Source organism: Acomys russatus, chromosome 26 (assembly GCF_903995435.1).
Source record: "Acomys russatus chromosome 26, mAcoRus1.1, whole genome shotgun sequence".
NCBI classification, from domain to species: Eukaryota; Metazoa; Chordata; class Mammalia; order Rodentia; family Muridae; genus Acomys; species Acomys russatus.
Genome location: NC_067162.1, coordinates 14,884,945 through 14,957,033, shown reverse-complemented (window position 1 = coordinate 14,957,033; position 72,089 = coordinate 14,884,945). Strand labels below are relative to the sequence as shown.

Below are 72,089 nucleotides of genomic sequence, written 5' to 3'. Positions count from 1 at the left end.
ACATGCTCCTGAAAGACTCATACCAAGGGTTGCCAGGAAGGGATAGAATATTCTTAATAAACAGAATATCGGGAGACTTCAGGAAAGAAATTTTGCATCAGATTGGCAGAGCATTCAGTGAGCCGAAAACTTGGTGGGAAACCAAAGCCTATAGGGGAACTCCCAGACTCCAAGCAAGACACATATTGGGCCTTTCAACACCCGGCCATGGAGGGGAGGGGTCAGGGCATTCCACCCTACCTGAGGGTTTCTATGTAGGCGATGATGGTGAAGGTGGGAGAGACATTTTCTTCAGGGGATAGCCACTTGTAGGTACAGTGCAGACACTCTGTAAATATTTCTCATTTCACTGAGCAGGGCACTAACTGTCCTCACCAGTGCTAGGGGGTCAGCAAAAGAGAAAAAAAGTGCATATGTTGAAAAAGAAGCAAGTGCATTACTTTTTCTTTCTTTCTTTCTTTCTTTCTTTCTTTCTTTTTCTTTTTTTTTACAACTCTAATAATTCACTAGAAAGCTACTAGATTAACTTGCTACTTTAACATTAAATAGGGCTCAAGAATAGCATACAACAGCCATAAACGAAAAACCAAAAACCCAAATTTTACCTGGGGGTGGTGGCCCAGGCCTATAACCCCAGCACTGAGGAAGTAATGGCAGAGGATCAGAGTTCAAGGTCATCCTCAGTGACAGAGTGAAGTCAAGTCCAGCCTAGACTGCTGGAGACCCTGTGTCAAATACTGCCACCCCACCAAAAATAAATAAATAAATAATTTTACAAAGAACATTTATAATCGCTTTTTAAAAAACAGGTGTGAATAGATTTAATATCTTTTATGAAGAATTTGTGATCTGAAAGCTATAAAACATTGTTGAAAGAAGAAAAATCAAACTCAGATGAATGCAGAGACACCACGCTCCTCCATTAGGCAACTCAATGGGCTTTGGGTAAGCACACATCCCTCCTTGTGTTGCGTTGCCGGGTCTTGTCCTATCCCCAGAGGCCCTAAGAGAACAACAAACCAACCTCCCCTGGGACAAGGCAGCTCTCTGGAGCACTGGTCTTATCCTAACCAACAATGGCTCTCCTGGGCCCTGAGCCTACCAGATAGGTCACACTACAGGAGGGAACTCTCTAGGCTCTGTGATTGCACGAGCACACAGGCACTGTTTCTGCTTTTTCCTGTTCTTACACTGAAATCTACAGTCTATTTCAACTTGCTTGTGTGAGGTGCAAAATAAGGGTGCCTTTTCTCCTGAACTCAAATCCCAGTTTTCTATTGTTGGAAATAGTGTCACCTCCCCCCTTTCTCCTACAGTGGCACTTGTCAAAAATCTATTGATTATGTAGATGTGGGTCTATTTTTAGACCTTTGGTTTTGTCCCATTGATCTATAAGACCATCATTAGGTAAATACCACAACATCTCGGTTATAGTATATATTTTATGAGTCTAAAATTAATATTAGCCCTCCAGCTTTCTGTTTTGTTTCTTCTAGATCCTCCATTTTCCATTCAAATTTAGGAACAATTGGACATTTTCCACATAACTTTGGATGGAATTTTGACTGGTATTACACTGAATCTTACAGGCATGGCTGGGAAGTGAATTAGTCAGGCCTCTCCCGAGAAAGTGTGTGTGTGTGTGTGTGTGAGAGAGAGAGAGAGAGAAAGAGAGAGAGAGAGAGAAAGAGAGAGAGAAAGAGAGAGAGAGAGAGAGAGATAGCATGAGGTGAGGAGTCATTAGGAAAAAGTATCTAAGGCTCTTGGTGAAGCAATAATAAAAACTATATTGAGGGCCAGCAAGATAGCTCATGGGGTGAAGACACTTGCCACCAAGCCTGATGACCTGAGTTCAATTCCAAAAACCCACTTGGAGAAAAGAGAGTTCCACAAGCTGTTCTCCTACCTCCACATAAGAACCATGGCATGCCCCTCCCCCAAAATGAGTAAATAAGTAAATGCAACTAAAATATATATATATATTAGAATAGTTGGGGGTGTATTAAATGGCTGAGTGCTTGCCTAATAAGAGTGGAGCCCTGGGTTTACTTTCCAGTGCCTGAAAAGCAATATATTGAGACATGGTAAATCAAGATGTGAGCTTGCTTACAATACAGTGAGACCAAGAATCTAACTTAAAGATTGTAGCAAAAGGGGCTGGGAAGATGGCTCAGTATGTTAACCACCCTAGCACCCAGATAAATGCTGGATGGGCATGGCACACCCCCTGACAACCCATAGTCCCCAGAGCAAGTTGGCTAGCTCTCTAGTTAGATCAGTCAACACCAGGTCCAACTGAGAGGCCTGCATCACTGTAGTCAGATCAGTAAACTCTGGGTCCAACTGAGAGGCCTGCATCACTACATAATGTGGAGAAACTGAGAAAGATTCGTGACATCAGCCCTAGGCCTTCACACACACACACACACACACACACACACACACACACACACACACACACACACACACACGCAGGCACATACACAGACACAGGGCAAAAAAAAACAAAAAATCTTAACAGCTTTTATACCAAGAATGAACAGCAAGAGAATATATAAAGTGGTATTTGAAATAATTAGTTATCCAAATGTGCTAATCAAAGCCACCATATACTAATATACATGCTAGAAAGAGGAATGTTTAAGTGACTGGTGATCCAAGGGGCACACTGGAGCCCTCTTGGAAAACTCCAGGCTGATCTTCAGCAAAACTATAATTAAGTTATATTACGACCAGCGGTTCCATGGGTAGTGAAAACAGGTGTCCACACAAAGCCCTCCACCCAAAGACTGTGGCTGTATTATTCACATTAAGCCACACTGGTGACAATTACTAGTCTATTAACTTCTGCGTGGGAATCCTAGACTACTTCCTGGCAATAAGAAAGAACAAGCTGGCGGTCAACAGAAAATAACTCAGAAGCATCGCGGGCAGCAGAAGGCAGGCTCGTTTTTGACACTGATTCAAGGAATTTGACGCTAGCTCAAGGAAATACCAAGCTTCATAATAAGAACAGAAATCAGATCAGTGCCTTTCAGTGACACGTGGCGCAGAGAGGACATTGACAGAAAAGACACGGACAGAAATTGTGACTGCAGGAAATACTCCATCTCTCAGCTTCTGGCTATTATGTGACAGTATCATCAAAACTTGGTGGCAAAGAGCTTTTCCAGCCTGTGAGAGGCTGAGTTCTATCCCCACCCAAAAATCGGACAGTTTAATGGCCAACCAGGCTTTGACATGAGAGAGGCGAGCCCGTTGCCCCGAGCTGTAGTCCCTCACCAAAATGTGTACTGTTGCAAGTGATGTTTACTTTGTATGACTTTTGCCTCCATAAACACAGCGAACATGTGACGTTTGAGAAGCTTTGCCTGCACTCTGAGCCGACCTGTTTTCATGAAGTTCCCAACAATCGCGTGATTTGTTCCATGTGGTGCTGAGACTAGACCGGAAATCAATGAGTGCCAATGGGTAGCAATGCGGAAGTCAAGTCTGGGTATGTGTCGTCTGCTTTAGCCCTTTTCTGTGGCTGTAGGAAAAGACATTCGTTGGGACTCAAGTTCCGGAGGCTGGCAAGTAAGTCCGAGAGCATCGAGGCAGCATCTGGTGAGGTACTGAAACATGCAGGAGGGTGAAAACCCACGCATGCGCATGGCAAAAGGAAGGCGCCACTACAGAGCTCGCCTCATGACACAGCTCCTGCGCAACTAGCCTACGCAGGGGAGGACACTAACCACTCTTAATGATTTCAGCACCCACCCCCAGCCTCACCATGGTGCCAGTTGCTGTGCCTGTTAACGTTAAACAAGTCCTCCCTCCCCACAGTTGATGGCATCCGCTGGCTGCATGGTGGACTTGGTTCTGATTCCTCAGAGAGCCTCACACACTCCTTGAAGCCACCTAGGCAGAGTCTGCCTTCTAACCAGACCTCACGCAAGCCTAGGATATATTCCTCGGATGTATTCCTATTTCCCACACTCATTTCTATGACTCTGTTGATTGACAAGCTCTGGTGCTGCACTAGCTCACTTCTACCCCAGCCCCACTTGAGTCTGGCTTGTTCTACTTAACAGAATGATCTCTGCTTGCACCCATTTTCCTGCAAGTGACATTCCGTTCTTCTTTACAGATGAATAAAATCCAGGCATACCTAACCTACATTTTCTTAACCGCTTACCTGCTGGCAGACATTTCGCCTACTCCACATCTTGGCTGTTGTGAATATACATATATTACGCTTGAACTCGTAAACTGTAACTTACACAGTGTGAAACTAATGATAATTACAAATAGAATAATTGTGACAAGATGCTTATAATGCAAGTAATTTATACCTTATGAATTGCTCACTTCTGGAACTTTCGGACCACAGCTGACCATGGATAACCGAAAGCACGGTAAATAAAACCAAAGTTCCGCATAGGAGAAGGTGGTTATGATTTGATTAAAATTTTGTCGGCGAGATAGGTAAAGGCAAGGCAAGTTTGAAAACTAGAAAAGGCTGTCGGAGACCTCAGCCTGAGCGCTCAGATCGTTTCAGGGGCATCTTTACCACTCAGCCTTTAAAAAGGTGAACTCAGAGGCGTGGCTGTAGCTCAGTGGTACTGAGCTCAGCCTGCTGGTATGAGGCCCTGGACCAAGCCCCTGCACCATGGTAAGGGGAGATGGCTTTCAGGGTAGCCAACCCATATCATGGCTGTAATCCCCGAGAAGCCAGAACACTGATTTGTGTCCCAGCTCTCCCAGGGGGATTTAAGAGCAGCATTTCCAGTCTGTGTCTGAGACAGTACTTACTTGTAAACAGGCACTGAGGGTTTAGAGCACTCAGCGCCAAGGAACTCTCCAGAAGCCACGCCCCCCCTCCCGCCCTTCGTCCAGCCTCTCACTCAGCTTGCCTTCTGGGCTCCAGCCGCCTTCCTGTCTTCCTCCCATCCTCCCATTCTGCTCATCCCTGGTCCAGCTCTCCACACTGCTCCACACGCCTCCAAACCTCCCACCAAAGCTGTCTTCCCATCTGTTCTCTCGTGAGGGCTCTTGGTCCTCAGTCACTGTAGGGGCTGAAAATGACAGGCAGTAAGTCCAGAGAAGGCGCAGCAGAAGAGGGGTTCAGGCCATGGGAGGGAGGGTGCAAGGGGAACAGATGGCAGCTTTTGTGAAGCTACGCTGTGGTTCTTGAGTCCACCTCGCTCCAGCCTCTCCCTGTCTGTGTCATAATCTTTTATTCTCTAGTTTCTTTATCTTTGGCAGCAACAGCTGGAGGTGGAGGGATGGGTTGGGAGTGGGGAGCAGTTTCACAGGATCCAACTAGGTGGCCCAGGTTGACCTCAAAAGCAGTTCCCCCGTGTCAGCCTCTCATGTGCCACAGTGGTAATCTCTCAAGTCAATGGACACTGTGGCTTGGGAGTTCATGTCCTTGTCCACTGTGTCTCCTGCAAGGCCGGCAGCTTACCTCGGCATGGTATAGAATGTGTCATCTCACAGTTTGGAGGTGGACAGTCTCAAGTGGAGGCGTGGCAGGGCCACAACTCTCCTAAGGAGCTGAGGGAACTCTGCTCTGGCCCTTCCTGCTTCCGAAGCTGCTGAGAACGTTGGTGTTCCCGCGTTCCTTAGCTAAAGTCGCTCCTGCCTTTGTCCCCATGTCCACACCTCCGGCTCTCCCGTGTATCTCTGCACACCTCTTCCTTTTGTCCCTTCTAGAAACACTTTGTCCTTAAATTTATGGCCTATCCTGACCATCTTGGGATCCTGATGTTTACATCTGCAAAGATCCTACAATGACCCTATATGGTCAGTTTTGAGGGTTAGCTGAATAGTTTGGGGGAGGGGTATTTGGCTACTCAGTCTCGCTTTGAGTGAACAGGAAGGATTAGATTCTCCCTTCCTCCCACCCCACTCATCAGCTGATTAATCTCTATTTGACTCCCAAATCCAGAGCAAACCATGACTGAGCCCCGCCTCTAGCTCTGTCTCTGTCTCTGTGTCTCTGTGTCTCTATGTCTCTGTCTCTATGTCTCTGTCTCTGTCTGTCTCTGTCTCTGTCTCTCTCTCCCTGTCTCTCTCTCTCTCTCTCTCTCTCTCTCTCTCTCTCTCTCTCTCTCTCTGTGTGTGTGTGTGTGTGTGTGTGTGTGTGTGTGTGTGTGTGTGCTTGCTTGAGTGTGATGCATTTGTGCATTTGGACTTCTTAACTGCATGCAGACACAAGAAGAGCGTGCCTGGCCCCCTCTGCCAGTTTCTACTGTATTCCTTTGAGGCGGGGGTCTCTCACTGAACCCATCTGCATTTTCAGCTTGGCCATCAGCCAGCTAACCCTAGCAATTCCCTCTGTCCCCACCCTGTTCCTCACTGGGATTACGGCTTGTGTGGGTGCTGGAATCCAAAAGCTGCCCACCTCCCACCCCGAAGGCTCATTAACTGCACAGTGGGCACTCAGACTCTGAGTCATCGTTCCAGCTCTGAAGACCTGACTTCTAAGACACAACTTTTAGATCTCCACTCTGAAAGAAAGACATGTTTTTATCACTCGGGGAACATCTCTCTTCCCCTCAAACAACCCTGTGCACAGGCCTGGGGCCTCCTCAACTTGTCACTGGCTGACATAGTTTATCATCATCTACATGGGCTTCTGTGGATGAGATAAATGAGGAAATGTAAAAGATCAGCCATTTGGGATGTTTGAGAGCAAGGAGGGACATCCTGCCTCCTCCCTGCCAGCCCATCCCCCTCTCTTCCATGACACCCATGGAGCCTTTCTGACTCATGAGGTCCAGAGCTATAGACCATTGCTTGGTCCTGAAGCTCCAACCTTTAGGACAGACCCAGGAGCTTTTGCCACCCAAGCATAGAATAGCCTTTTGTTACTGAGGGAGATGGCAGAGCACACAGCCTGTTGGGATCCTTTGCTGCCCAATTGTTCTTCCAGAAAGCGAGCTCCAACCTGCCAACTCTCCTAGTTTCCTGAGAAAAGATGGAAGTGCCAATTTGATATAAAAGTTTTTTTTTTTTTTAAATTTAAAAAACACTGGTGTGTTGGTCTAGGATCTTCAGAGAGAAATAGAACCAATGAAATAGGTATATGATAGATATATAGGCAGATAGATAGATAGACAGACAGACAGGCAGGCAGGCAGGTAGGCAGGCAGACAGACAGACAGATAGACAGATGAGATGATAGGAAGGATAGGTAGACAGACAGGCATATAAGTAAGGGGATGAAAAGGAAGACTGATCATAAGGCTTTGGCACAATTACTGTCTGCAACTCAGAGACCCAGAAGATCCAGTGATGAAGTCCAGCCTGGACTCAAGGCCTAAGGACCAGGAGGAACTGTGATATAAAAGTCAGCTTGAGGCAGGAGAAGATGAAATGAGATGTCCCATCTAGTACTGGCTTACTTTTATTCTCACCTTGAATGGATTTGAGAAATAGCTAGGAAATTAGTGAAACACACTTCTAGGGGTGTCTGGGAGGGCATCTCTACAGACGATTAGACCACAAGGCCTCTGATCTAGTAACGAATGCATTCATCCTTTATATAGCAGCCTCTCCAGAGCTGTGCCCCACCCCGACCCCTTCCTGTATGCCCTTCGCTCTGCTTTATACCCACATGGCTGGCGCGAACTGCTGCGATCTTCATGCGCTCTCCTCCCCTTCTCTGACATGGACTGACACCGTGAGAGCATGAGACTGAAGTAAGCAATTCCTCCCGCTTCCATCTTTGATTCTCCTTAGCCCTCTGGAGGATTGAGTGGTGCAGGCCAATGCTGGAGGCTGAGGGTGCGGGTAGGGCTGGGGGAGGGGTCTCTACCCTGACGAATCCATGGTTCAGATGTGCTCCTATCAAACGTCAGCCGTAGATAGTCCCCACAACCAGTGCTGAGTCTGGACACTGTTGACATACTAAAGTCGACATATGAAGTTATCTGTTACCATGATAACTTTTCCCACTGGGTTGCAAACACAGAGGATGCTTGGAGCATGCTGATCACTTGCCATCTTTCTGGACAAAGAAGCCAGAGGGAAAAACAGAATTCTGGATGGAGCCATCGCTTCCTTCTTCTCCACATCTGCTCTCCCACCCAGGTCTTGTTCTCAGGGGAGGAGGCTCAGAGCAGCCACCAAAGCCTCTGTGGGAATCCAGGTATTTCTTAGAGACCCCTACACTGACTCCTGCCGGAAACCCTGCTGACCAGACAAAAGCCATAGAAAGGGCTGTGGATTCTCTTAGACCAGAGTTCGGTTCCTGGCTCCACCACAGCTCAGCCAAGACATCCTGGGTGAACCACTGCCCTTCAAAGATGGCAACACTAAGGTCCACCTCTTGGGAAAATTGCAGAAGGTTGCCTGAGTGCATGCAATATACTTGGCCTTTGGTAAGTGAGCAGAGGATCGGAGCCAAGGTCTTGGAGAATTACCACATTGTTAATCCACAGCCGTTCACTCTTTCGTTCTTCTGAGTCTCCTTTCTCAGGGCAGGCTCTGAGACTCATCGCCAAGTGAAATCAGTAGGCGTGCTGAAACAGGAACCGCAACCAGGTGTGGGATCAGGGGGCCATTAAATTGTCTCAGAGCTGTGAGGCTGAGAGGCCTTTCTTGGAGACCACTGTGGTGTGAGGTTGGGAAGGCTCCCCTGGTGTCCGCGTGGCACAAGTGCCAACCGAGGCTCAAGAAGATAAACGGGAAATGTGCAGTGGCTGGCATCCTGACCCTGAGGAAGAACAGGTGCCAAATCTAGCCAGGGTGTGGGAAGCACTGGGCAGAGAGGCAGGGGGAAGGAGTCGCCAGTGGTCCAGGGGAGCAGTGGGGAATGGGCAAATGGAGGAACCGGAAGTTGCTGTGCTGAGGTTGAAGGAAGAGGGAAGTCACACCCCAGTCACTTGCCACTGTCCGGGACATGCAGTCCCATCCAGCCCAGCTGCGAGAGGGTGTCCTCCCATGCTCCCTATTCATTACCTGACATACCTAATTGCCTGGTGACATTTCCCATATTATAGACAAATGTGAGTTATGGGCCCAGCTGCTCCTTCTCTCGTCACTAGGAATCGGTTGATAAATATGTTTATTCGAGGTCAGCCTGGCCTCATCCATTAGAAATATTGTTTTTCTAAACATTACATTGATTTAATTTAACTCTAATCAATTTAAAATGGTTCTGACAATTAACAAAAGCTTCAAATATGACCTTAAAGTAATAGGATTCATTAGCTATGTTTAGGATTAAACTTACCCTAATAGGGCGATTTTTCTTCCAAGGGTATTTGGTAAGCGACTAGTGGTCAGTCAAAACGGAATCAATTATTATAAATTATACAGTTAAAGTTGATTATGTATCCCGTGCTAATTTGTATAAATAAGGGTCTCTGACAATGGGAGTAATTTATTAATAACTATCTCTCCTCAGCCCGGATCACACTTCATGTTCCAGCTGCCGGGGCATCTGTAACCCATGAAGTATTATTTTCAGGGCTGCTCTCGATGTATGCTAATTAAACCATAATTAATTGGAGCAGTTATAGTTAAAGACAATGCTGGTGCCCTTTGCTCTGTTATTCATGACAGTTAACTCATTCAAAAGGCAACCTGATCAAAAATGCATACGCTATGCCGGCCCCAGTCAGCCCACAGAGTGCCGGTGACACGACAGCTGGCGAGCCGGGAGGGTGACACACAGAAGATCTCTAACCTGCTGCCACCAGTCTGGGCCCGGAGAGAAGACGTGCTCTCTCAGAGTGGCAGAGAGGGCATAGAGATCACAAATCGCAGGCCCGTCAGCTTAAGAGAAAATGGTTGTCAGAACTTTACAAATGTGGAATTCTCACGCCCTCTGGAAAACTGTATTTGGAAAAGCAGAGCTGCAGCAGCAGCCTGACCCTTGTGGGCACTCAAAGCCTAAGAGCCACGGCCTGGGATGTCTCATTTTGTTTGTTTTGTTGTTGTTTGGGTTTTCCAGACAGGGTTTCTCTGTGTTGCCTTGGCTGTCCTCTCTGTAGACCAGGCTGGCTTTGAACTCAGCGATCCACCTGCCTCTGCCTCCTGCGTACTGGGATTAAAGAAGTGTGCCCACTGGCCAGCTTAGGAGGCCCTATTTTACAAACCCAATGGCACATGGCCAGCCTATCTCTGTCACTCAGACAACACTCAGCATGAATCCTAGGAAGAAGTCTACCACCACTGAGGAACCTCAGAGCCTGACCCTCAGATCAGTGCCCAGGCTCCTCTGCAAACGGTGTCCCAGGGCAGGAAGGGCTCACCTAATTTATCCAGATCCAGCCCTGCCTCAAACTCACCTGAGGTCCTGGGTGTGCTTATTTCCAGGTGAGGGTGTACCTATTTAATAGAGCCCCACCGGCAAGGGAGAAGAGAGTATGGTAGAATGTGACCAGCCCAGTGACCACCACAGACTCCACCTCAGTGTGCAAGGCCACGAACTTCTATACAATGTCATAAAGTTGGTGGGGACGGGTGCCAGAATAATAGTTGTGGTGTGCAGGGGTTGTCACTCACCTGCAGGAGCATAGGGAGCCTGTGCTCAAGCTGGAAGATGTCCCAGTGTGCCACATGACTGGCCGCAGGACAGGGCTAAGCAGAAGCCCCAAGTGGAAGACCTGCTCTGGTCAATGGCGTGACAATCACAGCATGTCCCTGTGGTCTCAGAGCCAGACAGCCACACCAAGGGCCCTTCCCACAGGATTTCTACAGGTCCAAGGACTTATCTCCTATTTTAGGGTCAAGGCCAAGCCTCTAGAGCTAGGGGCCCTCACCCCCAAGTTTAAGTCTTCATGTTGAAGTTACTGCTTCTGTCTCCCCCACCCGGCAGATGAGGATGAAGTTTCGGCCAGGGACTGATGTTCTCTCTCTAGGGAAACGGGGGCCTAGACCAAACACACCCCCTTTCACATTTGCCAGCATCTGCCCTAGCTCCTCCACCCTTAGCAACCTTAAAGCATGTCGCCTTGAATCCTGAGTATGTCCACCCAGTTGGTCCTTGCCAGTCCCCTTACCCCAGGTGTCCATATATGCTTCTACCCACAGGTATCCTCTGTCATCCCAAGCTGCCCGTGTCCAGCACCTCTGCTATCCACACAGTGTGGCCAGCCTTGCGCTGCTCCCCCGGGGTACTCTTTGTCTGTGTCATCCCTCTCTCCAGAACGTCCAACACAAGAAACCAGCATAGGAAAGGACACTTAGCTGGGGTGGAGAGCCCAGATTCCTTCCTCTACAGTCTCCCAAATAATGCAGCTACATAATGATCCTCTCGGTCCGTGTGAGGTTTTAGTCATAGTGGCAGCACCCCCAGAGTCCTGGCACCACACATGAGGTAAACGGCTCTTCCCCTTTCCATGAGGCCATATGACCCACCTCCATCCTGCTGTTGCTCCCCACAGACATGGGCCTCTTCCTCCCAAAAAGGCCAAGAGAAGGACTCATTGCAAACCTGAGGGAAATGGACCCAGGTCTTTGCCACCCCAGGATTCCCGCTACCTCCTTCTGAGAGCCCGGCCACACTCCCTCAAGTCCTGCTGCTCAGCCAGTTGTTAGTTCCCGTTCAGATGAGACCGGTGAGAGAAGAGAAAACTCATAAACATCATCTGCAGCCAATAAGAGCTCTGAGTCAGTGCAGTGCCTGCTAGCAGCCTTTTCAACACACACACACACGTACACACAGTCTTCTTATAATCAAATTGAGGTTCATTGTGATATGTGAGCTTTTATAACCCACTTCTTTTACCTAGTATATTATGAACCTTGGTTTGTGCCCTTCAAAATAATGGTCTATAGGCCAGGAAGATGGCTCAGACTGTAAAGTGTATGCCATGCAGGAAGCTGGCTCAGTCAATAAAGTGTACGCATTCACCTGTGCATAAAAAAAAAAAAAAAAAAAGCTGGGTGTGGAGGTGCACCCATGTAAACCCAGCAGTGGGGAGGCTAAGACAGGAGGATCTTTGTGGCTTGCTGATCAACCTACTATTCAGTGAGAGACACTGACTCAAAAATAGAGAGCAACTGAGAAAGACCACTCGGAGTCAACCTCTGAGCTCTATACACACACACACACACACACACACACACACACACATGATCCAGGGGACTCATGAGAGACTGACATACTGCAGAGTCTATCATACGTCTGCCGTATGAAGATTCTGCATACTCGAGCGTCTCAAGTTGGCCCCATTATACACTAAGTGGCTAAGGCCTTCCAGCCTATCCTGGGGCAGGTACGCAAGCCCCAATTCCCTCAAAGGGGCTCCTCGTGAATGGTACATGTGCCGACTACAGTGTGTGCAGAACATGGAGGCTTCTGAGCTGCAACTCACAGTTTGTGGGCAACTATCCAGGAGGCAGAAGAAAAACCAAAACAAGAAAAGTTGACATCCCAAGCAGAACCAGAACCCCACCCATGCCACCAGAGTGGCACACCTGGAGTTCCCTGACGGAGACCTCAAATGCCAGAACTGGACAGGACAGTGCAGAATGTGGCCCAGTTCTGCTGTGTGGGGTGTGTACCAATGCTCCGGGAAGAGGCCTGGAGGAAGGTGGTGAGATCAGTTAGAGGATCTTTCCAGGAAAAGCCTGTGATTTGTCTATGGTGAACCCTGCTCAGGGCCCGGAAATGGAGCTTTCACCCACCCTGAAGCTGAGCAGGAGTGAGAGAAAGCTAGTGGAAGCCGGGCAGCCCGTGGTGCCACCACACAGGGACAGCAGCAGTAGTAGCCTAAGGGAAAAATGCCTACGGAATGCCAGGCCCAACCCAAGGGTCACATCACCTGATGCGTGTCACAAAATGAGCAAGGGACGGCCCTGTGTCTCTGCAAGGGGCGGCCCTGTGTCTCCACAAGGGCTGCCTGCTCCCACATGCACAAAAAAAAAAACAAAAACAAAACAAAACAAAAAACCCGCAGCATATTAGCATCTTTTCGAGATGTAAGCTCCAGGTCTCCTGAGAGATAAAAAGCGTTCTCCGCCATGGCAGGAATTGGCAACCAGCACACCTGGTCAGGAGAAGAAGATAGAGTAAAACGGGAAGCATTTCAGGGCCCTGCTCTGCAAAGTTGGGTCTGTCAAGTTTGCTTGGGACCCCTACTCCTGCCTTTCCTCATCACTCAGAAGCAGATGGTCCACAGATCACTACAGACTCCGATGAAGGAAACAGTGGGGTCATTGGCGCATCTGATGGCTTTAGGCTTACACTGAGACATGCATATCAGTGAAGGTGATGCAATATCAGGACCTGTTCTTTTCCATCTTTTTTTTTTTTTTTTTTTTTTTTTCACATAAAACAAGATTCAGTCTATGGGTCTGGGCTAGGGCTCCACAACCAATCTTACTGTGTTCTCCCCAGTAGATGGCACTAACTCGTTTTAAATGTGGCTTTAGAGGCGCAGGGAAATTCAAGCTGGAGTCAGAACTAGGGCAGAGCCAATCATGAAAGAGGAACAGCAGACATGGCTATCACCGACCATCTGTCTTTAAGTAACGCAGGGGAATCTTAAGCCCTCTTGCATGTCTTTTGTAATTTGCCACGCAGCCCTGAAGACCAGGTTTGTTTTCAACATCACCTGCTGCCCGCCACACACATAGTCAGCTTGGGGCTGGCTACTTGGGAGCTATCAGGTACTGTGTAGTGTCCTAAAGTAGCCACGAGATGGCGCTGCTGCACTCAGAAGGAGCAGCCGCTTAGGAAACAGGGGAGTGTTACAAAGCAGTGTGAAGGGCCTCAGGCAATGAAGGCAGACGGGGTGTGTTAATTAGTCCTGCAGGCCTATCATCTCTCAATTTCATGATTACATTTCTGTTATGCTGCTTCTGCTGCTCCTGGTGGCTACCACTTAGTAAGGGATTTCTGAGCACCAGGCAGTGTGGTAAGCACTTTAGAAGTATGGCTTCATTCAAAGTTTATTTCTGGAGAAGCTCTGAGATGTCTCCAATATCGTGTGTCACGGGGCAACTAGAGACTGGGGCCTCTTGTACTTTCTCAAAGGGACTAACAGTGAACCTGTTCTGTCTGTATCCACAATAGTGAATAGGACAGCTTATCTGCCTAAGAGGCTAAAGGGTCCTTTCCCCATTCAGCAAATGTCTGAGAACCTACTTTGTGTCAGGCACTGGTCAAAAATGCTGTCAAAAGAGGAGCAAAGAGTCAGAAAAGGCCCTGCCGCTAGTCCTGACACCACACCAGATCAGAGTACAAGGAGTAGGGGATGGAGAGTGCAGGAGAGAAAGGGGGTGCCTGCGGGGGGCGCTTGAGGAGTCCGTGGTAAGCAAGAATGGCCCAGGGGCATCCTGAGAAGCAACGGTTAAATCTTGAGCGATGGACTGCAGTGAATTAGGTCTTAAATGCCTCTGTTATGAAAGTGAAACTGAGGCAGGAGAGGTGACTGACACCTGTAATCCTAGCTCTCAGAACACCCGAGGCAGGAGGATTATAGCAAGTTCAAGGTTACCCTGGCCTGTAGAATGAGACTCTGCCTTTAAAACAAACAACTCAGAGGGGGAAGGGAAACGGAGCAGAGACTAATTCTACAATTAATTAAATTTAGAACAAAAATAGCCCCTAGAAACTTGACCCTTTCTAATTATGTATCTATTTTACGGCATCTTTAACCGCAGTGGGCAGACTTTTCCTTTAAGCAGCCGGAGAGTAAATATTCTAGGCTGTGCAAGGCCTTAGGTTTTCTGTCACAGCTGTATAATTCTGCTGTTCCAGGACAAGTGGATGTGACTGTGTTCTGCTAAAATGTCACTGGGGAAAACAGTATTGGGCTAGGCTTGGTTCCCAAGCAGTGTGCAGAGGCCAGGTATGGACTGGAGCATTCAGAGTGGGCATGCTCCGCACTTTTGTGAAGAATCTTTCTGTGCCTCTTTCCAATTCCATCGCTGAGCTGGTATAGCTTGCCATAGCCACAGTATGGATGTTTATGCCACAAAACAAGCAAAGGGAACCATCAGGGTTGCTCTCCATGTCCCGCATGCTCTACCCTTACCTTTCCCATCCTCCCACGCCCAAGCCGTTGCCTTTAAGACTTCTAATGATTCTCTGAGAAGACTCCTAAGATTTGCCAGGTCTGCCTGTTCTGTCTATAATAATCTCACCTGCATGACACTCCCCTAAGCAGGCTTGCCCTTCGGGGACCAGCAGAACACAGAGATGAGAGGCAAGCTGTGGGTGCAGGGTCCAGGCCTGACTGTATGACTCCACATGCTGGTAAAACCAAACCAGCCGCTGAGAAGAACACACCAGGATGCCAGAAAGTCCTGAAAAGTGGGACTGTCGACATTAGATCCTTGCAGATTTGGGGCGTGCTTTGTGAGGAGGATCCCTTGCTAAGAGAAACTACCCAGTTTCTATAATATCCAGGCCAGTCTTTGCTTGCCTCCTTGCTGTAATCAGATCCCAGAAACAACCCCTCCCATCAACCCTGAGCATTGTAAGGTCATCTCCCACCATCACCACCACTGAGCACCCACCTAGACCTGCTATTCACCAACAGATGAAGACAGGCAGAGAATTCCCCCAAACTGTATTTCCCAGGGACACCTTCTCTAGTCAATCTGGTGGGCTACTCTTTTGAATGACATCTGAAACAACATCTGGAGTTTACACACACACTTTGGAATATTTCCTAAACAAAATGCATAGTATCTTCATGGTGCCCATACCAGTATTCTTAATTTAAAAAAATTTTTTATGTGTATGGGTGTTTTGCCTGCATGTATGGCTATATCCAGTGCCTCTGGAGGCCAGAAGAGGGTGTTAGGCCTCCCCCCTCCCGCGGGACAGGAGCTGCAGGTGACTATGAGCCATCAAGTGGGTGCTGGGGATAGTTCAGTGGGAAATCAACCAGCTCTCTGAACCACTGAGCCATCCCTCCAGGCCCATATCTGTATTCTTTATTCAAGCCTTCTTCTTGCATGCTTCTGAACAGTCCCTCCTACATCCAACACATCTCCACTGTATGTTCAGGGCTCTTTTTTGAAAGCTTGGGCCAGTAGATTTTTCCAAGGATTTTTCTACTTCATCTTTGGAGCCTGCATCCACAATCCTAACTTCACTGGAGCAGAAGGCTCCCATTAGGGATGATGTGTGGATTGCTTACCTCGGAAAACTCTATCCATTAGTGCTTCCTACTTGGCTGCACACTGGACTGGTGGAAAGAGCCCTGATGGATACCCACCTCTGGGCCATCTTCAGATAATCCTGTGGGCCTATGTACAACATGAGTACCATGAAAAAAAAAATCCCCCTGTAGCCTGAGCTACTGACTCCGGCAAGTGCCTCCCATCCTTTAGATTGAGTCATGGAGCCCAGCCAGAAGTCACAGTTGGAACCAGAGTTCCTCTGGCTAGGTCAGCTCTCTTCAGCAAACACTGGTTTTCACTTGACTGTCCAGATCCACAGATGGGTAATGCATATACTAGCCCTGTCACACTAATATGCCCAAACACAAGAATGGGATCCGTTGGACCTTTGAGTCCTTTAAGAAAAAGCAGAGCTACAGAACAGCTCATGTCATCATCAGCATGTTCCTTCAGCTGTGGGTTTTCTAAACAGAAACCTTGACGTACTACAATAGCAGCATAACTCAGATCATTCTGGCTTCTCTTTCTGTATGCAGGAAGTGGTTTGGCCTCCAAGGAGGGAGGACTTGTCATGTGTTTTGTTACCTAAGAGAAGCCAGGAGTAACATTTCAGTCCCTAAAATGGCATGCAATCATTCCCTGGGTATTCAGGTAAGCAGTGACATCCTTGGCAGCTTTTAGGCCGTGCACAGGCCTGGGCCACACCTGCAGGTGGAGTGGCAGCTCAGGAAAAGTGACCTGCGGCTGCAGGCCTGGAGACTGGTGGCAGTGAGCCACATGCAGCACCGGAGTGCTACGGCCCAGAGCCTAAGGAATGCAGCCTGCAACGCTCCCTAGGTGCAGCTTGATGAGGGCAACCATGGGAGAGCATTTCCCAGGGGATTCATGACTTAAGCACTTGAGAAGCTGTAAAGAACCAATTCCTATGTTCCCCTGACCAGAAGACCCTTCCCCCTCAAGAAATCAAGGAAAGAAGAACCATAAAATTGCATTTTAATGATACAGAAATAGTATATGGTACATTTCTTTCCACAGCAGCACTCCGTTCTGTTAACAAAATTAAGGCTAAATTGGAGCATTCTGATAGAAACGGGTTGTTTTATGTGATGTTATTCATGTTTTCATAGACGAAAGGATGTTCTCTGGGGGGAAAAAATGTTGAACAAGATACCAGAAAAGGAAATAGGATACAAAGTGTGCTCCTTTGGCGCAGCCTAACAATAACCACCCCTCTAGGGAGTTCCAGTAACTGGATTTTTTTTTAAGTGAATGTTTCCAATATGAGAGCAACTCTCCAGAGTTAGCATTCCACAGTACAAGGCTACGTCATAATGTGAAACCAAAGACAGTCATGTCTCCAGTATAATCCCCTTAGGATAAATAACTAACGAAAGTCAACAATATTTAAAAGCACAAGAGAACTGTGCTAAGGCCCGTGGTGCCTGGAAGGACAACCCCTCCATCAACAGCCCCCTTCCCTCAAATCTGTTAGGAAGACAATGAGAACCAAAAATATGATGAAACAAAACCGTCAGCACTGCCAGGACGGAGGCCAGGACCCTGTGGTGCTTTTGAGTACAAACACTGTTATGTAAGGCCACCAGGAAGGGTTCCCCCCACTTTCCCACTGTTCACTACTCCTGGCCAGCTCTGCTGCTCACCTTCTGTCACCCCTTTGGACTCAGGAGAAATCCTTTAGCAACTCTACAGTTCATAACAAGACAAAGTATATCTCCACCCAGTCCCCCTCCCAATAAGACAACTGACAGAAGCTCACAGGAGCAAAACTAATTCCCTGATAGGAAGCCATGACCTCTTATTAAAGAGGTCATGCCCAGAGTCACAGAAGCTTGCCTTCATGAGCCAGCTTCTGCTCACTAGCTCCACAGTAACATCCTCTTCTCCACCCACCCTCGGTGCATTATGGGACTAAGGAATTAATTCACTAATGGAGAAGTGGAGATGGTGTTGGAATCACCAAGCCCAAGGAAAGCAGCCCTGGTTTGTTTGTTTGTTTGTTTGTTTGTTTGTTTTTATCACTGGCCCCATGATCTACCTACTCTAAGAAAGATAACCTATTTATGACACAGTGACCTGTTGGGGGTGGGGAGGCAAACCTTCCCCCTGAGTTTAAATGTTCTCATTAAAAGTAGTAAAGAGAAATAAATTCAGTGCTTTTTTTTTCTCTTCAACATGAGAATTTTATCTACGTCTTTGCCTCCTGGAGCCTCTATTTCTATAGTAACAGGGTAAAAGGGAATGTCCAAGTAAGTGCCATCACATACCCTCTAAGACTTAGGTGTATTCCAAAGACTGCTGATCCCTCTAGGGATAGAGGGTGTAAACGTACCAAATGCACTTCTTATACAAGTTCACATGTAAACACAGGTAATAAGCCCATAGTCAACGCCCACTTCTTCACACTTACATAGAATAACTGCTACAGATGCTAGCACTCTTTGATCTCACAGTAACAGGAAGAGAAGGGGCCTCTGAGCCTTGATTCCATACCCACTGCTCACTGGCTTCTGCTGATGCGCTTGAGTTGGAAATCTCCTACCTCCAACAGGAAATCGGGTCCATCAGGCCTGGCCTGACACCTTGACAATTTGTGCCACTTCTCCCTATCCAACTGCACGGTCCAACCCCTTCATCACGCAGAGCAAGACACTAAAGCCCAGGAAGTCACGGTGACCTTAGGCCTTTACTTCTCCCTGTTAAAACTACGTTGTAACCCAAAGTGGTCCCCAGGCAGGCCTGCCACCACACCCAGACTAAGAAGCCATCAACAGGCACTGTGGTGTTGAAGTTGGGCTGCATGCTGTATGAGAGCAGGCACCGGGTCTCATGGGTCCCGTGCCTTATGCTAGCCACCTAATAAATGTCCAGTAAAACCTTGCTGGCAGTTACTCGCCATGGCCCCAGCTCAGTGTAGGACACTGCAAACAGATTCAAGATTATCTAGCTGCTTACTAATACCCTGTCAGGAGGGCGGCTACTCCTAGATTTATGAACATGGCACATTCAGACGACTGGAGAACTGGCAAGCTACGGGAAGAGCAACCCTTTGTCCTCCTTTGGGCTCAGGAGGGTAGGTAGAAAGAAAGAAATGAGTCAGAGGTAAGATGAACCTGGCTGCTTAAATAAAAACTCTAAGCTGCTCTGAGGATAAAATGCACAGCAACTACCAACAGCTGCACTATACAAAGAGCCATTTCTATTTTTCAACGCATTTCCCCATGTCTTAAAAAACACTATTTTGTGAATTGGGCTGGACTCTCTATGAAGCTGGCAGTGAGGGGCTGGACATCTATTTTATGTATTAAAAGTATGCCTGGCCCCCTCCCCGCTCCCTCGCTCTGCCCCCCTGGCTCTCCAGACATATATACAGATTTGCTTCAATGTAGGGAAATACATGTTTTTTTATTTTTCTATTTGTAGCCATGGATTATAAACCATGTTGTAAGTAATATGATCCTACTATACTGCTATCCTGAAGAGGAAAAAGGATAATCAAAGCATCTTAAAAGGCTAATGGGAAAATATTACAGAAAACCTAAGACTAAAAAACAAATGAATCCACAGGCACACAGGCTATCTGTACCACATCCCAGCCCTATCTATCTGTCGCCCCAGCGGCAAACCAGGCTCTGCAGGGACAAGGAAGGAGGACGGGGTACCCAGAGGGACAAGAAGGCCTGGGGGAAAGCACCTGCTGGCCTGTGGTCCTCAAGTTTCCCTAGACACTGAAAGTGGGCCCTTCGCCTGTGCCTCACCCACCCATTACTGCTAGAGAACACAGAGTGCTACTTTGAGGAAATCTTGCTAGGCTTGCTTGTGGACACGGCCCTGCTCACTCACCAAGTGCCACCCCAGCTTGGGAACCACTGCCAAACAAGCGCTGAGTCCTCTGCTCTGAAAGCCAAGTAGCTTGTCTCTTTCCACATGGATTTTGCTTCCATTTCTACAATTAGCTTTCCCTCACCCCTTTCACTGTTAAACCAGTCTTGCCTATATACAGAGCTCCTGATCACCCCTCAGTTAAACCTTTCAAGGTCACACTAACAGGCTCATTCAATACATGCTTATTACAGGGTGACTGGACTCTGGGTGGTCAGAGCCCACAAGCGCAGACCCCCGTGCTCACCATTCTCATCTGTCCCTACGTGATGGGAGACAAGGCTAGACCATGGCTTCGCTCCCATCTAGTCATGGCACTCAGTCTAGGCACTCAGTCTGTGCAGAATATATGTACCTTTCCATTGTAAAAGTACAGAGATGACAAGATGGAAGAGCTTTTGCGCCTTGTGATTTATAAAGCTAATACATGCTAGCAAAATGGAAACATAAAACCAAGGAGTAAAGTGCCTTTAAAAATAACAGCAAGATTTATAAAGACTCTCTTTTGACATTAAATATTTTATAAAGTCAAATGCTAAACATACAACACCTTCTCCGTCTTTTTGTAAGGTTGACATTATGTCAGAGAGACAGTCGTACCACAAAACAGCACTCAGACAACACTCCAGGGTGTCCACCGTGGCCTATGCACACACTACAAGCGGTCCTAAAAGGACGTCCATTTTCTCCTTCTTCAGTCAGGAGGATGAAGCTGTCGCTAACATTCCAGTAACACACCGGTGTGGTTGTCATTGTTTCAAGTCAAACACAACTGGGGTCAGTGAGTATAAGACTCTCTGGTCAAACAAAACTACAGTCTTATTTAAATTAAGAGAAGTTCACTTAAACTAAAGATAAAAATAAAATAATTTATTTGAAATGAGAGTTTTAAATATCTAATACATTTTTGGGGGAAATATTAGTAATGTCTCTAAGCCCACCTTATTTTCTCCAGACCGTGTGTCTGTATAAGAATACACTATTTACTTATCACTCTAGTCATTTCATAAATCACCGAACCTCATTCCACACTTATGAGCCCCTGCAGAACACCTGTTTATGACTGAGATGCTTCGACTGCTTTGTACCCTAATCCTCCAAGAAGACATCAAAAATGGACATTTTATGACAGTCACTCATTTATCTCAAAACCAGAAAATAGAAAATAACACCACAAAAGGAATTTCAGCATGTTCTGACCACTGCTGCAGGAACACAGAAACTTGGCAAAGTACACACATGCAGGAGATCAGCATTATACAGGAAAAATTAACAATTAAACTCAGCACACCTTCAACAATTGGATAAAGGTAGACTCTTAATAAAACTGTATTATTTCTTCTTCAAGGCAATTATTAGCTACAAAAGAAAGATGATTTCATATCCTTGGTCCATAAGAAGAAATATTTATTTACATCCTCATTGGACTAAAAGAGGTTTTAAACATCACAATTAAAATTTTATGCTTCCAAAAATATCATATCATCAATGCAGTTAACTTAAAGTTTCAGGTATTAATAACTTCATTTAGATTTCTTAAAAAACCAACACAAACATACTTCCTAGAGTGCAAAATGCTTCTTATTAAATACTTCAGGAACACAAAAGCAATTTGTTTGGAAACACAGGAATCCTTTGCTGAAGGGCCATCATCACAAATGACACCCATTGCCGGCAATGGGCGCCTGCAGAATGCCAGCTGGAGGAAAGCAGCGCTAAGCTGCGTGCTCATCTCTGCCCATTTCAGACGGCCGGGTTATTTGTACAAGCTCATGGTTGGACTCTGGTACATGCACATGTATGCATCACAAAGAAGTCTGCGCGCACAGCCTTGAATTCTTCTGGAGTCCAAAGAGTGTAGGTCCTCCAGAGACATCTTCAAGTATTCCCCCACTTCCGGGCAGGGCGTCACCTGTGGAATGTTGAAGCCATTCTGGCCACCTAGAGGGACAGAAGAGCTCTCGTAAGGGAGTGAAGGGAGGGAAGTCCTCCTGGCACCCCGTCCTACAACAATGTTACTCTTCTAAATTTAATGAAGACTGACTCTCAGAATCAGAAAACAAACAACCAAAACCTTTATTTGACTTTCTAGAATTACATTGTCTTTGGTTTCTGAGAGGGTTCTGAAGGCAAAAGTGAATAAAATTGGTAAAAGGACATATATTTAGGAAAGACCTGATTTGCAGGCTGTTACTCATGTGTGCATATACAGCCTTGACTCCTCACACTTGCAAGTCCCTCCTAGACAGGAGCAATCTAACACTCTTTTCCATAAAAATGCCCAATTTTTAGCAAATCTAGAAATTGCGCACTTCTATGTTTCCCATGTTTAAAGAACATACTTTGCACACCTGCAGCATGGTTTGTTTATATACTGATCATCACACTGTGCATGTACTCTGATGATCAAATTATAGAAAGCCTGTTTGGTTTTACTTTCCCAAGTGCCATGCTGCTAATGCTAACTGGGTGGAGCTCATACTCAGGAGAGGTGGCTGGACCCTCAGGCACCTGAGAGCTGAGGAGAGATGGAAAACTGCTGGTCTACAGCTTGTGCCTCTGGTCAAGAAACTGCCACTAGGTGCCTCTGGTTATCAGAGCACCACACCAGAAAACCTTAGGGACTAGGGCTTGGAAGAATAGCTGTAGAGAAAATGGAGTGCGTGCATGCGTGCGTACATACGTGCGTGCGTGTTGTGACAAGTTTCTTACTACCAAAACCTCTTGACATGCTGGCACTCAAGTGTGTGCTAAGTAATGACTAAGCTTCCTAAGTCAGCTCACTGGGTAAAGGTTTCTTCCTGAAACAGAATGCATGAGATTAGGAAGACTTATCTAAACACAACATGCACCACTTTAAATTTTAGCTTAGACAACAGAGAAACAGGCACAGTTTCCACAACCAAAGTATTCCCACAGAGCTTGTTATATAGGTGCTCAATAAATGGCTATTCCAGGGAATACAAAAATAAAAGAACAGATGGTAAAGACAGCTCTAGAAGAAGAATTTTAGGATTCTTTTTTCCTTTTGAGGTGGGACAAACTGAAACAGGTCCTCACTATGTAGCACACACTGGCTTCTAATGCACAATCCCCCACCTCCCAAGTGCTGAGATCATGGACAGCAGTCTTTAACAAATCCGTGTAAGTGCCAAGATGTCACATTATTGTTCCTTAGTTCGGGTAGCAGAATTACTAATACACTTTGAAGAGTAAAGTCTGTATCACCATGATATTCCTCAAAGGATTTTCTCACAAAATATTATTCTAAACAAGCACTCTCACTAGGAAGCATTGTACCCCAAATTAAAGGACACTGAGCAAAAAAAAGAAAAATGTAAATACCATCTCGATCGGCCATGCTGTCAAAGAAGAGCCAGGCAGAGTCGTCCCTCCCATACTTCACAAAAGCGACATAGTGGCTCGTCTCTATACAGAGGACAGCAAACAGCTCCATCTTCTGGCAGGGGATGCAACCATGCCTCCAGTCCCAGTCCGGCAAGTCTTTGGGAAGTGAGACTGGGTGATAAGTATGATTCAGCCTCCTGGGATGCAGGTGAACCTAAAATGAACCGTGAAGAAAACGCCACAAAAGAGCTAATGTTTCAATGGAGCAGACTTTAACCATTTTCAATGACCACATCCCTCCCTCCCCCTCCCCTTCTCTCTCTGGTTTTTCTAGACAGGGTTTCTCTGTGTAGCCTTGGCTGTCCTAGACTGACCACATCTCTTATAAACACAGCCAAGTACTTCACCACACACACACACACACACACATAGCAGAAGAAACATGAGCAATAACATTTATTGTGAATGTTTGTTTGTTTGTTTATTTATGTAGACAGGATTCTACCTGCGTGCCAGAAGAGAACACCAGTTCTCATTACAGATGGTTGTGAGCCACCACGTGGTTGCTGGGAATTGAACTCAGAACATTTTGAAGAACAATCAGTGCTCTTAACCTCTGAGTCATCTCTCCAGCCCCCTTACTGTGAATGTTTAAAGTAAGCTTTGATTCTGAAAGGCTTTCAAGCCCTGAAATGCTCTGGGCCATCTGTAGCTGACTGCTACAGGGCGCATCCACCAGACGAGTACATTACCTGAGTGCTGCAGGTCTTACAGAACTGCTTGATCTTCCCTGCTGAGATGTCAGGGTCGTCATAGCACTCCCTACACTCATACATCGCAAGTCCTCCACAGATGCGGCACTGCCTAGGAGCTACCAGAGGCAGAAAGGGAAGGGAGAAGCCTTTTTAAAAGGTATTCTGTCACTAAAAATAAAAGTTACACTTTCAAAAGAAAAATGCTCAGGAAAAAAAAGAAAAGGCCTAGCCCTCTCTGATCCTCTTAAAATCTTAATTGATTTTTCTTGTAATATTTTTAAGGACTTTTTTTTCAATAACCATTTTTGATAACCTGTTCTAGTATTGTTCCTCTGGTCATAAAATGTCCAAAGATATAAAGGAAACTAATAGCATATATGATCTTAGTAAACAAGAGAAAAATATTGCCAACATTATAAACTTTCTCTAATATTGTTATATCTGAATATTTACCTAACTGAGTGCACCCAGGTGCATGCGTGTGTCAAGCATCTCTTGTGCAGCCTCTCAATGCTCTCCCTTCCACTCACTACTGTTTTCATGTGTGTTGTCCTAAATCCGGTAGTAGTTCTACTGTTATGGATATATAATCAATCAACCTCTTCCCTCTTGTTAACACTTACTTGTCTCTAATTTCTTATCATATAATGATAAGTAATTCTGCACTTAAGGTGTTTATTTTTTACCTCTACTTTTTTCAGAATATATTCTCAGCACTCAAATTATTGACTTACTATGTCTAAGCTCTTTAGATACTGAATTGCCTGTCAGAAGTACTATATCCACAACTAATGAAAAGCCCAGGGTGACTATTCTAAACCAAACCAAACCAAAAACAAAGGACTGTATACTTACTGTCTTCAAGTAAATCTGTTATATTTAATTCCAGGGAAGGAAAAATTTTTTTAAATAGTTTAAAGTCTTTTCCAAACCGAGGCATCTGGATAATCAAGCATGATGGTGCCTAGTAACAAACAAACAAATAAGTGCATAGTTTTAGAAATCAAATTCCTAATGGACTGGAGACTCAGCTTAGTAGCGTAGCATGCCCATAGCCTTGATTCTTATCCCTACACTGAAGGGGAAAAGTGCAAAAAAAAAAAAAAGTCTCCCTGTGAAATTAAAATAGTCATAGCTGTCAAACCCAGCAGTGGTTTCAGCACAGTAGTGTTGGCCCATGAAACAGAGCCCACAGGAGCATGTTTAATGTGGCTGCAGAGCAGCAGGAGCTACAGCATTTCCAGACTTCCCCGTCAGACCTCCTTCTAGAGGACACTCCCTATACTTCAGCAATGAAGTAAGTAAAACACCACAGCATGCACTATAGAAACCATACATTCAGGTAAAAGAGACTTTTCCATCACATTCATTAACAAACCCATACAGAAGAAGAACTTACTGGCACTTTATCTTTAACAAAGGGAGAAAAGTAATATTACCTTTGACATGTTTAGATAACATGCTTGGGGAAAATGACAACTAAAACATAAACATGCATGTGTATGTACAAGTCTTTGGCATTAAGCTACTTTCAAAGTCTTCAAGTTAAAAAATTACTCCCCACCCTTTCCACCCAAATCCAGAACATTCCAACTTAAGCTAAGGTGCTTTCATAAAAAAGAACAAAGTTGGAACATCATTTTTTAAAAAATGTGTTTTCTTAACAGTGTATGTTTTCTTAACAGTGTGGTTAAAGCACAGTGAGAGCTGGGTGTGGCTCAGTGGGCAGCACTCAGGTTAGTGTGTACAAAAGTCGTGGGTGTAATCCCCAGCACTTCCAAGAAACAAAATAAAACAACAATAAAACTCAGTTAGAATAACTAACCTCTGCAAATTTCAGGTTGCTGTTGATAAAAGACCATTCTAGTAACTGCTGAATTGTAGGAACACCAACTTTCTCATTTTTTTCCATAAAAATTTGATAGAAGTTACAGTCTTGAACTTTTTGGCCTGCTGACCTAGAAGCATGCAGAAAGAAATCCACATAAGCTATCTATTATATGCTTGAGTCAGAATATGCAGTCGTCAGGCAGGACCTGAGAATACGATACCCTGATGCTGATGTATAGCTCCGCATCATCCAAATGCCAAGTGGGTGAAAGACAGTGATTTGGATGAGATAACTAAATGCACTTATGCAGAAGACCTCATAATGTATTTATTCTGCCTTATTCATTAGTTATTCATAGGTTCTCTTTGTGATCACAAGAAAAACATAGAATAATATCCCAGGCAAGAAACACTATGTAACAATCATCAGTTGGATTTCTCCCTCCAAATCTAGAAAGAAGCAAGCTGCTTTCTATAGTAAGAATTTTGGTTTCTTTTAAAATCCAGTTATGTTATGTGAATATATTTGTTTTAATCCCAGGTGTGAGATATGGGGATGCTTCAGTTTGTCCACAGCCATAAACAATGGTTTGCCTTTTGCTCTGGCAGGGGCATGATTTTTTTTTTTTTCGAGACAGGGTTTCTCTGTGTAACCTTGGCCATCCTAGACTCACTTTGTAGTCCAGGCTGGCCTCGAACTCACAGCGATCCGCCTGCCTCTGCCTCCCGAGTGCTGGGATTAAAGGCGTGCGCCACTTTGCTAGCTGCAGATAGTTTAATTCTGGGGACTCTAAAGAGGGTATAAATGTAGAGCCCTGAGAGGGCCTCAGGAGGCTGCTGTTCCCCCTAATTTTCTTGGTTGTTACTGTTGCAGTTTGACAATAAGAAGCTGGAGGTTTCCTGATTCTGAAGATTGGACTCTAAAACCCTTAATCAACAGAAAGTCATCTAAAGGGTCCTATGCCCCTTTTCCCTCTAATTTTCTTTCTCTCCTTCTAGGATTGGGGGTTTGGAAGGAATTAGAGTGCAGCAAGGTTTGGAAGGGATTTAAGAACCCAATAAAATAGCTTAAAAAAAATAGGGTGAGGCATTATGGGAAATCTGGTTTCTAATGCTGTAGAGGAGATGGCAGGGTATGAAGGAATAGATACTCTGTTTCAGGATGGCAGCAAAGTTTATTGTGGCTGCTGCTTCTGGGTTCTCTCTCACTATGCTTTCAGAGGAGATTGTTCTGGTTTTGCTGCTGCTTCTTGTATTCAGTTTCAAAAAAGGTTGGGAGAATGGCTGAGCAAGTGAAAAAAAATTGGGAATGGATATGGAAGGATCTGAGATGCTACTGGAAAGGATACAGGTAGATGGTGGGTCCTGGACTCATTTATCTAAGAATACCCAAATCCTGTAGCTACATGGTGAGCATGTGGGGCTCATGATATCATCACTGGTGCCACAAGGAGCTTGGACAGCCCTCCCTTGGCATTCATATGACTAATTTCAGTCTTACTTTGGTCTGACCTTTTCTTGCTCTACCCCCAATTCCTACCTTTGAAAATGAGAAATTTCACCTGTGCCACTCTAAGTTGGAAGTATAAAACTTGCTCACTGATTTTTCAGAGGCTCATGGTTAAAAAGACTTGGTACATTTAAACAGTGTTTGAATGGTGTTGGAACTATTAAAGGTTTTAAAGACTTTTGAAGTTATAATGAATGTATTCTGCATTAAAGGTGGCCAAGAGCCTACAGGGATGACAAGTAGAGAGCAATAGCTTTAAAATTTTATGTTTGGGGATGGAGAGAGAGCTGACCCATTTAAAACAAAAAATAAAAACAAAAACTTAAGGCTCACAACCAAAAGTAGTAGGAAATGTCTCAGCAGTTAAGGAGGCAAACTGCTCTTACGGAGGACCAGAGTTCAGTGACCAAACCCACAACAAGTGGTTTGTACCTGCCTTTTACTGCCTGCTTCAGGTAACCTGACATCCTCTTCTGACCTCTGAGGGTACTGCACTCACACACATAATTAAGGGTAAAATTACAATTACTTTATAATGATATGTTTGGGCATCAGGTTGAGTGGACTTGTAATGTTCATATTGTCAACTTAGTAGAATCTGAGATAAACCTCTGAGTATGTCTGTAAGAGTCTCCAGCTGGTTGAGGTGAGAAGACCCCCTCTGAGCACCATTTCATGAGCTTGGGCCCCAGACTGAATAAAAAGGAGAAGGTGATATGAGCACTAGTTTCAATTTATTCTCTTTAATGGTGCACATGTAATTGTTGCTGGTTTTTTTTTTTTTAATAACGTTCAATTTACCTAATTTTACCAATTTCCTCACTCTTCTTTCTTACTCCTTTTGTCTAAAATCTGTTAATCTTACCTTTTAAGTGTACCTTCTTTTCTTTTTGTTTTTGTTTGTTTGGTTGGTTGGTTGATTTTTGAGACAGGGCTTCTCTGTGTAGCCTTGGCTGTCCTGGACTCGCTCTGTAGATGAGGCTGGCCTCAAACTCACAGCGATCCACCTGCCTCTGCCTCCTCAGTGCTGGGATTAAAGGTGTGCGCCACCACTGCTCAGTAAGTGTATCTTTTAAGATGTATCCAAGTGATAATTCAGTCCTGGTTCTTTGGGAGTTCTATATATTCTTATTCTTTCTATAATGCCCACATAACTTTCCTGTTGTGTCTAGCTATCTTCAGGAACTTGGTTACAATCTACTTTTTATGGCCCATCTCCTTTTTCTGGTTTTCCAACTCACACCCAGCTTCCTGTGAGGGTGCTTTCTCAGCTCATCTTCCAGTGTCTACTGTCTCAAGTGAGCCTCTTCCCCCACCCATACACATTTACTATTTTTACAATTCTATTTTGCATGTTTATTTGATTATATCAATCAAATCTACTTTTCTCCTCCACTGGTCTTAGTTTTTCTTGTGTCTTTCTGGTCGTTTGAAATATCCCATACCACTGTTTTTATTTATTTCTCATTATAAGGGTGCTGAACTTCCTATTGGCTCAGGCAGCTGACCTCCCTCATGAAGAGAAGAATGGTACCTGGAGGAACATAAAGAACTCAAAATACCATTTTACAGTCTTTAGGAAGTAGCTGGTGGAAACATGAGCAGGTTGCCAGGGGTGGGGGTTGGGGGTGGGAGGAACCCACAGTGTATTCCTTAAGGGTGAAGAATTGCCCACATGCCTTTCTCAGCTCACTAGGAACTGCACCACAATAAACTCAGGTATTCTTCCAACATGGGGAGAAGGAAGAGATTGAGTCACTAAACAAGAATTAAAGAGCTAATTTAAGGCTGAGTTCTATAAGTGGTGGGAAGTCAAAAACAATATTCTCAGCTTTGTTTTTTTGTTTTTGGAGTGTGTGGTGGGGTATTGTTTTGTTTTGTTTTGTTTTGTTTTTAAGAATAAGAATCATTAACTGAACTTTCAAAAATATTCATGTTCAATTTCTAAATAAATAAATCGTGGGCACATTTGTAACTAGAGCTAATTAAAAGGTCACCTTCACCTTTGCTCTGCAAGTAAAGTGCAGCTATGGAAAGGACAGCAGCTAGCTGTCCCACATCTGTTCTTGCAATACTTAGCTGCCTACACTCGGGTGACACTGATGGAGTATCTGTAAGGACTCCATTCCTCCTGAGTGATGGCAGTGGAAAAGAAGGTCTGATTCCCCAGTGCCTCTAGACAGCTTGAGTGTTACCTTATTTTTAACAATGGTTCAACTCTTAAAATATCATGAAACAGGATATTTAGAAATTCTTCAGGATCTAGGAGGAAAAAAAAAGTTAAGTCTATCACAAGCAAAATATAAAAGCCATGCTATTCTTTATGACAGACATATTTTTGCACTGAACTTAATTTCATTCCTTCAATATTATTTCAATTAAAAGTTGAGGGTTTTTTTTTTCAAACTTTCCTAACAAGGAAAAACTTTTACTTAAAGTTTATAATAAAATGTTACTTTTCCATGTTGTTGCAATGTTGCACCATTTAACAGAATATACTTAGTCACACACAGTGAAATACTTTTTGTTTGGGGGGGGGGGGGCGGTTTCAGTAGAATAATTATCCTGTGCATAAATGTCACAGCTGGTTACAGTACACTGCTAAAGACTCAAAGTCAGAAGCTGAATCTGAGTAAATTCTTCAGCTGTGAGCAGATGGAAGTGCTGTCCAGCTGGTCCACAGCTTCTTCCAACAAGGAGCACAAGTGGGAAACTGAGTGGCTCAGAGACACCCCTCACCATGGGAAGAGAAGCGACTCCAAACACCACTGCTGGGAGCAGGGACTTTAATGAGTTATCTACTGTAGATAACTTAGAGAGTTCTTCACCTCACACCACATCCACTTTAGAAGACTCATTTACAAAATCAGGAGAAATTTGCATGTCACATAGAAAAGGTTTGGTTTTTCTTGTTGTTGTTGTTGTTGTTTTTTCCATTTATTTTTGCAGTGCTGGAAATCAAGCCCAGGGTCTTTACATACCCCACCTCAGAGCTTTATGTCCCTAGCCTTATTAAATGATTCTAATGTAAGATCAATCCTCTAAACTAAACAGGCACATTTCAGGAAATAATTTAGCAGATTGTTTAATAACGTACTTTAAAGTTATTCTGAATGCATATACTATAAATTAGAAGTCTCACCTTTTTCTTCAGAGGTAAATCCTGATGCAGCCTCAACTTTTTCAAGAATCTTCCTCAGTTTCATAATCTTTGTGGCACACACATACCCATATCTATGTCGACAAAAAGGAATTAACTGACACTGGCACAGTAAATTATATGACACATCTTAATAATCAAATACTTTCCATACAATTCTAACATGTGCAACAAATCAATAGACAAGGCAGTTATTTTTAAGAATACAATTGTAGGCTTCTCACTAAACTTTGAAAAGTGAAAGACTGAGAACCAGAATTGTTGCCAGATACTATTAAACACCTTAAAAATGACTACCATGCACGAATACAACTCTAAACTATTTTAAAAGCCTTTGTGAATAGTTTTTAAATAACGTCTGGTTACTATATTAAATATTTATTTTATAAAATAGAATAACCAAGTTTGAGAAAGTCCTTTTAATATGCAAGAAAAGAGACATGAAAAAGGGAATTGATGAGATACTGGAAATCTAAAGTCTCAATCCAGCCAATATAATTATGACAATCTCTTTGTCTGACCACAGAAGACCACAGGTATAAAGGGAAAACCAGAGCCAGCTCATCACTAACCACGGCCCTGCATTTTAGAGCCACTATCCACTCACTCATTAGCTCTTTGCAGTCAGCGTACACCAATACCTACCACTAATGTAATACTATAATGTGCTAGCCACTGGCAATACAAAGGGAGAAGATTAAAAACAAACAAACCAGAGTGTCTGCTTTTGGAAAGTTTGCAATAAATTAAAATCTCTGTTCAAACAACAGGTATAAAGTTTGCAGACACAGGAAATCTCAAATTTCTGAGCTCAACTGATCTTGCCTCAGCCTCTTGAGCTATCAAGTGCTAGGATTGCAGGTGTATATCTCCATGTCTGGCAAGATGCATCTTGATCTCACAGGCCATAGTTCTTGGTGCCCGGTGGGTGACAAAGTATGACAACTGTGGTTCTGGGCTGCTTGGACAATAGTATGCAAAGATTACTAAGTCTATTACTGAAACAATTACAGTGTTTTAAAAAGAAGAGAGGCTGTGATAATACACCTTGTAGTTGACTTGACCTGTACTTTTCTAGTATCATTCACATAGGGAAAGAAAAACCTGAATGTTTAAAATTTGCATAAGACAAAATAATTAACATGAAAATCAAAGCACATAATTATTTTAAAGGGTAACATGATTACAGAATTTAAGGAAAACACGTATCTAAATATTTATTCTTCTAATTTACTTTCTTAGTTATGTGACACAGTAGATCATTTGGAATATTCCTTATATTTCCATATTGTATTATTTTTAAATATATTAATTTTTATTTTCATTGTTAAGAAAAGTATATCACAGAATTTAAACCGATCATAAATGCCTTTAAATTACATAGTTTGTTCTCTGTATTCCTGACCTATTTGTTCACGATCACTGAATGACCTAACTCTTCATCACTTTAACATCTGTGACATCATCACACATCACTGTCATGTACCAAGCCTTCCCACACGGCCTTCTGTATACTTACAACTCACCATAGTAAGGAGTAGAGGAAGACCTAAATACATTCTTTTAAACAAACAAAACACTATATTACTATAATACACCTCAGTTGCTAGTATAGAGTGTTATTACTAACCAAATGGCTCACATCACTTCACAGAATGCACTATGTTATATACACTGAAATAAACAGAAAACCAGAGGTTTTAAAAAGTCAATATTATATGAGAATTAATTTCTGTTCTTTTTTTTTTTTTCACTATTGAGCACAGAGCAAAAATTGATGACTATACAAGAAAACAGCAAACAGAACACCAACTAAAGACAAAACATGTCTTTACTTACATTCTTAGAGGATTAACTATCTCTGTCCTTAGTAGCTCTTGAGTCTCACTATAATATTCTACGTCATTCTTTTCTTTGGGTCTAAGTAACACAGTGTCCAGCGCAGAACTAAAAGCAAATAAGCTGCAAAATAAAAAGAACATTTTCCCTTATACTATAAGCACATTGATATTTGAGAAAGATTCTTAAAGGGGGCAGAAGACGAAAGAGAACCAAGTGTGAGGAACCACTGGCATAAGAATTCAGACAGCACAGGCCCTGTGTTCAGCCATTAGTACCCAGAGACCCTGCAGGTCCAGACCACAAATACCCAGACTGCACCATTAAGTGAAGGGTAAAAATACACCTGGGAATGTTATGAAAGAAACTTGTTTGCATAAGTCAAGAAGGGCCTGGAAATCAGTCACGCACACTGACAATATGGGGAGAAAGTTGGAGACTACAAGTCAGGACAAATACATCTTGCTATCATGAGACATGTACTTCCTTAAAGTAACTTGTGAGTGACTAGCAGCAGAAACTTGCTGGTTTCAAAGAAAATAACATCTGGCTAAAATAGATTTTTATCAGGAAATCTAAGGAATATTATAATAAGGTTTCGTGAGGTTTCTTTGTTTAATCAAAAGTATTCCACCAACAAAAAGGCCCACAGCCTTTATTCTATTCTCTATTTTAAACTTCTAACATCTATGCTAACTTCCCAGCTCCTGTGGCACAGAGCAGAGCTGGCAGAGCCACTTAAGTTTAACTGGCAGTTCACCATCTTTAAGGCTACAAATTCTCCACTCAATCTTCACAGCTTAACGTTCCTTGCTGTATCAACTTGTTCCGCTTTTGGGAAAACTGCACAGAGGAGAACAACACTGATCCCATGGGAAATAACTTTTACTATTAAGAACTTATGGCCACCTCAATATTCTAAAATGCACACAACATATAATGTCAATAGTTTATGCTGGTTACTCTGCACGTGTGCAATCACACTACGTTGGAAGCAGATGCCCTCTGTGCATCTGTCCACAGGGGTCATGCTTTTACACATTATTCACTGCAGCATTTTCATATTAGTTTTTGAATCTAGGGATAAGATTCGCTGCCAAGGACACATGATCTTTCCTAACTCCTAGTCAGTTTCTCTACTCAAAGATACCTGGCCCTTCCTTTCACACACACACACCTGTCTAACCCCTGCCCCACACACACACATCTACTGCAGAAAATATGAACTTACCAAAATAAAGTTGAGTCTAAGTAACAAGAATTGTAGTGGCCCTGGATGCCTTTCTTTTTCCCAATCATTATCTCCAACCCTTCCTTTTCCATTTTTGGTGGAGTATTTTCTTCTACTACTTCACTTAAGTAGCCTCCAAATGCTGAAAAGATAAAAAGTGAAAATAATTCTTTTAAACCACGATAGTATATATCTATATACATATGCATATGTCTACGTCTTCATTTAAAATATATTTTGGCACTCTGTGCTAACTGTTTCAACATTTAGTTAACTGCTTTTTGGGCTTATAAAAATGCTATTATTCACTTTCGATACCACTTTCTTCATATAGAATTTAGAATATTAAGTCAATTAAACACCTGTCAAATAAGCATTTTGATACTTGTCCAAAACGTTTCATTTTCAAGTATGAAATGAAAACAAAAATTTCCAAAGTACCCTTCAACTTTAAGAAAAATGTTGTTCATAAAGATTGCTTCCCTATTTGTTCCTGTTTAACTACTGTTCAGAACTGGGAAGGCCAGCATAGGCCAGCTGACGGCAAGGGATGAGAAGGGCTGTCCTCCATCTGCCAAGCCGACTGTGTCCCCAGACTACATCAGATCTCTTCATAGGATCTCCTGAATGAGGTCCTTAAGTAAGATGGCCAGGGGGACGTTAACGTTAAAAGAGTAGCATTTTTATTCCTACCATCCATACTGCCACAAGTTAAGTGTATATAATTACTAGAAGAAAAAAACAAACCACTAATTTTATTCTTTAGATCCTAAACACTTTTTTAAAGATTGTTTAAATGTATCTCCTCTTAGGACAACTTTCTTATGAGCCAAGTAACAGTCTTTACCAACTTAGAAACTTGATGAACATAGCAAGCAAATAACTTAAACACCATTGCCCACAGATACTGAAAAGTGGCATGAAATAGTCATTCCAGAGGGGCAAATAAACTAAAAGTATCCAAGTACCTAAAGAGTTACACCTTTCAATCTGATTGGAAACAGGCTGCAAGGAGGCAAACCTAGAGTCCGGTCTGCAGCTCTTCAGCTTCACGAAGAGCGCCTTCTTCAGGGCACAAGTGAAATAGCGCGTGCCCCTGAAAGTTCCATCTGTACAGCCTGCGCATTCATCTTCCTGAAAAAGAAAGGCTTCAGTGTGTGTTACATGGACCTCACAAAAGGAGCAGGCATTTGCACTTTTTCTGAATTCCCTCTATAAATCTGTACTGACTAGACCAGCATCAAGGAAAAGGGGTTGGCTGACTGGTGCTACTGGTTTAAGAAAATAATTCTTTAGCCCACCAGGAAGTACTTAATGCATTTCCTTTCCAAATATGCACTTAGAACTTTCCTGGTTTAATGACTTGCTCTGAGACATTTCAAAAGTATTAAGATCAAGAGGCAGGAATAAACAGATTAATTTATTTACTTTCCTGCCAGCAAGAAAACAGGTGAAAAAAATTAAACAAAAAACCACATTTAGGTAATAACTAAGTTTATTCAGGTTCCCCATCCAGATTATGAAAACTCACACAATATGCTTTTCTACTCTCCAAAGGGAAAACCTTTCCTTCTACCAAAGACCTCTGCACATGACAGTTAATTGTAAAATCAACCCATCACATCCCTGAACTGACTGTGATAGGAGGAGACTGAGAAATAAGAAGAAACGCTGGTAAGGGCTTTGTTTGCTGCATTATGTCTAATATAAGGAAACTAAATATTCTAGCCTAAAGTCATTCTACTCCTTGATCACAGACAAACAAACATGAGAAGTGAGGAGAAGTTAACAGAATGGCAAAGGGTAAAAAAAAATTCTCTATTACTTTAAAAAAAAAAAATATATATATATATATATATATGTATATATATCCCAAGAAATTATCTAATAGGCAAAACCTCATGCAGGAAAGAATTGTAAGATTTTAGAGCAAATTAAATTACCAGTTCCAGTCCAGCTAGCACATCACTGAGCCCTGGTGGCTGGCCAATCCAACGGATAACCCCATAGAACGGGGGGTTCTCTTTCACTTCAGCCAGTGAGCCCACCTCTAGACCATGTGCATTGCCAGAAGAGCCGGGCAAGGGTGGGCTCTCTTGGACAGGTGTGCTGTTCAGCTCCCCCATCACAGACTGCACTGACAGGGAGAGTGTACTATGAGACATGCTGCCATTAGTATTGGGCATCTTTGTCAGGCTGAAGGGTAAAGAGTGAAATCTGTTCTCGCTGGATAAGGAGTTCATGGAAGGAGGTTGCGGTGGAGGTGACGAATGTCCAAAGTCTGGAGACATCTCCGTAAGTGACTTTGCAGGGTCTTCTGCAACTATGAAAAGAAATGTTCCTAATTAGAAAAAGTTGTTTGAGAACATGACATATGTTTGTGTCTCTAAAAACTGTATAAAGGTCCCTCCTAGCTGACCATATGCCCTCTTTGCAAGTCTGACCACAAGCACTGTAAACTTACTGGGTCTGAACAATGCTCTTGTTTCTTCTTTACCTCCAAACTTCTCTGTCTCACTAATCTGGCACCCAATTGCTCATCACTGTCTGGTCAGTACCACGTAGGTTATAGTCCTTACTCATAATACGATTAAGTTAGAAACCAGTATGAATAGATATATTTAAAAAATCTAAGTAGCAATTCTAAATAATTTTTCAAAGAAAAAAATAATGTAAGTTTTAAACATAAATAAAAAGCCCCGGCGTGATTCTGTCCTGCATGTCTGTTCTGAGGAGCAGTAGGCACCTCAGAAAGACTTGATGAAAATGGACATAAGCCCTCTTAGGCCTCAGAACCTTCTCAATTGTGAACTAGAGACTGGCAAAGATTTTCTCTTCAAAGTAGATAATGATGAAAATGAGCACCAGTTGTCATTACAAACGGTCAGTTTAGGGGTGGGGCAAAAGATGAATTACACATCACAGAGGCAGAAGCAATGAACTATGAAGGCAGTTCAACTAAAGTTACACTGGAAATGTTGAAAATGTCTGTACAGCCAACAGCTGCCCTTGGGGACTTTGAAATTACACCTCCTGTGGTCTCAATGTTGAAGTGTGGTTCAGGGCCTGTGCACATCAGTGGATAGCACCTAGTAGCTGTAGAGGAAGATGCAGAGTCAGAAGATGAAGAAGGATGTCTGGAAAGCAATCTGCCCAAGAAGGTGATAACATGGTTCCAGAAAAAAAAGTAAAACTTGATAAAGATGATGATGATGATGATGATGATGATTTTGATGAGGATAAAACTGAAGAAAAAGTTCCAATGAAGAAATCTGTATGAGATATCCCAGCCAAAAATGCATAAAAATCAAACCAATATGGGAAAGATGTAAAACCATCAACACCAAGATCAAAAGGGTCAAAAGTCCTTCATAAAACAGGAGAAAAAAATCCTAAAGCACCAAGGACCTAGTTCTATAGAAGACACTAAGGCAAAAATGCAAACAAGTATAGAAAAAGTTGGTTCTCTTCCCAAAGTGGAAGCCAAGTTCATTAATCATGTGAAGAATTGCTTCTGGATGACTGACCAGGAGGCTATTCAAATCTCTAGCAGTGGAGAAAGCCTCTTTAAGAAAATCGTTTAAGCAGTCTGAAATATTCCATCTTACTTCCTTCTTTAAGAGTTGATATCTGGCTGTCCTTCTTATAACACAAAGTGAGAACTTTACCACTGTGTGAAAAATGTTGTCCAGGTTCAGTTGCCAAGAATGTGTAGTGTCTAAAATGGCTATTTAGTTTTCAAGGATGGACCTCCATTCTTTACATGGTTTTAAGTATGTATGGAATGTTATAATAGGGCATAGTATTAGTGGTGGTCAGATGTGGAAATGGTAGGGAGACAAAAAGACACATGTGAAATAAACTCAGTATTTTAATAAAGAAAGAAAAAAGGAAAAATAAACCAAAGAAAAAGAATATTTGTTCTACCCTGATGACATGTGAATGGGAGAGTGGGCGCTTCCCTGAAGCCACGGGAGCAGGAGAGCCGTCTCTGCCCTGAGGACACAGGAGCAGGAGAGCTGGCTCTACCAAGATGACACTGGAGTGAGATAGCAGGCCCTGCCCTTAGGACAAGGGAGCTAGCCCTGATCCAGGGCTCTGAGTGGACCTCACCCCAACATCCACCCCATGTATGACCTGCTGAACACATGAAGGGGCCAGACTTGCAGATTCAAAGATTAAGAATCTCCTTGACACACAGCAACAACGGGATATCCGACAGCAGTCCCAGTAAGGACCAGTAACGATGGTGTAGGCCTCCAACCAGACCTATGACTTATAGCAATGAACATTTGAAAATAAACATATGTGGACAAAAGGCTATACTGCGTGATACACTACAGCTTCTGTGACAAGATTTTTTGTTTGTCTGTTTATTTTATTTTACTGGGAGGAGAAGAGGGATTTTGGCGCATGATGTGTAAATCATAGACATTCAATAAAAGTTAAAAAAAAAAGGCTAGGTATTAATTAACTCATATATAGCTTGGCATATCAGAAAAAAACAAAATGAACAAAGATTAATGAAAGAGAAAAAATAAGCTTAAGCCAAAGTAAACAGCAAGAAAATAACTCAAGAAAGCAAACTTACAGTAAAGACAACCCGCCAAAGCTGTTTTCTTAAGTGACTAATGCAGCTGGCAGGTACACACTGCCTCTCAGCAGGAAAGAATGATCTCTTTAATACTGTTGAGATAGTCAATAATACATTAGTTTAAAAACATCAGAGCTGAGAGATGGCTTGGCATTTAAGAGTACACACAGCTCTTTCAGAGTACCTGGGTTTAGTTCCTTGCACCCACATGGCAGCTTATAATTGTCTGGGACTCCAGTTCCAGGAAATCTGATTCTCTCTCTTAGCCTCTGTGGTCTCCTGCACCCATGGGTTGTACATGAACTCATATGAGTGCAAGCACACACATAAGCATACACATGTGTGTGGACACATATTATTTTGTTTTATTTTGTTTTTTGAGACAGGGTTTCTCTGTGTGGCCCTGACTGTCCTAGACTCACTATGTAGACCAGGCTGGCCTTGAACTCACAGAGATCCACCGGCTTCTGTCTCCCCGAGTGCTGGGATTACAGGCATGTGCCACCGCATCTGGCCCACACATTAAAATTTAAAAATTTTACATTAAGCAGGGACTATGAATATAGCAGGGGTTTGCTGGACATGTATGAGGTTCTAAGTTCAATTCCCAGCATGACAAAACAAAGCCAAACAACAAAAACAACTCAATAAATCATAATCTTATTCATACTCTGCAAAAATCAGTTCCAGGTAGCATATAAAACAATGGGACTGGCAAACTACATATGTCTAGAATACAATATAGAAGAATCTACTTTATGACTTCAAAGAAGAGAGCAATTAGATGTAAGTACATAAACCTGTAACGGGAAATGACAACTATCATCTGGTTAAAATTAAAAACATGTTCGTGAAAAAGGGGTCATAGCTGAGAGTAGTCTTGAGCCAAAGGAGAGAATACTTACAATACACTTTTTTCAGAAGATGAGAACTTCAATAGAAACAGGGGGAAAAAATAGGTGAAAGATCTGAAAAGGTAATTTGCAGAAGAAACTCAAATAACTAATAAATCAATGAGAAAATCTTTGCCCTCACTAGTAAATGGGTGATATAAAAACCCAAACCAGTACAAGATGTCATTTCAAATGCTACGGGTCTTATACACTACCCTCTCCCTTAATCAAGAGAATCTTCCCTTTATAATGAGTAGGGGTCAAATAGAGACTTGGCTACCTGCCATACTTAGAATGTGTTGCTTAAAATGAGTGTTCAGCCTTAAACAGGACATTTATACTATCTCCTCTAAGGCTCAAGGAATACTGTGGAAGAGAGAGTAGGAAGAATGAAAGAGCTGGAAGATGAGAAAAATAACATGTGATTTTTTTTTTTTTTTTTTTTTTTTTTTTTTTTTAAAACAGAGTACCTGTAGCCCAGGTTATCTTCCAAATTCCTATGTAGTCAAGGCTATTCTTGAACTCCGGCTCCTCCTGCCTCTATCTCCCAAACACTGAAATTACAAGTGTCTATCACCAAAATTAGTTTTTCATGTAAGTCTTTTAGGCCAATATTATTTCATAAAATTATTAAACAATAAATCAGATTCTAGTACATCAATAAGTTATGAATATTCTAGTTGTGGTAGTTTGAAGGAGAATGGTCCCCATAGGTTCATATACTTGAATGTTCAGTCACCATAGAGCAGAACTGTTTAAGAAGGATTAGGATTAGGAGGTGTGGCCTTAGTGGAGGAGGTATGTAACTGTAGGTGGGTTTTGAGGTTTCAAAAGCCCATACCAGGCCCAGTCTCTTTTTCTCTGAGTGCTGCCTATGGATTAGGATGTAAAACTCTCAGCTACTGCTCCAGTGCCATGGCTGTTTCCCACCACGATGATCATGGACTAAGGCTCAAAACTGTAAGCAAGCCCCCAGGTTAAATGTTTTCTTTTATAAGAGTTGCCTTGGTCATAATGTCTCTTCACAGTAATAGACCAGTGACTAAGACACTAGTACAGTACAAATTTTGTATTAATAAAAAGAAGAAATTACAAAGCCAGGCATGGTGGCACATGCCTTTAATCTCAGCACTCAGGAAGCAGAGGCAGGTATGTCATCGTGAGTTCAAGGCCAGCCTGGTCTACAAAGGGAGTCCAGGACAGCCAAGGCTACAGAGAAATTCTGTCTTGAAAAAAGAAACAAACAAACAAAAAAAAACAAGAAAACAAAACAAAACAAAAAAGAAATTACAGCATAAATTGAGAGAATCAACACTGTCTAGACTCTGAAAGCCTCTATTTCCATTAGCTCCTTTTTCTTATGAATCAATGAGCACCTTGGAAAGCATCTGTGAAGCTGCTGGGAATGACAGGGCATGATCATGCATCCTCAGCCATCCTGGATGGCTTCTGTGCCCATCCAGAGACCAGCAGTATTTGGAAAGGCCAAAAGTCCTTCCAGGAACGTTCTAGAAGGTAGAGGGGTGAGAACTGGTTTTATAGACCAAGTCCTAACAAAGGTTGCCCACCAGGAGACAGGCCCTCCTACAGGAACACCATTTAGACATTTGTCCTGCTGTGAGGACAGGGTGAGTTCTTGAGGGAGGCCGGTCATGCTGCCTATACTCACAAAAGCCCACGCAGTGCATGAATCAGATGTGGAGAATATCCACTCAAGTCGCTTTCTGTGTAAGTATACATGTAACCTATGTTATGCAACTGCAGGTTTTTACTGTGTGTTTTAGCCTATAACTGAATTCATGTGATAAGTAGTCATAGAAACTTACAATACTACAAATTTGCTTTAGCTTACCAAACCTCCTAAATATTAAGTACTATAGAAACACTAGCAATTTACAAAAAGGACAGGCAAGTAACCAAAACCATTTTAAGGACATTTAGCCTAAGCTAAGAGAGTGGGCAGTTTAAGAGGCGAACAGCAGTCAGCCAGACCATTAAACTGGAGGAACTAGAAGGACTTCCATTCAATTGACCATATGCACAAAAGGGTACAAAGTGGGGAGAGACATACAAACAGACACACACAGACACGTGCATGCATGCACGCACACACAGACGCACGCATGCACACTCACTCACATAAGAAAGAAACCCAAGCTTCTTGTCCTATGTCAATGACTTCGTTCTACATTGCCAGCACACCCCAATTGAGCCTCTGATGAATTTTTCCCATGACAGAACTGCCTGGGTTATCAGTGACTTACAGAGTCTGCATCAGATGAGCTTTATGTGGGCCTCACTTCACATACCCTCTTGGAGAATTCAAGGGTGCTATCCTCCTACTCAATGCACCCTTGACCCAATGGTCCCTTGGTTTTCCAAAGCCCCACTGTTGGTTTCCCTTAGACTCCCATTAACAACTCATCTTCCTTCCATCTCAGCCATTGAGTCCTTAAACATTTCAATCCCTGGCTCCCCTCACTGTTAACAGAGAACTTTAATCCCCTTGTATGAAGAAAACCTACAAATTTATTTCTCTAGCTCTTACCTTTCTTCCATGCTCTAAACCTAAACATCCAACCTTACTTAATAATTCACCTCTGGGAAGTTTTTAAGTACCTTTCGAATGAATCAAATTCAAAATTAAATTCACCACCTACCTCCTGCCATCTAAGTACATGATCCAGAATGTTGCTACTGGTACGTCTTTCTTTCCCGATTCTTAAATTCAATCTACCTATAACTTCTTTCAATCCAACTCTCAATAACCCTTTATATCAATTTATTTCTATCTCTCCCCCAAGTCTTATCTCAGAAATTATAATTAGTTACTATAACAGCCTTCAGGGGTATCCACTTACTACACTCACTCACTTGAGTCTACTGTCTGCCCTGTAACAGAATGCCATTTCCATAAGACAAACCTGGTTATGCCACTCTTAGCTAAAATTTTTTCAGTGGCTCTCCATTTTCTTCCAGAGAGGTATAACTAGGCTACACATGTGGCCTGGCCCTGTTGGTTGTTCCCTTTCCTCCTCTGGATCTTTCTAGTCTTCTAGGCTCCATCTTCTCAGAGGACTTTATATATGCTATTTCCAGGGCCTAACTTACGGAATTCCTTTCACTGCACCATTTCTCTGGTGTCCTAATTAGTTTTCTGTCAACTTGACACAAGACAGAGTTATTGGGGAAGAAGAACCTGTTGAGAAATGATTCCATCAGATTTCCTATAGGTACGTCTACAGGGCATCTTCTCGATTAATGATTAATGTTAGAAGGCCCACCCCACTGCGTGCAGTGTCACTCTTGGGCAGGTGGTCCTGAGCTGTATAGAACTGAGCCAGCCATGAGGAACAAGCTGGTAGGCAGCATTCCTTCGTGGCCTTTGCTTCAGTTTCTACCTCCAGGTTCCTGCCTTGACCTCCCCTCAGTGATGAAATGTTACCTAAAAGCATGAGATGAAATAAACCCTTTCTTCTCCAAGTTGCTTTTGGTTAGTGTTTCATCACAGCACTAAGACACCTGGTAAATGTAGACTGCCTTGTGACCTCTCTAGCACCCTCACAGCACCACGTCCTGTCACTGCATTCATCAACACTACAAGGCCATGTATTCGTGTCTAATGAATTTCTATCTTAACAAACTGACTACAGCTTCAAATAAGGCAAGGGCTAAATCTATTTTATTCTCTGTCCTAGTAACCTAAGAATGTCTCAATAACTACTTGCTGAACAGATGAAAGAAATGAATAAGTAACAGGAAAATGAAATCTAAGAAACAAGAGAAGGTAAAGTGTTAAAGGAAGTAAAATAGGGAAGTCTTTTAATGAGTCACTTCATTTCTAGAAACCTTTGGTCCTAAGCTGATGAGTTAAGAGATAAGAACAGACTATTAACACATTTCAAATGTATTGCCAACCCTAATAGCAGAGTAGTTCAAAATACATTTAATATTTTAGTTCAGCAACATTAGCATATTAGCAATGATCTAGTCACTGTTTCCAAAATGCCATTAAACCCAGAGGATCATGTAATGGAAGTTTTGGTTTCTTTGTAAACTCACTTATTATGTAAATGATGTTTTTGTTTTAATCCCAAATGTGGGATTTTAGTTTGGGCTTAAGTATGCCCACAGCTGATAACTGCCTCCTGCGGGACATGGTCTTTGCCAGCTGGTAACAGCCTGCCTCAAGCGGCATGGAGAGAGACATGGTGGAAGACAAACAGGAGAGCCCAGAGAAAGAAAGTGTGGTGTGTGGTATGTGGCATGACCAGGGACAGACAGCGTGGCAGCCTGGGGATAGGCAGAAAGGAAATTGCTTGCTGCATTTGGTACTGCCCCAAAATAACCCATGACCCTAAACAGCTGGGAGAAGTAAAGCATCTGCACTCCCTCTCTCCACTAACCTCCTTCTCTCTTACCCAGGGCTAAGGGGTTGGTGGAAGGGAAGTAGAGGCTTCAATACCCCAAGTAAAATAGAGTTTAAAAATAAGCATTGACAGCATCATTATAAAGAAGACTAACATTATAGATTACCTTCATCAATGTACCATGGATTTTTAGATTTGGATTGTTGTTGTGAGTCAACTGATGATCCATTTAAGTTATAAAATAATTCAGATCTGTTTCTACTTCCAGGGTCTGAGGTAGATCCTGTGGAACAAGAAAAGTTTCTTTAAAAAAAAAAAAAAAGCCAATATAGTGTAAAAGAGATTTTATAAATAAATTAATATGCATATGGTATACCAGCTGCTCACACAACTAATAGACACATACAAACAATGCATTGTATTGTTGTCTTCAGCTTTAAGTTTGGTAATTGTTCAATACATAAGAGAACAGGAGCAAGTCTCAGGAATCTCAATGTCTCCATGTCCCCAAGTCTCCAGCATCAGGTCCAAAGGAAACTCCAATTCCCTAAACTCTAAAAGACAGTCCTGGACTCCAGGAGGTTTTCTGGTGTTTAGATAAAAGCCAGCATTCCTCAGGAACTGTGAAGCTGGTTCCTCTCTGCCACAATGAGCCATTACCCTAATCACTGGCAGAAGGGACAAATGGCTGTCTGTAGTGTCTATTAGCATACCAGAGTACATGCTGGCCTCTAGGATCCCTCAGTATCACAAGTACCTGTTAAACATTTCGCAGCCCATGCCAGCATCCTAGCTCTTCTCATCTCCTGTCTACCCTAACTCCCTCCAGCCCAAGGGCTTCCCTACTCCCAGCTCCCCATTTGTCCTCTAATAAAGGCAAGGTTTTTCCCCAGCCCCCACTATTCTCTCTTCGCTTACAGGCAACCCTGGTCACGTCCAGTCTGCTTCTTTTTCTCTCTGCTCTGGACTCTTTCAGATGCCTCCCTCTGGATGTTCTCTCTATCCACATGGGGTGGCTATTTTGGTGGTCTCCTTAAGGCATTCTTATAACCATGTACATAAAATTTTAGTTTACATAAAATATTTGAATAAATTATATATACATACTAATACATAGAGCTTATCTAATATCTGGAAAAATCAGATATCATGTAAAGTAACTACCAGGAATGGCTCCATACCTGTAACCTTTGGTTTATTATGACTAGATGAACTTTTGTCACCAACACCTCTTGACATAAAGGCAAGTTTGGGAGGCCTCCTTTCTTGTGTCATGCTCTCTGAAACGGTAAACATATTTTTAAAAATATAAACATAAATTCATATGGAAGAGAATAAATAGTTTAGCAATCAATGACAAAAGCATAAACAAAACAAAGAAATCTTTTCCAATAAAAAAGCACAATCTTTATAGTCATACAGATTCTCTTTAAAGACTCAAAAGCACTGAAAAGTAATTTCTCAGGGGGAAAAAAATCAACCCTGGACTTAAATGCAGTCAATTTTGTTTGATGTTTTAAAAGCTATAAAGAAAACTTATTCATAGTTTTTGTTGCATTTTCCAGATCAGTATGCCCAGCACAACCCTACATATTATAAAGTGTTTTGCATTCAAGCATTATAAAAAGTGCTACAATAAAGAAAGATAGACAATTTATTTACTGCAAAAACCAGAATTTTTACATGCTGATGCGCCTGGAGAAATCTCTAAATGATGTGACATACTAAACATATTTGTGCCACTCTAGTGAGTATCTCAGATTAATTTCCCTTTAAACACACACACATTAAGAATAAAAGATGTGTATACAGACACACGTAAACAGGGAAAACACAGAATGACCCACAGATCATAATGCAGAAATCCAGAGACACACAACAGTAATTTTTTTTAAGAACGCACTCTAAGTTTCACTTCAAAGTACAGATACAAAAAATTTTGGCAAACTTCTTTTAGATTCAAAGATATTTCTAAACCCTAAAGCCTGGTAAGTTCATATGACATTCAAACACTGATCAAGTAAACAAAACATAAAAGAGTCAGGGTGAAGGCTTCCCCTGAGGAAGCTCAACAGCACACTCATGAAGTGCAACACAACGCTGAGGGGCCGTACCTGATAAAGCTGTTAGCAGCAAGAATGGTAGCCCCCACAGTCGAATATTGAGGACAGAAAGGAAAAATAGAAAAGTTTTTATATTTTAAATACAGAAAAGGCCGTCTAAAATAAAATAAAAAGGGGAGTCATATTGAATTAATTACATATAAATAATGCTTGATATCTTTTTCCATGGTTGGAGGAGGATAGATATATATATTAAACTATATATCTTTAATACCTCAAAATATAATAAATGAAATATGCAGTTATCATTTCAATTAAAGTTATACTGACTAACCATAATTTTAACAAATTATATAATAAAAGAAATACTAAAAATGCTTTTATAACATTACCATTCAGATATCTATGTCATCTACAACAGTTTTTTGGAGGAAAATTATAACTGTTTGTCATTGGAGAAAGGTTCCAAGTTATAGCATATGAACTGACTAAAGACAATTAATGCCCACTGTCAATTGTAACTAAGAGTGTGTAACTCCATCTGAAAAGAGATGTTTATAATCAAACATATATATATATATGTTGTTTATAATCCAAAATCACTTGGATCATAAAGCAAGTTAGACTTAGTGGCTTCAATTTGAAGAAAAGGTAAATATGATGTAGTAGACAAGAATAAATTTAACAGACAATTTTATAAGACTGAAATTATCTTTTTTTGGTTTTGGTTTCGGTTTTGGTTTTTTTGAGACAGGGTTTCTCTGTGTAGCCTTCGCTGTCCTGGACTCCCTTTGCAGACCAGGCTGGCCTCGAACTCACGGTGATCCGCCTGCCTCTGCCTCCCAAGTGCTGGGATTAAAGGCGTGCACCACCACGCCCAGTTTAAGACTGAAACTATCCTGATTAAAGATATTCAAGGAAATAGTAAATCCACTCAACAGCACACTAAAATGAACACAATAACCCTACTCATAATAACTAAAGGCTGAAACCAATCTATTCTATACAACAGATGAACTGATTGAGGTGCAAAAAAACTGTGAGGTAGAGATACAGGTCTGTAGTAGAGCAATTGCCAGCATACTCAGAGCCCTGGGTTCAACCCTACACCACAAGAAGATGAAAAACTTCTAAGGGATGATTTTTAGAGTTCACTGAAAATATGGTACTACATTTTTAGTACTACTTAGCAATAAAATGGAGCAAACTACTGCTATATACAACATGAACACTGCTGAGCAAAAAAAAAAATCAGACCTCAAGTATACATAATATACACGCATCAGGGCTGCATTCAAAATGATAGAACTGGGAACTTGATCATTATTCTTATGGTTCTGTAAGAAAATGAAAAGTCCTTTTGAAGATTCTTTGGCTCAAAATCATAGTAATAAAAGAGTGAACAAGTTATTCAAACAAAATGTCTATAAATTTGAATAGCCCATTAAACCAAGAGGGATTGTTTAAATGATGTATTTGTCCAATAACATCAGTCATGGAGCACAATTCAAACCCAATTGAGAATTTAACATGCACCCAAAAATGAGGACATTATGAAACCCAATGCCAGGCAATTATCGCAAAATCTCTATAAACGTGGATGACTAATCAGAAAAAAATATTTTAGATAATTGTAAATAACGGTATCTGTATGTGACCTAATAGGTAACATCAGAGTTGCCTGCTGAGCTCTGGTACTTCAAACAATCCTTCTTGTGGGCTCTAACTGTCTCCCATGACCAGAAGTCTTGACTCAGTATAGAAGAAATTCCAGAACAGACAAACTTGGAGAGACAGAAAGCAGATTCACAGTTGCCAGGGCCTAGAGGGAAGCTGCTACTGGGGATGGGTAAGCCAGTCCTTGAGCTAGATAAGAGCAATAGGCATACAATACTCTAAATGCACTTAACCCTGACTGATGAGTTATATTTTAATGGCGTAATGGTGGTGGCACATGAATTATATTTCATGTTTTAAAACTGAAAAATACTTCCAAATATAGAACTAAGTAAAAAGTTGTTGGATTTATTCCCCAAAGTGAACCATGTAAAGAAGATGAGAAGGCAAGGTTAAAACTAGGAGAAAATATTTGCAAATCATACTCAACAAAGGGGTAGTGTCTAGAATATATTTTTTTAAATTATAAAACTCAACAATAAAACCGCAAATTACTCAATTAGAACCTGGTCAAAGTAGATAAAAATATATTTTACTGAAGAATATAAGTATATAATTACATAAACATGTTCAGTATCATGAATTATCAAGGAAACAAAACTACAATGAGCTATCACCACATATTTCTCAGAATAGCTAACATCAAAAGCAGCTATGAGTATGTAGAAAGACTGGATTATTTGAATATTTCCAGTAGTCATGTGATACCATACATTCACTCTATAAAATGTTGTAGCAGTTTCTTTAGAAAGCTTACTGTAAGCCTGGTATGGTGGCAAACACCTGTAGTCACAGCACTCTGGGAGGCAGAGGCAAGTGGATCCCTGTGAGTTTGAAGCCAGCCTGGTCTACAAAGAGAGTCCAAGACAGCCAAGGCTACACAGAGACACCCTGTCTCAAAACCAACAAGCAAACAAACAAGTAAAAACAAAAAAATAAGAAGCTTACTGTAAAAAATAGTGATGCCCTATGTGGGTAGATCAAATTCCTCCCAGAAGCGATTGATTAAATGAAAATCCCAGTGCCAAGGGTGTGAGCTACATCCCTTTGAGAGACCACTTACATAACATGGCTACATCTCCAGAGAATAATGGGGAGACAAAAAGTCAATCAAAAACCCCCAAAACTATGTCCTATACAAATCCACTAACATATAACTGTTCTGAAATGGCAAACTCAGAGAAACAAAGAAGGGATTAGTGGCTGCAGATGCTCCCTCCCCCAGTAGCTATCAATGTCAACAGCGCTTCAGGTGGCTTCAGTGGTGGCATTTCATACCCACTACCCCCTCACTCCATGCTGGGATTTTGTCTGGCTTGAGGCTGCACAGGTCTTGTGCATGGTGACACAATTTGTGTGAGATTATATACATAACTACCCTGCAGTATGCAGAAAATTCTGTCTTCTTGAAGTCAACCTCTACTTCTGGTTCTTACAATCTTCCCACCTTCTCTTCGGCAAAGTTCCCTGAGCCTTGGTGGGAGGGGTGTAAGGTGTATGTTCCCACTTAGGGCTGACACTCCATAGTCTCTTACTCATTGCACCGTGACCAGCTGAGGGTCTCTGTGTTAACTGTCATCTATTGCAGGAAGAAGCTTCTCTGATGACAGTTGAGATACACTGTCCAACGCTATGCATCAATTATAGTGCAACAAAATGGTTACCTTTTTAAAGGACATGAACTATGCAACACACACACACACACACACACACACACACACACACACACACTGATCAAGAAGGATACAAAAAGACATTATCAGCTTCAGGAGGGAAAGGTCCCACTAAATAATTTCCTTTTAAAAATTCTGTGACTATGCATATACTGTGTAGTCTGAGTTGTTTTTAATTGTATTAAACTCTTAACCTTTACAAGTAAAAGGCAGAGACAGAGCTCAACAAGCAGAAATACTTTAGGGGTGTCACAAATTGTCATGCTTCATCCCAATTTTACAAACTTGAATGTGCTACATCAGATGTGTTAATACTTTGAGCCATCAGAAACAGCAGTGCAAAGAGGGACATATTTACAGCAGGCTGAAGCAAAGGTATTCAGACACAAGCGGTAAGAAACAGTTCACAGGACAGAATTCTTCCCAAATCTCGCCAACTGTTCAGCCGCTCCAAAAAGAATCTTTCCTACGTGCTGGAAATGTTAATTTTGTCCCACAAATGAAGGTAATTGGGCAAGAAAAAAATAAACTAAGGAACTAAAGGAGACACTGCCATGCTTTTTTCCCCCCAAGAAAGGACTGTTAATGATACAAAATAAAGATGAAGGCGTATGCAAATAAACTAAATTAATTTTTATCTAAACAACTTTACTTTTTAAAAGTCTATTTGCAAGCTTTATTTTGTTGGCAAATAAGTATAATTTATTGTATAAAAGCAGTATCATTCTTAATTATCTGCTATTCAAGGTTTATGAATATCAATAGTTTTGAAAAAGAAAAAGCATGCTTTCCCTTTCTCAATGCTGCTCTAAACCAGCAATGACGTTAAAGACAAGCAAGGATCCAGAAGATTCCTGGCAAGGGACTCCTAGGTCATGAAACTTATATGGTTTGCTGTTGTTGTTGTTGTTGTTTTGTTGTTGTTGTTGTTATTTTAATTCTATACCAGTGTTTAACTAAAATACAACTGAAATGTTTTTTAAGGTAAGTACTGCTAAAAAAAATTCCTTTTAAGGTTACACCCCATTTCCAGCACAAGGAAAATAAAAATGGTAGTTTGTTTTCTTCTCTCCTTCCCACTTCTTATGTACTACTGCAGAATCTAAGACCATTTTTATTTCAAACAAGTTTAGAGGTGGAATGTATATATACATATTATTCACATACATGCATATATATTGAAAACATCCAGCTGAAGAGCTGGAGTGGGAACATTTCAAGCCTTTATTCTACAGAAGAATGAAAACAGCACAACCAAGCCAGCATATGTGAGCTGCTTCCTTCTTTAACAGAAACACTAATGTAATGCTTCCCCCATCTTATAACTTCATATAGCATAATTCATTCAGCTATAAAGCATAAAACTCAAAGCAATGCAATTAAGATAACTAAAAATGACAGTTACATTCACTCAAAAATGTCATGGGTTTTAAGGTTTCAAAAGCACCATTGGGGGGGGGGGCTAGAGAGATGGCTCAGTGGTTAAGAGCACGACCTGCTCTTCCAAAGGTCCTGAGTTCAATTCCCAGCAACCACATGCTGGCTCACAACCATCTGTAATGTGATGGGGCGCCCTCTTCTGGCTTGCAGGAGTACATGCAAGCAGAGCACTTTATACATAACAATCAATAAATAAATCTTTAAAAAAAAAAAAAAAAAAAAGCACCATTGGGTAACCCATGAAAACTTTTTCTTAAAAAAGAAAATACCTAAACAAATTTTTTTGCCAACTGAAATGAAATTTCACTGGAGGATATGACTGCAGAGAAGCAGTATTACCCAGAATTGGTTCCTCTGCAAAAATTCACAAATAATGAAAGGAAAATTACATGAGCTTATTCTCAGCCACCTAGCAAGTTAGCATTATAAAATTAGCATAGCTCTCCAAATTTATTTAGGACAGGGCCTCTCAATTCAACTCTAATTTCTTGTGTGGCTGCTCAAATGTCTCCTGAAGAGGTCAGCTGGGACATGTGACTATGACGGGCCAGCGCGCCATTCTTCCTACCCTTTGTTTTACCATTCTCTAGCCTCAATACCATCAACCTAACCACAGATCCTGCTCATTTGTTGTCTATCTCCACTTATTAAAATGAGAGATCGCTGTGAGTTCGAGGCCAGCCTGGTCTACAAGGCAAGTCCAGGACAGCCAAGGCTAACACAGAGAGACCCTGTCTCGAAAAATCAAAAAGAGAGAGAGAGACAGAGACAGAGAGAGGGAGAGACGGGAGGGGGGGAGAGGGGTTCACACAAGAATTATTTTATTCTTAAAATCTGTATAGTTAACTTATCAGTGTGTGTGTGTGTGTGTGTGTGTGTGTGCGCGCGCGCGCGCGCTTGCGCGCCCATGTGCCATAACATGTATGTGGAGGTCAGAGAACAATCTGCAAGAGTCGCTCTTTCCTTCTACAAACAAGAGTTCCAGGAATCAGGTTTGAAGGCAAATGCCCTTACTCACTGAGCCATCTTGCTGTCCCTAATTATCACTTTTGTTCATTACTAGACTTGAACTTACAGCTTTGCTCGCAAGTGTTCTACCAAATGGGGACTCTTAGTCCCAAGAATTCTTACCTGCTTTGCTTCCTAAAATATCCACATCTAAAGAAGCCTGTGTAAGGGCTTACTACTATCTGAATGAATGATGCTTTATATGGCTGCTTTTTTTTTTTTTTAACAATAAGCACTCATTGTAACATTAAAAGTGTTTCAATTCATCAACATTCTAAACTATGCATAAAATAGGCATAAAAAGTAAATACCACTAAATAAAACATGAGCACGCATATATGCTTTCCCCTGAATGTAAACCATTTGTTTCTAAGAGGTTAGACAAGGAATTGGGACTGGGGATCCAGGAGGAGTTGGATGGGGTATTATAATCAAAATATATTATTGCATTATGAAAATTCACAAAGAATTAATAACAAATACATATTAAATCAAAAGTATGTCAGACTTTTTAAGAGCAAAACTGAAATAAAACTATCACATGAATCTCACGCCTCTTGCTGCACAACTAAAAGCTGTGTGGGACGCATACTCAAACTGTAAAACAAGAATTTATGACTTGACATCAACAGGGAGACAGGATGGGCAGAGTGCAGGCTAGGAGCCTTCGCTTTCCATTTCTATGAAACAAGAAATTCTGGACCTAAAATAAGCTATAGAAAGAAACTCAAAAGCATTTTGTGTCAACATTACCAATAAAGGAAAAAAAGTTTGCGGCTCATTTATGATTCTTGCTACAGTTAAATCATCTTTTATAGAACCAGGGACAAAATACATCTCCATAGAAACAATATTCTTAGGATGTGACACCAAGAATATGGTTTTCTATGCAGATTTTCTATGCAAGAGTACTCACAGAATACGGCATTTGTTGGGGGATTGAAGAAAAAATCAGGTTGATAATCAGGCAGGTTTGGACATAAACTTTAGCTTTGCCATTTACTTTCATTATAGACAATCTAAGTCTGATTTGAGCCACAGTTGATTTTGTTACTTTTGCTGTTTATTCTATTTCATGTTTTTAATCAACAAAAAAAACGTATTAAGACCTTTCTTATAAATGTGTTCAGAACATAAAGACAGCACAAACCATCTAATTCCAGGCCTGGCACACCCCAGCCTATGGTCTACCTGCAGATTTTGGACATTCTATTCAAGTTACAAAAACATCCCCATCTCTGAATGCCTCTGTTGGTTTTACTGCCCTAGCCAATTACTGGGGATTCCAACAGCAGGGGATGGAGTTGCTACCACTGTCAATTACCGCATAGCAGCCAAGGGAAATACTTATTTGAGGCAACACAAAAGGTTCTTAAGGGTTTTTTCTGGGTCGGGGGCATTGTTAGTGGTGGTAGTTTTCTCATTTGTTTGTTTTTAAGTTCAGAGGTTGTACCACAGCTCAATGGGAAAGTGTTTACCTCTTGTGCTATGTATACAAGACTTCGGGTCCCATTCCCAGCAATAAATGTATGTTCATTGCCTTTACCCACTGAGCCATCTTGCTGGCCCGAATTATTACTTTTGTAATAATATATATAATAGACAAAATTATAATAAAACTACATAATATTTCTGACTACAGTCATGGTTCATGATTAGCATTAATACCATCTTAAAACAAAAAGAACTTCAGCCACCATTTAACAAGAATCTTAAATCCATTGTGGAGTTTAGATGAGATAACCAATTTCTCTTTGCAGGGTTCTAGTTTCAACTCTTACTGTAATGGGTAACAGCTTTTTTTATTTTTAAATCTTTCAATTATAAGAAAGTATTTTTTTCTCTATTAGAATGTCTCAGAGAAGACAATGTAGGCAATAATGTATAAACTTCATTCCGTGCATACATACTTTTAGAAATAAACTTGTATTGCGTTTGTCTGGGGGTAAATAAAGCATATTAATGACAATGCTACAATATGAAAGCCAATTTCACAAGATCTATCTTAAAGCATGTATTTGCATTCTCATAACAAAATACACATTAGAAACTGTCTTCTGAACACACAGAAGACACATACCTGGGATGATGTCATTGATGTGCAGGAGAATTGTACTTTCAACACTTGCAAAACTACAAAGCTGTACTCCATCAAATCTTCCATCCCAGTTGCCAATAGGGTTATCCTAGAAATGCCATAAAAGTTACCCTTTAGGTCCTCCTCAATAAAATGAAAACACCAATATCTACATTTCTTTAAAAAGGATCATCTAAAATATTTCACATTGATAAATTTTAACTATTTTGCCTTTAAAAGAAGAAAGTCTATAAAGTAACAAAGTTTTACAATAAAAAATAATAATTAAGTTACAGCAAACACACAGGAAAATAATGAGACAAAAGTATTTTTCATACTTTAATTCACATTAATAACATCACCTGAGATTTAAAGAGGCATTGTTTGGATAAAAAAAAATCACTAGGAATGCATTATTTTGCCCAGATACCTACCCTGAAAAGTTACTCACACATTTACATCCCCTGGGCATTTTGTTCTCTGAATTACTATATGCTTTTCTGTAAGCAGAATGGTAGTTATTTCAGAATTCTTTGTCATTTGTGGTTATACAACTTTCCTCAACAATGAAGATTTTCTAAGTTACACAGATGAGACAGTGAAACATTGCTCTGAGCACCAGTGTGTGTGTAAAGTGTCCCTGGAAATAGAAAGGAATGAGAAAAGTTGCAGCTGATGAACTTTCTTCTCAAAAAACCTAATGGGAGCGTTTGGAACTGATGTTTGCATAAGTGACATGGTGATGGACAGACCATGGGTGGAGCTGGCAAGCAAGCCTCAAGACAGCCTGCCTGATCCCCTAGGCCACCATCAAAGAAGAGGACCCATACAGATCCTGCCACATTTAAAGCCTGGGCCAAAGAATCTATAGCAAGGGTAGACTGTATCCAAAGATTAATGGCCTTCTTTCTCCAACTTTCTCTTTACCCAGCCCACAACTTCTCCTCTGAAACACTGGTTCTTAATTACTAGCAATGCTGAAAGGCCATAGGTCGTACTGTGGCTCTAATTTCATATAGTAAGAGTCTGGCAAATTCTTATTTTGTACCTAACTAATGAGTATCTAACACACTTTCTAAGCACAAGGTTATAGGGACAGGCTAGACATTCATGCCCTACCATCTCTTCAGAGTGTTTCTGAAAAGGTAAAAATGATTGCTAAAAAATACCTCACCGTGTGAGTCCACTGCTCATGCCCTCTCCTAATACACCCTGGTGTTGATAATTATAAAGGAAGCTCTATCCATAATGAAATTTTGCCCATACCACAGGTGTGTTGGAATGTGGGAAAGATTAAGCTTTGTCATAGGTGGGAGCAGTCTTGGTGGGCTTTACCCTTGGGGCACCCCATGAATACCTTGTGACAGACTGAGTGGAGCCATCCTGGGTCTGGAATTCAGGAAGCAGACCCGGGAACCCCACCTGGACTATTGTCTTTCTAATGGACCCTCACCGGGAGAAGGAGCCTGTCCTTCCCACGTGACTCAGGCAGTTGGGGAAGAGAGAATAACAAAGTCGGCTGCAGAGAGAGCATGCGGGGGCAGCGGACCAGCTGGACCAGCACGCAGGCCAGAGAGACACCTAAGGACCCGTCCCGTGGAACGGCTACCGGAAGGTTCACTCTTTTGTCCCTTTAACCTTTTTCCTTCTTGTATAAGCTAGTTGGGTTGTATAATAAAGTTTAATTGCTAAGAAACAGAGTCAACATTGGAATGTATCTATTATTAATGAGTATGAGTAATAAAAATGAGGTGATACCATATAACCTCCCTTCTGAGGTACCTACAACAGGCAAATTCCTAGACTGTGGTTAACAGGCATGGGCAGGATTTATTTAATAAGACCAGAACTCAGCATGAGATGATGAAAAGGCTCTGCAGACAGACAGTGGAGAAGGCATAATGAGAATATAGCAGATGCCACTGAACTCACTTTAACCATGGTTAAGGTACAAACTTTCTTATTTATATGTATACATTTTACCACAATAATAAAAGTTTTAAACAGCACAAATCCTGCAGGAATACTCCATCTATTTAAAAGCAGTGTAGTTCTTTTCCTTAGTATTTTCTATTAATGACTTTTTACATTCATTATCAGAAAAATCAATAAAGCATTATCAAATATGCACAAAAAGCACAAAAAAACTTTTTAAATTAAAGGAAAATATAACATCATATGATTTACACATCATATAGTCTTATATGACAAGCCCAACATATTTGGGCTAGGTCAGGGACGTGTCGGTTTGTCTTATTGGTTCAATTTGGTTTGGTTTTTGCTTTTGTCTACTGCCCAATTATAATAATGAGAGCATTTAAAGAAGAGCATTTCCCCAGACTATTAAAACTGGAAAAAATGTAGTAGATGCATTCTGTATCTACTCACATATCCTACTTCAATGTTTCTGTAACAAAGAAAAACTGGACTGTCTCCTTTAAAGTACTATAATGTAGTCCGTTTTAAGGATTCAATTTATACCTAAAATGGTAATGCAATTAATACATGTATTTGCAATAATACAATCCAAAATTTCCTTACCATGTCCACACCAACAAAATATCCTAGACTCTCTTTTCCTGGTAAAACATCACAGAAGATTACTGTTCCAGATTCTATACTTTCTCCAACCTTCAAGGAAACTCTGGAATTTATTTCCAAAGGAGGAGGTTCAACCTGCATTGTATCCCCTGGGCCTGCAAAATCACTTTCCAATCCATTGTCATCATCTTCTATGAGTTCCAGCTTGTCCAGCGCAACAAACACGCCACAGTCCTCATCACACTGGAACAGCTGCTTCCCTTGATACACCCCATCAGTGAAGCCTTGGCCACGGCCTTCTTCCTGGTTTTGAGTTTTGTGTTTTAAGAGAAATGTAGAAAAAGTATCCATTAAAGAGATTTCTGGACAATTACCTTAGGAAAACCTTAAATTACACACATAATAAGAAATATGACTAGCAGTTGCAGTTGGGTTTAGGTTATTTCACAAAGAGAGAAGCTGAATCTGATTGTGAAACTACATCATAATTTCAAATCATAATTCTTCTGTGAAAGAGTTAGACTGAAACTACCATGATTTTTGTCATTCTACATTAAACAAAAGAGCTCATTTACTAAGAGCAAACTGTATGCCATCCACTGTATTAAACCCTGTATCAATGTACCCTAGAAACACTCCAAGTCATGTAAGGACGTCACAGATGAGAAGCAGATTAGGAGAACTTGATGTAAGCTAGTTTAATAGCCTGGCAACGTGTGTGTGTTTATGTGTGTGTGTGTGCGCACGCGCGCGTGCACTGTGCACGTGACCACATGACACACACACACACACACATCGTAACTGGCTGTCAAACCTAATTATCTCACTGCTTGAAAAATCAAATCAAGAAGTGAACAAAGCATAAAATTCTACTCACAAGAATTTCAGAGTGTGGCATTGCTGAGAACCAATATTCAGAATTCTTAGGTATGTTTCCAACAGAAATAAATTCCAGGGCAGTTTATACAAATCAGGGATAAGTAAGTATAAACAAACTGAAATTGCTGCAACATACTTTAAGAACCCTGCAGATGATGTCACACTTTGAAGAAATTACAATTGGTACAGCTAACCTTTAATGTAGATAACTTAAAACTTCTTAGATATGAAAGCCCAGAATAATGACTTATATATTCCTACTACAAGAGACAATTTTTTTAAATTTTCAAGCATTGTCTTTATATCCTCTCATTTTATCACTTAATACATTTGAGGGCTAAGATACAGCTCAGTGGCAGAGGGTCCTGGGGTCCATCCTGAGAACTTCACTAAAAAAAAAAAAAACCACAAATCCTAAGGATCATAAATATAAAAAAATATATACATGTAAAGGGAGAAGATGTGTGTATGCTTGTGTGTGTGCGCATACACACACACACACACAGACACACAAAACCACTAAAATATCTTATCAAACTTACCAGCAGTTCTACTCCAAAGAAAATCCCCGACACCGTCCTCTCCGCTAATAAAGGTCCTCTGAAGCGTACAACTCCTGGAAACTTCTCTTCCCCAGATCGCAGCTGTACTTTCACAGGACTGCCCACATCTACCTGAAGGCCTTTACTTAGTCGGAGTCTGTTTCTAAACAGGCTGAGCCTCTCCTCACAGTTGGTGATTGCCAGTAGTAACTCTGTGAATTTCTCATTTATTTCTACAACATCCTTCTCATCAACAAACAGAACGGCATGCGGTTGCTCCAAGATTTTTAATCCAATTTGGTTTTTCTTGCTTTTTGCAGAAGGAGCTCTCGAATGCCCCACAGAGCGGTCTTGGATGTACTGTCCTATGCTCCCTTTGGGCACTTTTAGGAGCTTCTGTGTTTGTTTGTCTGTTACACTACATTCTTGAAGAAGCAAATAGAAAATCCGTTCTTCCCAGTATGGTGAAGTAACTTTCTCTTGGCTCCAGAGGCCTGAACTCATTGTGGCAGTAACTTCAGAACATCCACTCACAAGAAGGAAGCACTAGTGAATCTGTCATAAAACCCAAACAATGGAACTCACTGGAAGTCCCAAAGCAAGCGTTTAGCAACCTGGTGTCCATGCTGTAAAAAGACAGCAATTCAAAGTGCCTGGCAAACAAGCAAAACAAACTTTAGACTCCATTCATACGACCTTAAATTAAAGCTAAATAACATACAATTGTGTCCACTGTAACTGCATTTTTAAGAAATCCAGTAACAAAGCATCCACAGACAATAAAAATAACAACTGTTTCAAAAGTATAAAATTAGAATCTAACAAAAACTTTAAGGTTACCCTTCATATACAGACTCAGATTTTCTTCTCCTCCCCTCCTGCCCCCCCCCTTTTGTTCTTCTTTTGAAACAAGGTTTCTCTGTGTAGCCCTAGCTGTCCTAGAACTGCCTCTGTAGACCAGGCTGATCTCAAACTCAGAGATCTGTCTGCCTCTGTCTCCTGAGTACTGAAATTAAAAGCAAACGCCACCACTGCCCAACTGAAATTTTTTTTTTAAACTTTACAAAGTAGCATTTCTGTCTTACGTGAACTGATAAGACACAGTATTTGAGAAAACACACATAATCTTATTAATTAAAAAGGCTATTATTTCCAAACATGTAACTTAAGTAGAAAGTTATACATTACAGTATTAAACATCTTTTATCAATAAAAATATGACAATATTAAATCCTGAAACTTCATCTACAATTCATTTATCTATATGCTTTATTTTGATAATGGTACATTATCTGACTCAATTTAAATTTTATATGTTTTATTTTTATTTGCATGTATATATGCTGTATCCATGTGATTATATGGTACATGTGTGTAGGTACTCAGGAGGTCAGAAGAGGTAGGCGTGGATCCTCTGGAGCTGAATTATAGGCAGTTGTGAGCCATCCATTATGGGTGCAAGGTACTGAATTCAAGTACTCTGTAAGAACAGAACACTCTTAACTACTAACCATCTCTTTAGCTCCTCAATTTCATTTTCATAATCTTGTACATTTTGTGCTTAGTCAGGGAGATGTAAACGATATTAATTATAACTATTTAATTTCTTATAATCATAAATATTAAATATTATAATCTGAGTATATAAAGAATATTTTTAAATGGTTTGTAGCATCAAAATTTGGACTATGTAATAATGACAGATTAGATACAGTAATACTGATATATTTATATCTATAAATTGTGGGGTTTATGCCACAGTTATAACTATGTATAAAAGGAAAGAATATACAAGTGATTATTTTCCAGCTTCAATTTTTACATTTAAAACTATTACTAAAATAATTCTAGAGCCTAATTTTAAAGCCTACTTTAACTGATTAGTTAAAAGAATACAATTTCAAATGTTGTATATGACAAGCCAACATCATGCTAAATAGAGAAAAACATGAAGGAATCCCTCTAAAATCAGGAGCAAGGCAAAGTTATCCACTCCTGCTACACATGAATACCACAGTTCACATGTACAGGTACAAGGACAACATGTAGGAATTGGTCCTCTCTATCCACCATGTAAGCTCTAGAAATCGAACTCAGCTCACCAGGCTTGAGAGCAAGCACCTTTTTTCCCATTTATTTATTTATTCATTCCTTCCTTCATTCATTCATTCTACACCTCAATTGTTATCCCATCCTTTCTATCCTCCCATTCCTCCCTCCCTCCCACTTTCACCCTATTCCCCTCCTCTATGACTGTGACTGAGGGGGACCTCCTCCCCTTGTATATGATCATAGGGTATAAAGTCTCTTCTTGGTAGCCTGCTATCCTTCCCCTGAGTGCCACCGGGCCTCCCCATCCAGGGGACGTGGTCAAATATGGGGCACCAGAGTTCACGTGAAAGTCAGTCCCCACTCTTTACTCATCTGTGGAGAGTGTCCTGTCCATTGGCTAGATCTGGGTAGGGGTTCAATGTTTACTGACAGCAAGCACCTTTACCTGCTAAGCCATCTTGCCAGAACAAAATCTACTATTTGGTAAGGCAATTTAAAAAGAAACTTAGAGTTAGAATGGAGATATCCTGCTTGGCTAGATAGTGCTGATCCTTAAAGCCATGGTTATTAAACAAAAATCACAGGGCCAGGTATGTGATACTTCCTTATGAATTGTCAGTTCAGGGAGGTCCCAAAGGCCTACCAGACAATACAGACTCTTGTCAGTCTTGTTTATTGCCCATCAGAAACAGATGATAAGATTCTATTGCTAAAGACACCACATCCCTTAGCTGTAAGATAATAGAGAAATCAAACTAGACCTGGGACGGACACTTCCTGCTGATTAGCCTTCACAATGCTAAAAGGTGTTATGTAGGCTGCTGGGTAGAACAGGACATCAGTGGTCTTACCCAGCTGTGAACCCTATGAACTACAATACTAACCCAGAAGGCAAGACATGTACACTAGTGGCATGACTATGATAGGATCAACAACCACACTCTACTCGATCTGAGGTCTACTCTGCATGCCAGGTACTATAAACCAGTTCAGAAATCCGTGGCTTAGGGTGTAACTTACAACTGTTGTTTACCTAAATTGGCATGGTGTCCAACTGACTTCTAAACATCTCTGGTTATTCCCACAGACAAATGTTACCCTCCACCTCAATCAGATAGCTTCTCTCTACAATGATCAGTGGTGAATGCAGAGAATCTTGGCTGCCCGAGGTGCTGAGAAAAGATGGCATCTGAGTGCTCAGCTCTAAACAGAACATTTGTACTACTCTCCCTAAGGTTCAAGGAATGTTACAAAACGGGGTAGGATTGGGGGTGGAGAATATGAAAGCTGGAAGATAAAGAAAGGAGGAGCAAAACACTTTCTTCTGGCCATAACATAGCCACTGTGATCATGAACTCATGGCAGCTGTGGTTGTCTGCACTGAACTCATAAAAGACTGGACATGTCAATAACTAGTCATGGATTAAATAGGGGTTCATGAGACCTTACCCATCCTTGCTAAACTATTGGCTACAGGAGGATTCTGGGAGTAAGAACGTCATCATCTTTATATATGTATCCACTATTGAGCCCAAGTAGGCTCAACAGGTGGCCATCATTAAGCTCAATGGGTCACAAAAGGAAAAAAGACATGAATGTGGTAAAGGGACCTATAGGGAGGGAGGATGACAGGGATGGAAGGAAATGATAACCAAAATATATTACATACATATATGAATCCTATGAATTACAATACTAACTCAGAAGAAGCAAAGCACGCCCACTAGTGGCACAACTGTGATGGGATCAACCAACCACGCTCTACTGGATCTGAGGCCTGCTCTGCTAGAGGAAATCCATGCCAGGTATTATAAACCAGTTCAGAAATCCATGGCGTAGGGGCTAACTGCCAAAGCACATATTTTTAAAAACACAGTTAGATTATTTCAAATTAAGGGCTTCATTATTTGTCTTTCTAAAAAGAACAGTTTCTATGCATCTCTGTCATAAGAATGTGGCTACTCCATTCCTAAATACAGTACTTGTTTCATCCTTCTTTAAGACGGAGGTATCCATCTCCAGCCCTGAGGCTAAAGGCGGCAATTAATAAAATGATCATATGTACTCATTTTATTCTTGCAATTCAAATCAAATACACTTAAAACTAAAGTATCGAACTGTATTGTTTGACTCAATGATGAAACAACCTGACTATTCCACACACAGAGTAACGTATCTCTTAGAAAACACTATTAGGTGATAAGTATTCCATCACAGTAACATTTGCAGGAGTCTGTCCCTTTGCAAGCCCAAATGAGAGACTCGGGTCACCCAAAACAGGCTAAGGTAGGCACTCCTCCAAGCCATCATCATTTAAAGCCTCTGCACATTTGATGAGGATGAAGGCAGTGGCAGTATGAGCTTCTCTTTCTGCTTCCTTCTGTAATATGCTCTTTAATTCCACTTGAGGGCACTGTCTACTTCAACAGAAATAGAATCAATTTATATCTGGCACTTACATAATACACCTGTGGACATCTCATTCTTAGCCCCACATAAACAAAATCCCTCAAATGAGCATCCAAGAAGCTATACAACCCCTCACTGTGGCTCTGTGCCTCTGAGGCACCAAGACAAAGTGTTTGGGTTTTTTACTAAAATGCTATTAATATGTCAGCATTTTTCAAAAAAATACTTTTTCTTGATTACTTAAGTTATCATTAGGAATATAAATTATTATGAGTGAGTCTCAACATAGAAGGATGCTTACTCTTTATTAAAAAGCTTCTCATCCTGTCCTCTGGCTTTCTTGCCTGTTTTCTATAAATCACAGTATGTACTTATATGTCCCTCTTGCAATCAGCCATTTCTGTGAGTTTCAGTCTGCCTCTGACTCTTTTTAGGGCCTTCTTGCTTCCCAATTAACTGTTTCTGATCAGTTCTAGGAAGTGAAGTGATGAGCTATTTTTGTGTGTCTGAAAAAGCAAGAAACAAAAATAAAGAGGAATAGACAAATTTCTAGACAGGTCATGAAGAATAAGGTGCATAAGGCCTTATTACAAAGATATTGTTGAGACTGCTCCCCGGGGCTGAGGTAGGAAAAAGGGAGTGAGTGGTTGTTTGGGATCTCTCTAAAATGCATTTCAAACTTTTGGGCCAAAAACATATTATAGCTATTTTATTTTTAAAATAAATCCTTTCTATTTCTAAAATTTTCTAAAACTGAGTATCTTTAGATAGTAGGTTGGAAATTGCCTACTCTGTTGGTTCTCTAACAATTGTTGTTAACTTTTTGTTAATTGTCATTTTTTTAATTTGTTAAGTGTTGTTAATAGTTCTCTAACTTAACAACTAATGACACAATTTGAAATTTAAAAAAACCATTGGTGTTAATGAAACATTATCAAAGCAAAACAAATTCTTTTGCAACTCATTAATGGAGGTAAGTCTACATTTTGTAAAAAATTATATAGCTCATGGCAATAAACAGAAGTTTTTAAGCACTTTTTAAAGTGAGCTAGACAAAGAAAGATAAATGTCTGTCAACTTGTTACACAAGTGAACCTAGGTTTATACTCAGTAACAGGTCACAGATAACTAGAATAGTTAAAGCAAATATTACAAAATATTTTTTCAGGTATTATTCAAATATAAGAAACATGCACTGCCTTCCCACTTTTAGAAGGAATATATTAAGAACAGGTTTGAGTGGGTTGGAGAGATGGCTCAGCAGTTAAGAGCACTGACTGCTCTTCCAGAGGACCCAGGTTCAATTCCCAGCACTCACATTACAGTTCACAACTGCCTATAACTCCAGGATCTGACACCCTCACAATAGACATACATGCAGGCAAAATACCAATGCACATAAGAATAAATAAATTATATGTTAAAAGAAAAATAGGTTTGAAACACATTAAAATTAATTTCTTTTATTGCAAATAATAAAATGCATGGAGATCTGAGTCTCTTTCTAGACACATCCCTGATGTTAAACCAAATGATCATTTATCATCTCAAAATATTAGCAATTACAACAGGCATGCACTAACACATCTTTCCTCCTGCTAACGTAATGAATATGATGCCAACATTCTCATTCCACTGGGATCTGCACAGCAGTTAAATAAAGCCTTATAACCACAAGCAATAAAAGCTGCCTCAAAAAGAAACATCAAAATCACATTGTGAATTCTTTCTACATCAGGGTTTATGCTCTGACACAGTCAGGGTTAAACACTGAAAACAACATCTTTAAGGTGTCGTGACTGCTCTCCACCCACTCGGCTTCTGCCTGAAGTACAGGTCACCACTGCTATAATATAGCAAGTTCACAGTGAAGAGGCAGGTTAGTGTGAAGGGAGACCACTGTGAAGACAAGTCTATCACAAACAACTCATCTGGATACTAGGTAACAGTAATTGTGTATATTTTGCTAAGTTCTCAAGTACTGAATGAAGAGTAGCAAAGAGCTGGAACACAGCAGTATGGCCTCAAACAAGGATGACCAGAGGCCTTTCTTTTGAGGGCACTGGAGACAAAGGAATAAGAAAGAATCTTAGAGATCTCAAATCCTTATCTGTTTATATGAGCTTGTTGATAAACTGAATGCTAACTAAAGGAGAGTTTCATTATATTAAGATAAAAATCACTAAACTAAATGAGGGTTGAAAAAAACAAATGTTGACCAATTTACAATGAATGAAATAAAAAGATGATCAAGATGTAAGTTCTACAACATGTATTAAAGATCAGAACTACCAAATTGTAAAATCACAGTACAAATGGTCATTAGCTACATAAAAATGGTAACTGTTAACTTTCCTAGGCTGTAAGACATCTTGATGATCAAGTGATCAGGTCGTACCATCCCTAAGAACCTCACAGGTGTAATTCAAGAACTTCTAGCATCTTCTGAGGTGGCCTCCTTGTTCTAAAATACAAGAAGCATTCTAAATCAGCACTGAAATTACAATACTAAATACTGCCCAGATTACAAATGGTGAAGAGGTAAAGAGGCTGGCACGGATACTCACGGAAAAAGACACATCTTTTTTCAAGTGCTTCAAGTCAGTTAGAATGACTATTTTAAGAAAAAAACCAACTCTGATTAAAAGAACAAGTCATTACATGTCCAAAAAGTACATAGAAATACAGAGATTTCAAGACCACAAGAAATTGTGACACAAGGACACAGTCCCTAAAACAAGCAGGTCTTACAAGATTTAAAAAAAAAAAAAAGTCTGGCTCTTGCATCTGCAGTCACATCAGGAGGACAAAAACAACACTGTTTCTTGTGAGTTAACCCTACCCACTGTACCCTAACACCATGACTCCCCCCACTCCTTGTCTGTCCAGGACATAGACCACAAAGCCTGACTAGCTTAGGTGGTAACTGTGAAAGCCAAAATGCCATTTCCTTGTGCTATTTAAGTGACTAGAAGTTTCTATTACATTAAAAATAAGACTCAAGAAACAAGAAACATGACTCTTGTCTAAAATATCATTAAGTCTCTGGATTAAAATAATTACAATCAATTTTATACTATGCTACCACATATATAAGTAGAGATAAGAAAGGAGAAATGGCACAGTTATGAAACCAAGCTGTTTTGAGCTCCATTTGAAACTGACTTCCTAGAGCCTCACACTACCTATCAAATGTTAAAAATAAATAAATAAACCAAGAAATTTAAGAGCATAGCATACAAACCAGGAACAAGATACTAGTGTAGTTTGATGAACAGGATAATTACTGCCCCCTCTTTGTTCACGTATTAAAGACTTCCTTAAAGTGCTTAACCAGAGTTTAGGTTATCTTCTGTTTGATATGCTATTTTACATAACAAGTTTCTAGTCTTATTAGCTCATCTCAAAAGTTTACCACTCCAAACAAGGCTTTCTTTTCAAGAATACGTTAAAATTTTCGCAGCAGAACATTAGAGGATGTTCTGGGTACTGTCAACATTCAAATTACACGAACTTCACTAAGAATTTCCAGCAGATCAATTTTCTCTTAATACTGTTCTAGTGCAAATCCACCCACTTCCCAGTGGGGAGTGGCAGGCTAAATTCTTGGGGCCATTCAACCTACTTGAGGTATGAGGGGGTGTGCAGGAGACTGATGCTTGAATGCAGGCATTCTCCTCTGGTGCCAATGATTACAAAAAATGAACAATCTTATTAAGATTCTCTGATTAGTCCCAACTTAAAAAAAAACAAAACAAACAAACAACAAAAAAAACCAAGGTATGAATGACCGCTCCTCTAAGGAGACAACTTTCCAGGGAAAATGAGAGAGAGGAAGGCAGCGGGGATGGTGGGGGTTGGGAGATTGCAAGGCTTGATGGCTGGAAGATGACAAACCCCTAAAACATGCAAATGCCAAGGGGTGGAATAGAAAAGAACGCCAAGGGCATGAATAGCCTGGCAGCCGACCCAGCTGAACTCAACTCAAGATCATGATCCTTCAGGGCTTCGCCATGCTCCTCCAAGACCGACCATGATTATAAAAGGAAAAGAGGATTACCTGTCTCACCAGGGCACACCTTCCAACTACACAACTGTGCAAAACCATCCTCCCACCCCTAGACCAGGGAAACTGAAAGAAAAGGTAGAACACGCCATTAGCCAGGCCAGGCTGCTCTTCCGGAAGCGGAGCCACCAACACCCCCCATCCCCCCCCCCGAAAACAGCACAGGCGTGAGGTACCCTAACCCGGGGCTTTCCGTGCCTCCTTGCAGCCCCTGAGAGCAAGCCAGGGTCCTGGCCTCAGTTTCCCCATCTGTCAACGACGGCGGGCCAAAGAGGAAGACTGAGTCCTGCGCTGCTCCTACCCAAGCCCCTCTGGTTTCTGGAGTCCCGCGACTCCCGAGCCCTCCGGGAGCCTGAAAAGGGGGAAGGAGTGGGGAGCAGCCGCAGCTGACGTCAAAAGCTCGGCGGCCCGGGGCAGCTAACGGGCGGGCGCTGAGGCCCGACGGTCGCCTCCAAGGCTCAGGGAGCCCGAAGCAGGGCAGGAACGCCAGAGACCTAGCCTCAGCCGCTCGGTCGCGCACACTCACCCGCCTCAGCTTCCGCTCGGCGACCGGGTCCCGGCTTCACGGCCGGCGTCCCGGACCAGCCCGGTGCCCCACACCCACAACCTCAGTATTTACCTCAGTCGGACGGGCCCCCGCGCAGCCGAACCTGCTACCTGGGCCCGCCCCCACCTGCCCCGCCTCCGAACCGCCCGCAGGGAGGGAGGAGCGGGGGGCGGAGAGGGAAGAACCCGCGTTAGCCAATCGCATCAAGAGATTTGTCCCTGCGCGCGCTCTGATTGGGTCTGCCTGTAACAGACCTTCCTCCAATGGCTGCCGGCGCGGCGCCGGCCGAAGGGACTTTCCGCTCGGTCAAGCTCGGTGGAGCCAAAGGGAAAGCGAAGGGGCGGAACAGAGGGGAAAGGATGGGGGCGAGGAGCGATGGCTGATTGGACGAAAGGCTGAGGGTTCCACGTCACCATTGGCTGAAACCAGACCTGGGCGGGGCGCTGTGCTCCCAGCTCCACCTCCCTTGCTTGGGTCTTGGCTCTTGCCTTAGCTGTCAAAACTGGGGTGGGAAGCGATCCAGAGGAGAACTGAGAATAGTTTTTCAGGATTCCATGAAAGAGCAAATCTTAGAATTACACCTAAGAGTCAATGTTTTCTTTCTCAGTTACTCGCCACGTGACGTGGGGAACTCCCAGCCATGTTGAGCCTCAATCTCCCCATCTGTAGAATGGAGGTGTTAAGTACCACCCCTCTTCCTGGATTATTGTGAAATGCTAAGTAGTCTTTCCTAACAGTAGGTGCTCTGTAAAAGCTGAAGCTCTTTCTGCCCTCACATGGGGTCTGGGACACCTTCTGTTTTTGAACTTCTGTGCCCACCTATCCCAGGTTAGAGAGAGGCCCCTGAAGATAGCGAACCCTCTAGACCTTACTCAGGCCTGCACCCCTGGCCACCGGCCAGAACGGGGGATATAGTTAAGGATCTTTCAATTAGAAGGGAAGATCCTCACTCCCAAAAGTGCTCAAAATATTTAAGGAAACTCTTTTTATAATCAGCCCCAGAGCGTGGCGGCACATGCCTTGCTTCACTGCCTAGTCCTCTTAATTAATTCCTTCCCCTTTGACATTTTAAGTAGTAATTATGGGAGAAGGTGATTAACACTGAAAAGGAAAGAAGGGTGTGTGTGTGTGTGTGTGTGTGTGTGTGTGTGTGTGTGTGTGTGTGTGTGTGTGTGTTTAATCATGACACAAATTTCCCCAGTGGAGAGTGGCATGTTTCTGAAAATCCAAAGAATTGAGACCAATGAAAACATAAAAGCAGACAGGCCCAGACTACTAAGAGTATAAACTCACCACTCCTCTCTGGGCTGAAATCGCTCATGGTGAAACTGGCACCTTTCAAGAACCTAAGCCTCAATCCTCTCCTGTCTTTCGTCAGTATACAAATAGATATCCTGATCCCGGCTTCCCGGGCTCTAGCAAGAAGCAATATACAAATCAATAGTGACATTCGCCCATAGACCTGAATTCTCCCATGACACTGGCAGGCAGGACTCGGAGATCCAAGCTGGCTGTGTGGGAGAACATCTCAGTCTGAAAACTGGTTTTTCTTGACCTTATTGACCCCATTCAATAAGGAAGAGAAAGGAGTTGAGGAAGTGGACTTTGGGAATCTTTTTAATGAAGCAAGCACTGTTATTTTCTCCAACTTGCCATGGCCTTCCCCATTTCTGTTTTCTCTCCTCAAATCTTTTTCCTCGTGCTCATTGTCCATTGGCTCCTGGGGATGTGATTTGCCGCTCCTGGCTGAAGCATCTTTATGTCCTTTCTGATCGTGGCATCTGGTAATGGTTGAGTTCTTCCTCTGTTTCGATAGGGCTCGCTGCCCCATCAGCGGTGGCCACACACCTCACTCATTCCCCCTGTTGTCACAGGCTCACTGGGTCAGAGGCAGGGCCTGACTTCATCCAAGATCATCATCATCTAAGCCAAGCCTAATACACAGGCTCCTCTTTGTCGCCATATCCTGTCAGTTGGCACTGGCTGCCTAGAATTGAGCGACGCGGTGCTGAAGCTGTACGTTGAGGCTCAAGAGGCAAGACACCCACCCTGATCTCAAACAGGAGAACAATGTCACCGAACTGTATATTATTTGCAGTCCTTCGCACAGCAGGCTCTCATTTTAGGGACGGGAGATTACGGTCCAGAGTGGAAAAACAGCTTTCCTCAGTCACGCAGAAGCTGTCTATCCACTTGTGTTTAAGTGGTTTCTCTGACTGAAGTCCTTACCATCCCTCCCCAATCCTTTCATATAGGGCCTGGCTCAAGTCCAAACTCTGCCAGCAGTCTTTCCAGATGACTCCAGACCCATTGTTTCCCTACCCTCAGCCTGTCCCAGCTAGCCTGGCCTTTGCCACATGCAGATTAGGTTGAGTTTCTGAGCGGCTACCAGGAAACACATCAGTGGGTGAGAGGAAAGTCAAGCCTGCCTCCCCCAAGAAAGGGGAGTACCCCTCCCTGCTGTCACCGTTGACAGTTCAGTCACAGTTGGAATAAGAACAGTCTAAGGAGAACTCTGGTAAGGGAGGGGTGCACCTGAGGCAGCCTGAAAAGGCTCCTGCAAAATAAGAGAGCAATGATGGATGTTAGCAAGCGCTAAGGGAACACCCCAAAGGGAACAGAAAGTGCATGACACGTTGAAGGCACTGAGAAGGGTAAGGCACTGACGGCATGACACACTGCATCAAGGCCAGGTTGTTCCTCATTCCTATAACAATGGGACTCTTTAAAGGGTCTTAGCCTGGTGGTGACTGTGACTCTAAGCTGTCTTATCTAATTCTCTTAGTAGCACATGTGCAAGACTCCCCCCACTCCCCACCCCATCACCCTGCCAACCAATGCATGGCCATCGAATTAAATGCAGCTCTCTCTAGACACTGGTAAATCCAGGTAGTTTTTAAAGAGCTATAACAGACACATAGTGGGGACTGAAGGAAATATTTTTTAGTATTGCTAGAATGGCCATGATATAGACCCGACTCCATGCCACCCAGGGGCTACCCCAGGCCTCGGTAAGTCCTGTGTTTATTTCAGACTTTTCTACTTACTCCATATCTGTATTTAACCCAACCAAAATGAGTGCCTGGTGTCCCCACCCCACCGCAATCCTCTGCCCATCCCCAGCACAGTAAATGGCTATTTCCAGCCATGAATCCAGCCTCCACAGTTCTAGTCGTGTTCCCACCAATCCAGTGAAGATACCTCTCAACCAGATTGAGCTCTGAGCAAAAAACAAAAACAAAAACTCCCTAGACCAGATAGCCCTGCAGGGGAGGATAGGGTACTATTACTTTCTGCACAGAAGATCAACCCAGTGTCTTGATCATGGGTGGGGATCTGAGAATCCTCCCTCACAGTTGTACTTATCTCTGGGGAAGGGGCTCCTGGCCCACCTGAGCACTCTGTCTGGAAGCTTTTACTCTGACCCCTCTAAAAGCACTTCTTAATGAGATAAAATGGATTACTTTACTCATCATCTTTAAGCTAAGGCAGCTGAGCCCCTGCTTCCCCTCTTTGAGCTGTTATCAGTTCTGTTATCAGTGCTGAGTGATTTCTGTGGGCGATTCTAAAGCGCACGGAGGAAAAGGCTTAGTGCTCTTCTCTGCCACATCTGTGCCACATCTGGAGCCCACGTGGGGCAGTGCACACACTAAGCACGGTCTCCCTTGGGAAGGAAGGTCCAGCGGAACCACGGGAAAGGAGATCCGTCCTTCTCATCTGTGCCCGCTTTGGTTTCTGCTCCCCCTAAACCAGATCATGACATGAGGAGCTCTTCACTTAGTTTCAAAAAATAAAAAATGGAGTGCCTAGTATGAACTGTGTACCCTTCTAGAGTCAGGGCACTGTAGTGAGCTTGGCCTCTGCCCTCAAGTGGCTGGCATTTCAGGGAGAGTATGTCAGCCTTTGCTTGCTGTGACAAAATACATGTGAGAAAATAGACTTGTAAGGAAGAAGGGTCTCTTTTGGCCCAGAGGTTTCATGGTTGCTTTGAGCCTGTGGTATCAAACTATCATAGGGATGGCAATTCCTCACCTTGTGGTAGTCAGGAAGGAAAGGAGAAGCGAGGAAGAGCCAGAGTCCCAGTATTTCCTTCAGTGGCACAGCCCCAAATGACCAGAAGACCTCATATTAAGCTCCAGCTCTTAATGGTGCCATCACCTCCCAACAGTGCCCCAGATTGGCCATTGGGTCTTCAAAACATGGGCCTGGAGGGATAACCAAGAGCCAGACTCTATCAAGAAGAAGGAGGCAAGCCAGGAGCGGTGGCGCACGCCTGTAATTCCAACACTGGGGGCGGGGAGGCAGAGGCAGGAGGATCTCTGTGAGTTCGAGGTCAGCCTGGTCTACAAAGTGAATCCAGGACAGCTAGGGCTACACAGGGGAACCCTGTCTCAAACAAATCAAAAGATGGAGGAGGAGGAAAAGGAAGAGAAGGAGGAGGAGGAGAGAGGAGGAGGAGAGAGGAGGAGGAGAGAGGAGGAGGAGAGGGGAAGAGGAGAGAGGAGGAGGAGAGAGGAGGAGGAGAAGGGAGGTAAATGTACACAAGGAGTCCACACTGATAAGACACTGAGGTAGGCAATTAGGGAAGAGTCAAGAGAGGCAGACAGTTCAGGGAAGGACTTCCTCCATGAGCAGCTGGGTGGACAACCCTGGTGTGCGGGTCTGGAGGCAGCAAGGAAGCCCTTAGCAACGGAGTACTGTGGAGAATGTGGTGTCCGTGGCAAAAGAGACTCCAGAACAGACAGAGTCCCAGGAGACCTCGACTTTACTCTGCACTGGAAGTTGCCGAGGCCTTAGAGAGGAGAAGTGGCTAATGTCGCCTTGTTTTGGTTCTGCTAGACTCAATCTGCCGGCCAGTGGCAGGGGCAAGGAGACCAGCCAAGGGATTGCTGCAGTCAAGGGGCCCCTTGTTTCCTGGGGACAGAAGCAATGAGCAAGAAGGGGTGGATATGGGGAAACAGAGAAGTGAGAGTGCCAAAAAAAAAAAAAAAAAAAAAAAAAGAAGTTAGCTAGGCGTGGTAGTACACCCCAGCAGTAGGAGGGCTGAGGCAGGAAGATCTCAAGTTCAAAGCCAGCCTGGGCATCATACCAAAATGTCAAAAATAATTATTATGGGGGAGAAAAAAAGTTTGAAAAGAAAAAATAAAGGAAGTCATTCCGATATTTTGAATAGATAACGGTGCTCCTTTGAAGAAAAGTTGCCAAGATGAGTGACAGAGGAGGGCTATGCTTAGACAAACTGGTTGTTGTTAGAGAAAATAATGATAGGTTGCAATTAAATTTAAAGCCAAAACAACAGGTACCTGGGGGGGGGGGGGCGGGAGCACAGCTAAAGAGCTTGGGTTTCCAATCTACACAGCTGGAGTCTGTTTGGCTCTAACTCTCTAACAGGAAATTGTTCAGCTCTGTCTCTGTGTCCCAGATGACCTGCAGCCACTACCCTAAAAGCCGAGGCTGAGCATCCCTCACAGACACTGCCGGAGTTTACGCATCATCACGCTGGCCATACACCGTTGAAGTAAAGCGTTAAAACTGTGGTCCAGAGAGAGCCCACTTCAGACACAGTCCCACTCCTGGAGTTTCTTCTTTGTTTCAGTACCGTAGACTC

At 42.2% G+C, this 72,089-nt stretch overlaps 1 protein-coding gene and 1 pseudogene across 1 annotated transcript; one reads left to right on the top strand and one right to left on the bottom strand.

Moving 5' to 3' along the window:
* Positions 1 to 20,963: 20,963 nt before the first annotated feature.
* Cyld (CYLD lysine 63 deubiquitinase) lies at positions 20,964 to 66,625 on the bottom strand. Its single transcript, XM_051169254.1, has 17 exons — positions 66,461 to 66,625; positions 57,408 to 58,060; positions 55,987 to 56,289; positions 53,449 to 53,554; positions 44,689 to 44,787; positions 43,674 to 43,790; positions 35,594 to 35,973; positions 34,619 to 34,784; positions 33,651 to 33,792; positions 32,420 to 32,542; positions 30,563 to 30,654; positions 29,616 to 29,682; positions 25,906 to 26,038; positions 24,936 to 25,044; positions 24,078 to 24,196; positions 23,323 to 23,539; positions 20,964 to 21,918 (listed from the first exon to the last, which is right to left on the bottom strand). The coding sequence occupies exons 2-17, from the start codon at positions 57,909 to 57,911 to the stop codon at positions 21,734 to 21,736; spliced, it is 2,862 nt and encodes a 953-aa protein (XP_051025211.1). The 5' UTR covers positions 57,912 to 58,060; positions 66,461 to 66,625; the 3' UTR covers positions 20,964 to 21,733.
* Positions 36,018 to 37,234, top strand: LOC127209607 (nucleophosmin-like; annotated as a pseudogene).
* Positions 66,626 to 72,089: the final 5,464 nt, after the last annotated feature.

Coding starts and splice junctions, on each gene's coding strand:
- Cyld (XM_051169254.1), bottom strand. CDS start 57,911: ATGAGTTCAGGCCTCTGGAGCCAAGAGAAAGTTACTTCACCATACTGG. Junction 32,543..33,650: donor TTAGACTCAACTTTATTTTG/GTAAGTTCATAT, acceptor TTTATTTTGCAG/CTTATTTGCTTTTAGTTCTG. Junction 23,540..24,077: donor GTAAGACCTGCAGCACTCAG/GTAATGTACTCG, acceptor GGTTCATTTTAG/GTTCACCTGCATCCCAGGAG.